Source organism: Oryx dammah, unplaced genomic scaffold (genome assembly GCF_014754425.2).
Source record: "Oryx dammah isolate SB20612 unplaced genomic scaffold, SCBI_Odam_1.1 HiC_scaffold_13, whole genome shotgun sequence".
NCBI classification, from domain to species: Eukaryota; Metazoa; Chordata; class Mammalia; order Artiodactyla; family Bovidae; genus Oryx; species Oryx dammah.
The window spans coordinates 19,339,684-19,407,495 of record NW_024070197.1 but is presented as its reverse complement, the minus strand read 5'-3'; the positions used below and the strand labels follow the sequence as shown (position 1 = coordinate 19,407,495).

At 51.7% G+C, this 67,812-nt stretch overlaps 5 protein-coding genes across 20 annotated transcripts; 4 read left to right on the top strand and 1 right to left on the bottom strand.

The window, feature by feature from the left end:
• The first annotated feature begins 8,079 nt into the window (after positions 1-8,079).
• Positions 8,080-14,572, top strand: FXYD3 (FXYD domain containing ion transport regulator 3). The gene is made up of 8 exons (XM_040253109.1): positions 8,080-8,185; positions 11,440-11,502; positions 12,955-12,987; positions 13,094-13,117; positions 13,688-13,762; positions 13,849-13,885; positions 14,189-14,226; positions 14,364-14,572. Exons 2-8 carry the CDS (start codon positions 11,463-11,465, stop codon positions 14,381-14,383), a joined length of 267 nt encoding a protein of 88 aa, XP_040109043.1. The 5' UTR covers positions 8,080-8,185; positions 11,440-11,462; the 3' UTR covers positions 14,384-14,572.
• A 1,263-nt stretch (positions 14,573-15,835) lies between these two features.
• On the bottom strand, positions 15,836-26,426 carry LGI4 (leucine rich repeat LGI family member 4). Of its 5 annotated transcripts, XM_040252969.1 has the most exons (10): positions 26,126-26,426; positions 24,032-24,091; positions 23,552-23,744; positions 23,227-23,298; positions 21,796-21,867; positions 21,619-21,690; positions 21,225-21,394; positions 18,999-19,163; positions 18,410-18,915; positions 15,836-16,771 (listed from the first exon to the last, which is right to left on the bottom strand). In XM_040252969.1, coding segments are annotated over exons 1-10 (1,626 nt in total). In that variant the 5' UTR covers positions 26,127-26,426; the 3' UTR covers positions 15,836-16,456. The 5 variants fall into 5 exon arrangements, 3 of the variants coding, with proteins under 3 accessions (XP_040108903.1, XP_040108904.1, XP_040108905.1); XR_005723265.1 differs by lacking the exon at positions 21,225-21,394 and having other exon boundaries at positions 18,410-18,787; positions 23,552-23,694; positions 24,032-24,095; XR_005723264.1 differs by lacking the exon at positions 21,225-21,394 and having other exon boundaries at positions 23,552-23,623; positions 24,032-24,095.
• A 490-nt stretch (positions 26,427-26,916) lies between these two features.
• Positions 26,917-32,808, top strand: FXYD1 (FXYD domain containing ion transport regulator 1). 8 transcript variants are annotated; one of them, XM_040253074.1, is made up of 7 exons: positions 26,917-27,101; positions 29,706-29,770; positions 30,230-30,262; positions 30,834-30,908; positions 31,330-31,366; positions 32,279-32,328; positions 32,509-32,808. In XM_040253074.1, exons 2-7 carry the CDS (start codon positions 29,710-29,712, stop codon positions 32,529-32,531), a joined length of 279 nt encoding a protein of 92 aa, XP_040109008.1. In that variant the 5' UTR covers positions 26,917-27,101; positions 29,706-29,709; the 3' UTR covers positions 32,532-32,808. The 8 variants fall into 8 exon arrangements, with proteins under 8 accessions (XP_040109008.1, XP_040109005.1, XP_040109002.1 ...); XM_040253071.1 differs by lacking the exon at positions 26,917-27,101 and adding an exon at positions 28,161-29,406; XM_040253069.1 differs by lacking the exon at positions 26,917-27,101 and adding an exon at positions 28,401-28,620.
• A 121-nt stretch (positions 32,809-32,929) lies between these two features.
• On the top strand, positions 32,930-42,371 carry FXYD7 (FXYD domain containing ion transport regulator 7). The gene is made up of 6 exons (XM_040253112.1): positions 32,930-33,130; positions 37,921-37,950; positions 39,936-40,010; positions 40,152-40,194; positions 40,362-40,402; positions 41,975-42,371. Exons 1-6 carry the CDS (start codon positions 33,106-33,108, stop codon positions 41,995-41,997), a joined length of 237 nt encoding a protein of 78 aa, XP_040109046.1. The 5' UTR covers positions 32,930-33,105; the 3' UTR covers positions 41,998-42,371.
• Positions 42,372-42,814: 443 nt separating this feature from the next.
• On the top strand, positions 42,815-54,266 carry FXYD5 (FXYD domain containing ion transport regulator 5). Of its 5 annotated transcripts, none has more exons than XM_040253082.1 (9): positions 42,845-42,981; positions 43,458-43,577; positions 43,667-43,727; positions 45,584-45,658; positions 46,267-46,365; positions 49,517-49,630; positions 50,728-50,757; positions 50,838-50,912; positions 53,964-54,266. In XM_040253082.1, the coding sequence occupies exons 3-9, from the start codon at positions 43,667-43,669 to the stop codon at positions 54,011-54,013; spliced, it is 504 nt and encodes a 167-aa protein (XP_040109016.1). In that variant the 5' UTR covers positions 42,845-42,981; positions 43,458-43,577; the 3' UTR covers positions 54,014-54,266. The 5 variants fall into 5 exon arrangements, with proteins under 5 accessions (XP_040109015.1, XP_040109013.1, XP_040109016.1 ...); XM_040253078.1 differs by having other exon boundaries at positions 45,584-45,676; XM_040253081.1 differs by lacking the exon at positions 43,458-43,577 and having other exon boundaries at positions 42,815-42,922; positions 45,584-45,676.
• The last annotated feature ends 13,546 nt before the right edge of the window (positions 54,267-67,812 follow it).

The following is a 67,812-nucleotide window of genomic DNA, read 5'->3' as shown; positions in this document are numbered from 1 at the left end:
GCCAAAACAACAAGAACAAAAGAAAAGGGGGGGAATATCAGCCTCAATTAATCTTCAGGACTTTCCTGGTGGTCCAGTGGTTAAGGATTCACCTTGCAATGCAGGGGACATGGGTTCAATCCCTGGTTGGGGAACTAAGATCCCACAAGCCTCGGGGCAAACCCATGCCGGGTAACTACTAAACCCGCAACTACAGAGTTCTTATGCCACAGTGAAGTTCTGCTTGCTGCAATTAAGACCCCATACAGCCAAACAGATAAATAAATAAAGTATCAAGCTTAAAAAAAGTAGTTTTCATTCATTCACTCAGCACATATTTATTGAGCACCTATTATGTACCAGACTTTGTGTTCAGTGCTGGGGGCTTGAAGGGAATGGAACAGCCTAAGAAGGTCCCTTCTTCCCAGAGCTAACATTACAGAAGTGGGAGGGAGAGTAAATATAACCAATAAGTGTGTAATTATTCAGTATGGCAGGAGGTGATATATGCTAGGGCTACAGTAAAAAATAAAAAAAGAGAATAGGGTGGGGTGCAGTGGTTTCCAGATGGAAAAAGTAAGTGGTTTTAAATCAAGTAGCCACGGAAAACTTCATGAAGATGGTGACATTTGAGCAAAGTTCTGAAGGAAGGAGGTGAGGGGAGAGACCCATGTGACATCCGTGAGAAGAATGAGTTTGGTAGTGAGAACGGCAAGTGCAAAGGTCCTGGGGCTGGAAAGGCACCTAGTGGGTTGCAGGAGCAGTAGAGCTATTAGCAGGAGTTAGACTGAAACTGCCCATCCTGGCCGGGCACCGCATTAACTACTCAGCGTGAGTTATTTTAAAACAGGAGGTCCTGGTAAGGAACTCAGAACTAATGAGCCACGACCAACTGGAAGAGTTTAGGAAAGGTCAAAAGAAGACCCCCATGTGTCCTTCCACCTCCCAGAATCCTTCTCGTTGGCACCCATCTTGGCTGAGCAACGTGTGCACCACCAGGAAGAACCCTGAGTCGGAACGATTGGCCAGAGACAACCGGGAAACTCATCCCATCACCGTAAAACCTGAGACTGCGAGTCAGGTGGCAGAGCAGTTCTCCTGGGTTCCCTTACCCTCCTGTTCTCCCCGCCGGGCGTCCCTTCCCAATAAAGCCTCTTGCTTTATGAGCACGTGTGTCTCCTCAGACAATTCATTTCCAAGCATTAGACAGAAGTCCACTCTCAGGCCCTGGAAGCAGGCCCACTTCCTGCAACAGGGTAGCCGATGGGACTGGAGCTGAGGAGTGAGTGAGTGAGTAAGGGGTTGAGGGGGAGGAGAGGTGATGGGGGGCCAGGTAGGGGAGTGGCTTATAAGTTGTGGGTCCTGGTGAGGATCTGGATTTTGCCTGGAGAGAGATGCAGCCAGAGGAGGGCTCTGAGCCAAGGGGGCCCTGATCTGACTCAGGGGTTCACAGGTGCCCTTCTCTGAGTGTGGGGAGTTAGGGATTGGGAGGGAGCTGTAGGGGTTGGGAGGGAGCAGGTAGGCCAGGGAGGAGGCTGTGTGATGGTCCAGGAGGGGGAGGATAGGGGGGGGGCCGGGGGGGGGGCGGGGGGGGGAGTGGGGTTTGGTTCTGGCAATATTCTCTGGTGTCTAATTCCCTCTTCTAACCTGCTGTCTGTTCTTGGGACCCTCAAAGTTATGTGGGGCCTGTGGCACTTTTGTCACCATTCCCCTGCCCCCCACACACAGGGTGTGGAGCCAACCTGCCTTGGAATCCCAACTTTGACCCTTAAATGACTCAGGAGGTGACTGAACTCCTCTGCACCAGTTTTCCCCACTGGTAGAGCAAGGCCTGCCCAGCAAGCGGTGAGTCCTGCAACCACACACGCTGCAGAGTTGTTAGTTGACAATAGAGAGGCGGTTAGCAATAGTAGGTGATGACTCAGGGATGTACAGGGGCGTGCCCTTGGCTCTCCGCACTGCCTTCTTGGATGCCAAGGTGCAGGGGAAGGGGGATGGGAAGGCTGAGATGTCAGGGCCCCTGGTTGCCAGCAGGCTGCCTGGTCAATGCCTCCCTAGGGCCGCGGGCACAGGCCAAGCTCTTAGAACTGCAGACTCATTTCCCTACATCTGCAGCCAAGCAGGAGCCTACAAGCCCTAGAATCTGCCTCAGAGCCTCAGGGGTCCCACCAGACTGGGCTGGGCAGCCACGGCAGGGTGAGGCACCCACAGCTAGGGAGAGGCAGAGCAGGGTACCCACGAGTCAGGGAACTGATCTGAAAGAAGGAAAAGGAAGCTATTGGGGGAGGGCAAAAAATGAACACAGGCTTTTATCTAAAAGGGGAAAAATGTGTGTGTGTGTATATATAATATATATATATAATGTATGTATTTTTATTATATATATATAAATGGACTTCCCTGGTGGCTCAGTGATAAAGAACCCACCTACGAATGCAGGAGAAGCAATCCCTGGGTTGGGAAGATCCCCTGGAGAAGGAAATGGCAACCCAATTCAGCATTCTTGCCTGGGAAATCCCATGGACAGAGGAGCCTGGCAGGCTACAGTCCATGGGGTCGCAAAAGAGTAGGACACAACTTAGCAACCAAACAAAAAATGAACAAATATACATAAATACATGATATCCAAAGTTCAATTAAATTGTTTGACGCTTAGGTTACCCAATTCTGAATTTATTTTTTCCTCCATTCTTTTGCTGTTGTTTTTGACCTTGTGTTTTATTATTTTGTGTAAATGTTTATTTTAAAAAAGTTTTTCTGCTGATTTCCCCCAACTTTTCTTTTGAATTATTTTTAACTGCAGAAAAGTTACATAAACCAGTACAATGAACCCAAAACCCTTCAGAGAGATTCACTAATTCTTAGTAGTTTGCCTCATTTCCTTTAGCTCTCCCTGTCTCTGCCTATGTTTATGAGTTCTTTCTGAGTTCTTGCGTCTCAGAAGTCCTCTCTGGCCCCTTCCATGTGCAGGCATTTCACAAGGCTCGGTTTCTTCTGCTATTAGTTGCCTGTCAAAGGCTTTTCAGGAGGAAGTCACAAGATAAGCCCAGGCTTTTTGCTCATCATGCCTTTTCCCCTGACAGCAGGCAAACAGCCCTGAGGATCTTGCCTGCGTGACCGCTCCCATTACATTCCCCAGGGATCCACCACCTGGATGTGTGTGTCCAGGGTCAGTGCTACAATAGTGGTCATGTAGGCAGAGGGTGGGTCTCAGATGGAAGGTGATAGGAGCAGGCCCGGGGCTGGAGCAACTGTGGATCATCCACTGCCTCTCTTCCTCCCATGGAACCTCCTAACAGGGGAAGATGGGCCAGGGTCACCCCGAGAAGACAGACCTGTCCCTCCAACAACTAGTGCCAAGGAGGGATGTGGTTCAGTTAAGCCAGATCTTCCACGAGTAGCCTAACACGTAGCTTTACGTTGAAATATCCTGTTTAAATGTTGGCAGCTATAAATAGTTGCAATACTTTTGGAACTAAAGCAAATAGTTGGGTTGGCCCAGGGGCCACCAAATTGAGATCCTCGTTTCAGGGACTGAAACCGGCTGGGAGGAGGCTGTGGGGTGCCCCCCTTGAACACCTAGTCCCCTCTCACACAATAACTCCTACTCACACTCAGGACCTCTAGCCATTGGCCCACGCCCTCACCCCCAGAGATGAGGAAACTGATCCAGGCCCGTCAGCAAATGTGGTCCGTCTGCTCACCTGCTGCTCTGCCCTCACCACCCCCGCCTCACTCCAGAAAGACCTCTGTAATGGTGAGGGGAGTCATAAGAGTTCCTTTCTCTTATTATTTAAGAAATACTTCATAAGCACCACTATATGCTCTATGTATAATTCAGATGAAAATTTGGGGGAAGGAGCTAATGTGTCAGCAGGGGAGGCAGATAATCAAAAAAGCAAAGAGAAGTTTCCTAGAATATGCTTTGAAGATAGATAAGTCAAGAGGGAATAGAAGGACTTCCCTGGTGGCACAGGGGATAAGAGTCTGCTTGCCAGTGCAGGGGACATGGGTTTGATCCCTGGTCCGAGGAAGATTCCACATGCCATGCAGCAACTAAGCCTGTGAGTCCCAACTACTGAGCCTGTGCTCTAGAGCCCGTGAGCTGAACTACTGAAGCCCAAGGGCCTGGAGATTGTGCTCCACAACTAAAGAAGCCACTACAAAGAAAAGCTCACACACCACAGTGAAGAGTGGTCCTCGTTTGCCACAACTACAGAAAGCCGGCCCAAAGCAATGAAGACCCAACATGGCCAAAAATAAATAAATGAATAAATGAATAAAGAAGGGAATAGAAAGGGCAAAGGTGGGGACTTTTCTGGTGGTCCAGTGGTTGGAACTTCATCTTCCAATGCAGGAGGTTCAAGTTCAATCCCTAGTCAGGAAGCTAAGATCCCACATTCCTGGAGGCCAAAAAACTGAAAACATAAAACAGAAGCAATATTGTAGCAAATTCAACAAACACTTGAAAAACAGTCCACATTAAGAAAAAAAAAAATCTTAAAGAAAGGTGGCGAGAGGGTCAGGGAAGTCCACGTCTTCAGCCAGGATTTGAAGAAGGTATCAGAATGAGCTCTTACCTAGTGACAGGCAGGAAAAGAATCCCAGGCAGAGAGAGCAGTTGTTGCAAAGGCCCTGAGGCAGAAACATGCTTGGGGAGGGAGACGGGGTGGCAGGTGGTGGTCCCTGACCCCTCCTCAGCTTGCCTAGTCCCTAAGATGGGGACTCACTCTAGTGACCATAGGGCCGGATCCAACCTTGGACACATTCTACTTACTCCACAAAGTGTTAGGGAAATTAAAAGTCAGTTACCAACATTTAAAAATCAAGAGGTTTCATCCTAAAAATCAGTGTTTCCGGCTTCTTTTGGTGTGAGATGACAACCGAGAAACTCAGAGTGGAGCTCTCTCTCTCTCTCACACACACACACACACACAAGAGCACAAACCTCCGAGTAACAATATGTGTGTGTGTGCGCTCAGTTGCTCAGTCATATCTGACTCTTTGTGACCCCATGGACTGTAGCCCGCCAGGGTCCTCTGTCCATGGGGATTCTCCAGGCAAGAATACTGGAGTGGGTTGCCATGCTCTTCTCCAGGAGATCTTCCCAACCCAGGGATCGAATCCATCTCTCTTATGTCTCCTGCATCTCAGGAAGATTCTTTACCACTGAGCCACCAGGAAGCCCATGAGTCACCCTGTCTGGTACCCCACGTGACTCCTGGAGGCCAGGCAGACAGCAACATGCCCACAGCCACACCCCCAAAGTGGCAGGACAGGACGTGACAGTTGCCAGTTTTCTCCCACAGGTGCTGATTCTCATGTCACAGGGAGCAGCTCCACAAAGCCCCAGGAGGTGACATTCATCTGTCCGTGGGTATCTCTGATCCCAGCCTTCCCCCATGACTGCGCGGTGAAAAAGTCCGCCTGCCAATGCAGTAGACTCAGGCTCGATCCCTGAGTTGGGAAGATCCGCTGGAGAAGGGAATGGCAACCCACTCAAGTATTCTTGTCTGGGAAATCCCATAGACAGGGAAGCCTGCTGGGCTACAGCCCATACTGCAAAGAGTATACACACACACATAAACGTATTTGTATATAATCATACATGCATAATGCATACACATATATACATAAGCAGACACACTTTTAATATGACTGAAGCCAAATCAACTTGGAAGACTCATCCCCCCAAAATTCAAACCCCAAAGGATGCAAGCGCTTACATGCACTCCACTCCCTGCAGACTTTCCCCAGATTCTCAGTGTTCACATTTGTTCCAACCACACAGGGGTCTCAAGCCCTGCCTCTCCCGGCCCTAAGCCCCAGGCCCAGCCCAACACCCACTTGGATGGGGCACATTCTAGTCCAGCCTGCTTTGGGTGTAGCCTTATAAACATCTGTCTATTCAAATGCAAGATCACGTGATTAAAGCTTCAGGGAACAAAGCTGGCAGAAGACTCTAACTAGTGGTCTCCTCAGGCTGCAACCAGCCCTTAGACATGTTTTGTCTAACCTGCATATTTTTTTTAATGGGAGCTAACTTTTAATATAGAGAGTGCTGCATAAAGAACCAGGTTGCTGACATCTTTTGAAAGCATAGAAGCAATTGGCTAGAATTGTATACAGGTTATCCTGAAATTCTTTTAACTTTTTTCTTCAAAGTAGTACATTTGCAGGATATACAATTCAGAAGGTACAAGAGGGTGTATGAGGATAAGTGAGTCTCCCTTCCCAGGCATCCCCCAGCTTCTGGGTCCTCCTTTTTAGAAGCAACCATGGGTGCCAATCTCCAAAGATACTTCATTCATTCATAAGTACATGGATATACATTCTTTCTCCCCCTTACAAACGGTAGCATACTTCTCAACACCTTGCTGTTTTTCCCCCATAACAAGATGTCTAGGAGATACTTCAGTTCTGTTCGCCAAGTTGCCATCGTGACTTGTAGTCTCACACTTGTCTTGCTTTACTTGTTCATGATTCTTGTCTGGCCCTTTTGGCAACTGAGCATGCAGACTCTGGCACAGGTGAAGGATGGCGTATCCCTGCACCGGTCCCCACTCAAGTTTGGATGCATGCAGTTCCCTGACTTCCCGGCAGAGGGAGACACCACTTCATCCCCAAGACCACCAAAGGGGTCTTAAAAAGGACACGGCTATCCTGAAATGTCTGGGAAAGAGATGCTGTCTGCCCAGACGCAAAGACCCCCTTAGCTGGGCTGGGATCCTCCCCAAATAAGGCCTCCCCTTCTCTGTTTCTAACTCCCTCTGAACCTCCCGCTTTGACTGAGCCACATCCTGACTGAGCCCCACTCTTTGTTGAGACTGGCCTCTCCTTGATGGGAACTGGGGGGAGACCCTGTCCTAGTCTAGGGCCTGGGACTGAGAATTTGCCCGAGGGGCCCACATAAAGAACGTGTGTATCTGGGCGGGTATTCCTTGCCCCACCCTCGTCCTTCCCTGCTGAGAAGTGGGTGTGGGGGGGTCCTTTCTCCCTGCCCCCAGCAGACAGCTCCAGCAGAGCCTTGACCTCGAAACCTCCTGTCCCTGTCCTGCCCTCCAACACTCGCCATGGCACCCTTTCTCTGGCCCGGCTCCGATGGTCTTCTTCCCACCCCCGCAGTGGTGTTGGGGGTCGCCTGGAGTCCAGCTGGTGGCCAGTGCAGAGCCACCCCTTTCCTGGCCCTGCCCCTCCCCGTGACCCCAATCCTCCGCCAGCCACTCAAAGGCGCCTTGTTCTCCATCCAGCCCCCAGACAAAAGTCCCTCTGTCTAAAAAGGAGGAATTGGGGGGAGGGGGCACCCCAACGGGAACCAAGTGGGGGCCTGCACAGACCCCAGCCGGAAGGAATGCCATGAGGAGGGCGGGGGGAGGGGGAAGGGAGGCCAGCACAGTGCAATTGTCTTATCCAGGGTAACAGGCAGCCCCCACCCCAATGCCCACTGCAGAGACATGTGGCTCCCAGCACCCCAGGGAAGAGCCCCGGCTGGGAAGGTCTGCCTTGAGCTGGGAACCTAGTGTCCAGCTCCCTAGGCCGTAATGGGCAGGATAGGGGAGAGGTCATGGTCTAAGGCCCAACAACCCCCACCCCACCCACACCCTTACCCCTTGGGCATCCCCACTCCACCTCATGACCTTGGGCCTATTGGCCCATTTTGCTGACCCTCCAGCTGTGTCAACAGCAACAAGTAGCCCGGAGGAAGACTTTAGATTTCCCACGATGGCCACCAATCCCTCCTCCAAGGACAACACCTAGTCTAAGTAAGAAAGATTACATTATTACAACCAAAGCATGGCCTTCTCCATCACCCCGCAGGCAGCAGCTCTGCTATTAAAGACTGGAATTTCTCCCCCTTCCCTGTCCTTTTCTGAGGGGCAAGAGATTGGAGAGCGCACCCGCCCTGCATGTGAGGAGCCAAGTTCCAGCCCTCATCCTGTTCTCCTGCCCTGCCTAAGGTTGCTATGATCTTGGAGACCCCAGCGGAGCTCCCTGCCACTGGAAGGGGGTGGGGGGGCGTGAGTGGGAACTGTCTCTTTAAGAGCAGGCATGAGGTGAGAGAACCCCTGAGCTTTAGGGAGTCAGACTAGTTCTCTACCTGCCCAGGTTTGCTTAGGGCGTGGTGGCTGTGGATAAAGGCAGGACTCAGGCTAAGTGGCCCACTCTCCCGGAACCCGATCCTCCTCACAGCCTGGGAAGCACGCAGGTGAGGGGCTGGGGCCCTCTCCCTCCAACTCCTTCTTGGCTCTGCCCCTCTCTCTACTACTTTCTGTTAAAGACGCCTAGGACCTTCCCATATCAAGGTCCTTCTCTGGGGGAGCAGATTAGAGAATGCCTTCCCTCCCCATCAGTCTCTGTACAAGGGGCTGAGTGAGCCAGCTGGGGTGAAGGTAAGGCCCACAGATGGAACAGGGTGTCCGGAAGACTGGTCAGTCTGGGTAGATTGGGGTGTCTGCATAGACCCCAGACTGGAATGGGGATCAGAGGAGATGGGTGGATGATGATGGACTCAAGGTATCCTCATGTTGGGAATATGCGGGTCCTGAAGACCTCTAGGGAAGGGGGCTGGAGGCTTCCTGGGGAAGCTCTAAAACAGGCGGGTGGGGAGAAGATTTCGGGGACACAAGGGAGTCATTTTGCTCATGCCTGAAGGGCCTGGCCACCATCATGGAGAAACAGAGGGACAGACAGTAGGGGGTGGATGGCGGAAATGGTCCTCCCACCACCACTGGGATCTCTGGGGTTGGGAGAGAGCAGAGAGGGGTGGGTTCAGCCTCCACTGCAGGCTGCCTTCCTCTCCAAGTCTTCATCCTGACCGCAGTCAGTTCTGGAGCAGCCGGAGAGACCTCTTTCCACAGCAGCCTGAACAGGGCAAGGGAGGGCACATGTCCAGACGCCAGCTCCCAGCGGCCAGCAGTGTGGGACAGTCAGGTGGCAATGTGCAGGGGCTAGGGTGTGGCTGAGACCACCCATCAGTGCCCCCTTTGCTGGGCATGCTGGGAGATCCCTGGAGATGGGGCCTATGGAGCCCCCCACCAGCCAGGGGGGTTTGGAGGCTCCCATGGAAAGAAGCTTAAGCCCTGAGACTCTGAGTCCTGCAAGACAGTATAGAGCATTAAATTCAATTCACAGGGGTTCTAGGGTTGTGACAGCAACGTGGGCTAATCATAGTGCCAATTTCATCAAGCTGCGAAGATTATATGCATGAATAAGTGCAAAGAGCTGAAAAGTGTGCCCGGCATGGGGTAAACACTCAATCAGACCAGCTCTTATCACCAGCATTAGTGTTACCATGGGGGGACAAAGCTTAGTGTGTTCACTTTAGACAAGTGTCCTTCCACAGACCTGAGCTGGGGCCCCGTAAGCTGTCCTGCCCACACATCCACTCCATCTCTGCCCCTGCCACCTATTTGGGGTGGTCCTAATTGGAAAAGGCAATGGCACCCCACTCCAGTACTCTTGCCTGGAAAATCCCATGGACGGAGGGGCCTGGTAGGCTTCGGTCCATGGGGTCGCTAAGAGTGGGACACAACTGAGTGACTTCACTTTCACTTTTCACTTTCATGCATTGGAGAAGGAAATGACAACCCACTCCAGTGTTCTTGCCTGGAGAATCCCAGGGGTGGGGGAGCCTGGTAGGCTGCCGTCTATGGGGTCGCACAGAGTCGGACACGACTGAAGTGACTTAGCAGCAGCAAACCCCTTAATAATGTTTCCCAAAGCAACAGGCCCTTTCCTTGCAAGAAATGGATTTTCAGACTGACATTGTGAGTCTGGTATACAGGATGAACGAGAAAGCTAAGAGGGCTTCCCAGGTGGCTCAGTGGTAAAGAACCCATCTGCTAATGCAGGACACACGGATTCAATCCTTGGGCAGGGGAGATCCCCTGGAGAAGGAAATGGCAGCTCTCTCCAGTGTTCTTGCCTGGGAAATCCCATGGACAGAGGAGCCTGGTGGGCTACGGTCATGGGGTTGCTGAGTTGGAGACGACTGAGCGACTGAGCACAGACACAAGGGCACTAAGAAGGCTCCCAGGATCTGGGGTGGGCACAGAGAGATAAAGGCATCTGTGGAACATTCTGGAAACAGAAAAAGAAACTCAGGGTAGGGGTTCTATGGAGGCTAGAGGAAGTAGTGTGTGGAGGGAGGGGGGGCGCAGGCTTCCCAGGTGGCTTATCGGTAAAGAATTTGCCTGCCAAGCAAGAGATACAGTTTCAATTCCTGGGTTGTCAAGATAACCTGGAGAAGGAAATGGCAACTCACTCCAGTATTCTTGCCTGGAAAATTCCATGGACTTAGGAGCCTGGCGAGCTACAGTCCATGGAGTGGCAGAGAGTCGGACACGACTCAGCGCGCAGAGAAACAGGGCGCTGTCTCCAGGTGTGCACAGGAGCAGAGCAGGGGATGCAATGGGCTTCCTGCCAGGCTCAGGGGAGGTGGGGGGGTATGCTTTGCCATCTGTGAAATGGGGTCTCCAGTATTCTTGGGAGGTTCCATGAGTGAAAACCCAACAAGGTCATTTGGCGGAGCCCAGCAGTGGGTGGATCTAAGTGTTAGCTCTTGCTATCAAGATTGGGACAAGCTATGCTGTGCTATGGCAGTGGGGTGGGGGGGGGGGACAGGGGGAAGCGCGGGGGACTGAACGTGACGAGGAAGGGGACGGTGGAGTGTTCTTCGTGCTGGGCAGACCTACCTGGGGAAAGAGGAAGTGTTTGCTGCCGCAGGAGCTTGGTGGGAGCAGAGGCAGGGACAGGGGTTGGCGCTGGGACTAGGGTAGAGACAGGACCCAGGGACGAGGGTGGGATGGGCGGGGGTGCTGGCAGTGTGGGACAGAAGATAAGGCTGGGGCTGCAGCCAGGCGATTCTTTTCCAGGCCTGCGCCCCACCCCTCCCTGAGTTCTCTCCACCCCACATCCTGCCCTGAGCAGCCCAGGCCCCAGCCCAGGCTCCAGCCCTGGCCCGGCAAAGTCTGGGCAGGGCGGACAGGCCCCAAACTGTCTATGGGAGACACCCCCGGGGACCAGGCCTTCTGCCACCTGGCTCCCAACACTCCATTCCCCACAACACCCTGAGGCCCTGAGAGAGTCAGCCAGGTCTGGTTTAAATCCCGCCTTCTGGCAAGGTGACCTCGAGCACCCGCTTTCACCTCTGGAGCCTCAGTGTCCCCATCTGGAAGATGGGGATAACAGTGGCAGCAACCTTCCTCATTTGGTTTCCAGGGTGATTCGCTTAAAGCCTGAAGTCCACATCCAGTGAGTTATTATTGCTCCTCCCTCTTCCGGTCTGAGTTCTCACCCAGCCCCCACTGCACTTTCCCCCTTATCTCTCAGCCCAGTGAGTTTCAAGGCCAGGCTTTCTGCCCTGGGGTGAGCTGTGTACCCTGGGTGGGGAGCAGAGTAGCAGGAGGTTGGGAACCAGAGGCCTCCGGGGTCCCTGCTGAAGCTGGTCGCTCACCCCAGACCCCACCAGGCCAGCGATCGACATGCAAGAGGTGGCCCTGAGGCTGCTCGTCCTCCTGGCAGGTGAGTGTCCATTCCTGGACTGCCTCTCCCTGCATCCCCTCGGCTGGGTGGTGATCACGTGTGCATGTTACTCTCATGCTTTCTGCCTCCCCCGTGGGGTGGGGAGCTTCAGGACAGTATCTCCTAGAGGGTAGGGAGCGTCACACTGGTGATTTCAAGGGACACGTAAAGGAGGACCTCTTACAGCCAAGGCTCACACAGCTCATCATCGTCTTGATGTTTCTTTGATGACATCTTGGAGAAGGCTCGGCCCTGGGCTACCGTATCTTTAACACTATGACACACTTTATTACGAGTGGGAAGAGCTTCGTGGTTATGTGGCAATTACCAAAAACCCCCTGGGCCTCGGTTTCCCCATCTGGACAATAGCAGCACCTACTCAGAGAGTCACTATGAGGATTAAACGAGTTACAGTTTGCAGCAACCCACTCCAGTATTCTTGCCTGGAGAATCCCAGGGACCGTCTATGGGGTCGCACAGAATCAGACACGACTGAAGTGACTTAGCAGCAAGGGTAGTGCCTGGGACAGAATAAGCACCATGTGTCTATGCTTTAAATATAATTTTTAAAACATGAATATCCCTTTAACAAAGGGTGAATAGAGCTTAGTCCCAAAGCTAAACAGCCGACTGCTTCTAGCCAGAATTCAGTCCTAGTCCTTTGCTTTCATTGTCTTTGTTTTTATCCCTTACATCAAGCAAGACTGGTATTCCATTCAGGATATAAATGTAAAGTTCTTTTTTAAATAAAGTGTATTCATTTTATTAAGTTTAAGGTGTACGGAGTTTATTAAGCTCCAATACTCTCGGCCACCTGATGCAAAGGAAAGTCCTGAGGCTGGGAAAGATTGAGGGCAACAGGAGAAGGGGGCAACAGAGGATGAGATGTTGGGATGGCATCACTGACTCAATGGACATGAGTTTGAGCAAATTCAGGGAGATTCTGAAGGACAGGGAAGCCTGGCGTGCTGCAGTCCATGGGGTCGCAGAATCAGACATGAGGTAGCAACTGAACAACAAATTAAGTTCATAATTAGTAAGTCACTTTCAGGGAAGTGGGGGTTGGGATGTGGATGTGGCAGACCCAGGAGACGATGGCTGAGAACACCGGGAGTGGAAGCCATCTGTCATCCCCACGAGACTCTCGCTCGTTTCTACAGGGGGTGTGGGTTAGTCAGGTGTCTGCAACATCAGGCCAAAGGCTGACTAGGTGATCAAAAGCCACCCAAATGGAAACCTACTTCAGGTGTGGGGCTGAGTCGGGGAAACCCTCACTTTCAAGGTGGAATGTGCAGAGATAACTAGTTTGGGGTTGAACCCCTGTGCCCTCAAGAGGGGGGGGAACTGTCCATCAGGGGACCCTTTGCTGAGGCCAAGGGTTCCATGGCCTTGCTCCCAGCTTTGCCGAGGCCAGCACCTCCATCTCTCTCCTTCCCTGCTTCTCCCCACCAGGCCTGCCTGCCTTGGACGCCAACGACCCAGAAGGTGAGCCAGACTGACTCCTCCACCTGTCCACCTCCAAAGTCTCCCTGACGAGCCCTGCATCCCAGCTCTCGTCCTGGATTCACGTTCTTTATTTTTTTCCTTGCAGATAAAAACAGTCCTTTCTACTATGGTGAGAGCCTCTGCCCCTCCCTTTGCATCCCCCACCCACCCCTCGTACCTATTTTGTGCCAAGGGTCCCACACAGGTTGGGTGAGGGTCTGATGGGGGTGACCTCGGGGGTGAGACTAATGGTATACTGTTCAATGCCCCAGTTGAACAGTAAAAACGATGGAGTAAGGGAATAAGATGTGCCGGTCTGGTCCTTGGGACTCCCCGCATTTTCTTCCACATAGCCCCACGCTCCCTCCCTCTGCTCTTCATGTCTCTATTCAAATGTGCCCTTTCGGAGGAGTCTTCCCTGGCCACTCTCCCTCAAACAGCTCTCCTCTGACTTTCTGTCTCTTGGACCTGCTTATTTGTCTTCAGACCCCTTCCTTCTCTCTACCTAATACCACATTAAATCTCTGTTGCTTGCTCTGTGCAAACTGGAAAATTAGCACAGAGGGATGGGGGGAGCCGTCTGTTCTCTCCACTGCTATAACCCACATCAGAGGTGCCCAAGGGACATTGTCAAGTAGCTGGGGGCTCGGCTGGGGAGGGCATGGGCTGGCACCAAAGGCCCCCTCTGGGTTTCTCCTAGACTGGTACGGCCTCCGGGTCGGCGGGCTCATCTTCGCAGGGATTCTGTGTGCCATGGGCATCATTGTCCTCATGAGTGAGTGCAGGGGCTGGCGGGGTGGTGGGCAGGGCAGGGCAGGGCTGGGGGTGTCCTCCCCTGACATCCTCCTCTCCCCCTAACAGGTGGGAAATGCAAATGCAAGTTCCGACAGAAGCCCAGGTAAGATGGGTTCCCAGCAGTGTGCCTGCCTCATGCTGGAGATGCCTTTCCAGGGTAAAGAGCTAAATCTCACAGGAAAAAGCCAGGCCTCCGGGCCCTGCCCTGGAAAGTTCCTGCTCCTAAGATTTTCCAGGCTCATTCTTCAGAGGGCCTCAAATCCTGAAATGCTTTTGGTCCCCGGGATGGTATAACCCTGTGAAAAAATAGCTAGGGAGCTATGTCAGGGCAAGCTGAGAGTCCTCTAGCCGTGAAGGAAAGGAGAAACAGGAGGGATCAGAGATCTCACCACTTTTCTTTCCCTAGCCACCGTTCAGGAGATGCCCCACCTCTCATCACTCCAGGTAAGACAGGGACAGAGTAGGGCTGAGAGGGACACAGTGGGGTAGGGAGGAGATGCGGTGTGTGTGTGTGTGTGTGGAGGAACCCTGGGGAGAAATAACTTGATCCAGTCTCACAAGCTGACTCTCACCTCTTCCAGGCTCCGCCCAAAACTGTTGAGAATGGATCAGCAGAAAGAGCTCCAAGGACCACTCTTTCCCCAAGTCCTGGCTCTGCAAGGGAGCTTGAACTCCCAGATGGAATTCTCCACTCCCTCCTCAGACCGCCTGGCCAGGGCTGCATCTCACCTCTCCCTGGAGGGGTCTCTGTTCAATTTTTACTCTAAAATGATTTTTGTCTCATACCCAAGCAGCCTTGAGACTCCCTATATTTGCATTGGGGTTTGTGGCGGGAAGGGCAGCAGAAGGTTGATATGCATGGGGGCTGGCACGGAAGCTGGCAGCTGAATCTCTTCACTGGGATGAGACCACAGGCCTGCGTCCGCATGACCTGGGGCCCGACCTCTGCATCTGTGGCCATGGGAACCACACGTGCAATTTAAAATGCTCTACTTGGGGGATGTTTTTGAGATTGAAAGGGAGCTCCAGCCAGATGAAATATTGGGCCCTCAAGTGGACGCTGGGACCATCCCAGGAAAGCTAGGATGTGGAATGATCCTAGTACCCAGGAGTACCCAGATAGCTTGATTATAATAGTGAGGCCCTATGACCCTCCTAGAGAAGGAAATGGCAACCCACTCCAGTATTCTTGCCTAGAAAATCCCATGGACAGAGGAGCCTGGTGGGCTGCTGTCCATAGGGTTACGCAGAGTGGGACACGACTGAAGCAACTTAGCCTGCATGCATGCATGGCTCTCCCATTCACCTCAGATCCCATTTCATTATAAAAGATGCTTCCTAATGATGCTGAAGCTGACGCTCAGTACTTTGGCCACCTCATGCGAAGAGTTGACTCATTGGAAAAAACTCTGATGCTGGGAGGGATTGGGGGCAGGAGGAGAAGGGGACGACCAAAGATGAGATGGCTGGATGACATCACGGACTCAATGGACGTGAGTCTGAGTGAACTCTGGGAGATGGTGATGGACAGGGAGGCCTGGCGTGCTGCGATTCATGGGGTCGCAGAGTTGGACACGACTGAGCGACTGAACTGAACTGAACACCCAAATGTTCCTATGAGACCTTTAAATTACTCCCCACAATATCCCTAATAATATATAATGGCCACATGGTCTGAGAACCTCTAACCAGGCTTGAACTCCTTTACACAGCCTCCAATACCCAGTAAGACTTTCAAAAGTCCCCAAGAGCCACAAAAATGCCTAAAACCCTTCAAAACACCTCCAAATATCTCCTGGAATACACAGACCAACAATAAGCCCATGACCTAACCCCCTAACAATGCCTTTATATCCCCTGCACACCCCCACAAGGCCCCCCATATGAGCCCATACTCCTTAGAGACCTCGTGAAAGCTCACCAAGGGCAGCCAGAATGCACCCTGGGACACCTCCCCTATCCTTAATACAGCTTCTGGGACACTACTCCTCCTTTCCTACCCCAACCCCATGCCACAGGAGACACCTTCTCCCAATAACCCCACAACAACAGGTGGGGCGGGTGCACAGCGCGTTTATTGAGCCCATGCACTTTCCGTCCGCAATCGTGTCACCGACCCGGGAAAGGCACCCCTGGCTCCCGGCTAAAACTCGCTCTTTCCCACCTATCCCTCGCGCACGCGCAAGAGGAACAACACGCTGGGCTTCCGCCTCGGCAGTAGGCGTGCGCACAAGCAGTAGAGGAAGTTAGCAGGCCCGACAGGGAAAACTGCCCAGCGATTGATGACGTCACGAAGGCGGGCACTAAAAGCGATTGGCAGTACTTTTACAGAGAACAGAAGGGGTGGGAGTGGGTTGAGGGAGACTTCTCCAGACTTCGTGGAGCTCTTCACATTACCCTCCCACCATGATTTGTCTACCGGCTCCATGCAGTGGTCCCCCAGCCTGAGCCCCCAAGTCATCTTTGATGAGTATCATCTGGTGTCATCTCCCGGCCAAGATGTTGCTTAAGACTGAAAGGGCAGCTCTTGCCTTGAACTTGGCTTGTGGTCAGCATCTCACAGGACCAGCTGTCACTTCTGAATAAGGCCAGGAGGCCAGTAAAGGGGACATCTTGAGGCCCAGGAATCCCCATGCCAGCCCCCTGCCGGCCATGTCCGGCGTCCCTTCCAGACTCAGGCACTGAGGTCTAACTCATGATGCTGGTAGATCTGTGTGGGGCCCTTGAAGCAAGCAGCGAAGAGGAAGCGTCTGCCGGCCATGGTGATGTGAGCAAAGGCCCGAGGGGCCACTATGGCTGGGGGCCCCAGCTCCTGCAGTGGTTCCAGGAGCCCCTTGTCAGGCTCAAGGTGGAAAACCTGGCTGAAGGCGAAGTCACTGCCCAGAATGGCCAGCTGGTCCTTGGCAATGAGCAGTGGCTGGAAGACGTGGGCCCCTCGAGAGGGAAGTTTCTGCAGCAGGCGAAACATGGAGCCATCCCAGCGCATGACCTGTGGGAGGGGGGCCGCTCATTAGGGCTGGGGTCCCCAGGGCCAGGCCTGCTGGTCAGTGGTCCCCTAGGCACCAGAGGACTTGAAATAGCTCAGGAACAGAGGCTTGTAGGTCCACAAACTCCCACAGCTTTCTCATCTTCCTAAATGTCACCAACCAGCTGCTCAGCCCACAGACTTGGAGTCACTCTGGACCCTCCCCTCTTCTTCAGCCCCACATAGAATCAGTCAGCCCTGGAGTCAGCTAGTTTCACCTATGATGGTATGCACTTCTCCCATCTCCTCTGGCTACACTCTGGCCCAACCACAGTCACCTGCCTCCTGGACCATCACATAACCTCCTCCCTGGTCTTTTTGGTCTCCTTGCTCTTGTCCCTGTGCCTACAGTCTGCTCCCCACGCAGACACCCTGTGAACCCCTGAGTCATATCAGTGCCTCTCAGGCTCAAAGCCCTGCCCATGGCTATATCTCGCTCCAGAGAGTGTTGGAGGGAGTGGGCCATCAGCCCTGGGGGTTCAGGGTGTGGTGGCTGTGGTTAAATGTAAGTATTGGGGACTTCCCTGGTGGCAGAGTGGATAAGAATCCACCTGCCAAGGCAAGGGACATGGGTTCGACCCCAGGTCCGGGAAGATTCCACACACTGTGGAGAAATTAAGCCTGCAAGCCACAACTACTGAGCCCACAGCCACAAATATTAAGCGTTATGTGTGCCCCACTACTGAAGCCCACGTGCCTAGAGCCTGTGCTCTGCAACAAGAGGAGCCACTGCAATAAGAAGCCTGTACACTGCAACGAAGGCTAGCCCCTCTTCGCCACAACTAGAGAAAGCCTGAGCAAAAACCAACGAAGACCCAGAGCAGCCATAAATAAAAACTTTTTAAAAATTGTAGGTACTGGAGTGTGTCAGTTTGGGAGTAGAATCAGAATCTTGGGGCCGGTGTCAGTGTTGGGAAATGGAGAGTGGTTTAGGGTCAAAGGTCCATCTAGTCAAAGCTATGGTTTTTCCAGTAGTCATGTATGGATGTGAGAGTTGGACCATAAAGAAGGCTGAGCACCAAATAATTGATGCTTTCAAACTGTGGCACTGGAGAAGACTCTTTAGAGTCCCTTGCACAGCAAGGAGATCAAACCAGTCAATCCTAAAGCAAATCAACCCTAAATAGTCATTGGAAGGACTGATGCTGAAGCTCCAAAACTCTGGCCACTTGATTCGAAGAGCTGACTCATTGGAAAAGACCCTGATGCTCGGAAAGATTGAGGGCAAGAGGAGAAGGGGACGACAGAAGATGAAGTGGTGGGATGGCATCACCAAATTAATGGACTTGAGTCTGAGCGAACTCCAGGATATAGTGAAGGACAGGGAAGCCTGGCGTGCTGCAGGCCATGAGGTCACAGAGTCGGATACAACTGAATAACCAAACAACAGTCTTGAGGGGTCACAGTCTTGGAGTTTGCGTTGAGATAGGGTCAGAGCTCAAAGATCAGCATATTAGGAAGGTCAGCTGTCAGGCAGGTCAGCCTTCAGAGGCCAGCGGGTGAGGTTGGGTCAGTGCTTAAGAGGCCAGCCTGGAGTGGGAGTGAGCTGCTGCCAGTCAGGTGGGGCCTGTGCCCACCCCGCAGGATTGTGCCCAGCCTCACCATTGAGTCCCCGATGTAGCGTGTCAGGCACAGGAACACGTCCCCGCCGGCCTGGAAGTGGCGCGTGGCATAGACGTCCTCAGCCTCGGGGATGTCCGTCCGCCTCTCGAAGCGGCCCCCGAACCAGTGGAAGAGCACGGGCCGCTGTGAGGCGGAGGCCAGCAGCAGATGGGGCCGGCCATCCAGTTCGAGGGCCTCGACGTCCGTGTCCCGGTGCCAGGCATGCAGGCTCTGGCGCGGGTAGAAGCCGGGCCCGTCCCGGCACAGCAGTGTTGTGCTGCCCGCCTTGGAGGCGTCGGCCACCACGAAGCAGGGCTGCCCATCCAGCCACAGAAGCTCAGCGTCATTGGGCCGCAGCAGCCGCCGTGGGGCCAGGACCTGCAGTGGAGCTAGGCGCAGGTCGGGGCTGGGTCGGGCCCACAGCTGCGAGCCTCCCCACAGGCGGGCGGCCAGCACGAAGAGGCGGGGGCCCAGCACCAGCGGCTTGCAGGACACCACCGAGGGCGCTGTGGGGAGCAGGGGAGCAGGGGGCCCTGTTAGACCAGCTGGGCAGGCTATCTGGCAGGTGGGAGGATGGGAGGGGGCTTACCAGACAGCTCTTCCTCCTGACGGAAGCGCTGCAGGCTGTAGTCCCAGGCCAGGATCAGGCAGCGGCCGGCAAAGGGCTGTGCCAGGATAATGTAGGGCTCCTCCTGGTAGGAGAAAGCCTCTACGCCCAGCGCTGACTCTCCCACTGTCTGGAACCAGGACAGCTCTGGAGGTAGGGGGAGGGGAGAGAGTCAGACAGGCCAGGGGGACCCCCAAGGGTCCTCATCACCTAGCCTCAGCTTGCACATCTTTGCAGTGAGGACCGCCACGGTGCTGACCTCGTGGGGATACACAGTGGAATCTTTTTATCTCCCTGGACGTATTAACTCACAACCACACGGTGATACTCTATTTTCTAAGCTGCATGGCATCATCAAATAATTAGAAACAGCACTTTTATCATTCATTTAACTCCACAAGATCCCTGTGGGGTATATTCTGTTATATCCACTTTGCAGAGGAGGAAACTGAGGCACAAGGAGCCAACTGTCCAGCCAAACCCATCCTTCCTGTTTTCCATCACACAGGGTTGCATCTGGCCACAAAGCCGCCCAGTCAGAGGCCATGAGCCCAGCACTGCCCCCACGCCACCTCCTGACATGTGGCCATGAGCCAGAGGAGAGTGATGGTTCTAGTGCTCGCCTTGCTTCTAGGAGGACGGCTTGTCCTGGACTAGGTCCCTTTCCCCTCCTCCTGTGAACTGGCAGGTGGATGGAGTCACAACTTGGTTTCAACCATGGAAAGCAGGATAACACCGAGGGGCTGCCCCACTGGCCTGAACTCCTCTCACCTCAGACCCTTCTGTTTTCTTTGTGTCATGGTATTTAGACCCTCTCTGTTACAGCAACTTAGCATTGATGGTAACAATGCACCCAGATTGTCCAGTGTGTTGGCGGTGGACTCCAGGTGACAATACTTCATTCTACATGCCAGGACCTACTTCTAGGGGCCCGGGTTGAATCAACGAACCATACAGCTAAGGATGCCCATCCAAAGGGGATTTTTTAAAAAATGGCCATCAAATCATGTCACTCTGTGTTCAAAACTGTCCCTCTGTGGCTTCCCACAGTCCTCTGGATAAAGTCCACCTTCTTCTCTGTGTCTTTCGAAGTTCTGCAGAGTGAGGCCCTTGCAGGTGAAACACTTCATCTGTGTCCTTCCCTTCCTCACTCCTCCAGGCCAGACCTTCCTCCTTCCATCCTCAGTCAGGACAAGCTTTGTGCTGCCTTGGGGTGTCACTGCACATGCTGACCTCGTCCTCTGTCCTCCACTTCATTACAGCCACAGCTGGCGCTACCTCTTTGGAGAAGCCTTCTCCGATGCCCCAGGAAAGGTAGGACCACCCCCTAAACTCCCTCATCATCCTCTGTGTTTATCACAACGGGTACCATGCATTTACTGTGCAATGTTTATTTAATGTCTGACTCCCCACCTCCAGGACTGTGACCCCGTGAGGCAAAGGCCCCGGGTTATCTTGGTCACCACAGTGTGCCCATTGCCTCTTACAGAGCTGGTCACCAAGTGGACCTCAGTAGCTGTTTGTTGAATAACTGAACCAAGAGTGACTAAGTTAAATTTCCTTGTTCTATGAATTCTGAAGACCAAAAACTTGTCTTACATTTTGAGGGTGATGATGTTAGTAATGATCTTCAGGTCTGGACTCAAAGTTTCACTCCTTCCAGACCCTCCAGCTATGCCTGGCTGCCACTCTGACTCAGGGCTCCCACATGTCCATGGGTTCTCTCCCCCAGTCCTGGCCCTGACCCTTCTGTGCTACTCCCATCTCAGCCCTGGTCATTCTAGGCCAGCCCTCTCTGCTTGCCTCTGGCTGTGGGCTCTGTGAGGACAGACCCAGGGCTGGCTTCATCACTCCTGTGCTCTCTGCTTTGCCCAGTACCCATAAAGGTACCAGAATATATTTGCGGAAAAGCAAAGTGATTGGAGGAAATATTTTTTACATGGTCAGTTTCATGTTAATAACAACAACAGTGAGAATGAACATTTATGAGGGCCTCCCCTCCCAGGCGTCCTGCCAAGTACATCACTGAACTCTCTTGCAGGAGTCCTGTGTCACGATGTATTACCCCTATTCACAGGTAAGAAAACTGAGGCTCTGGGAGATGCTTGCTCAGCAGACTCTCCGCCAGGAACTGGCAGGGCAGGGAGGTGAGCCCCTCAGCCCTGGCCACCCCTGCTGTCCCTCCCAGCCCGCTGGGAAAGCCCCCACCTATGGCTCTGCACTTGAACGTCTTGGGGTCCACGTGGCGGAGCTGCATGTGGGCCAGGGCGGCGGGGCGGGCGCAGGCCCCGGTCCCCACGCTGGCGTTCACGGTGGGGATCCACTGCAGCAGCCAGAGCACGCGGCAGTCGCACTGGAACGGGTTCCCGCGGAGGTCCCTGGGGCAAGAGGCCGGGGAGGGGCTGCGACCCGGCTTCCAACCCGCCGGGGGCCACACTCCCCACCCCTTCCCAGGCTAGGGCCCCACCGTGGTGTGGAAACTATGTACAAACCATCGCAGTCATACTCTCTTGTCCCAACCAGAAGTGGGCACAGACGCTCCCCTTCCCCCACCCACATGTCCCCCAATGCCCCCAACCCTCCCCGTCCCCTTGGGCCTCACACATGAGTCAGTGTCTCCAGGCCCCGGAACAGGAACCTGGGGAGGGTCTCGAGATGGTTATTGGCCAGGCTCCTGGTGGAGGGAGAGAAGGAGAAGCCATCAGCAGCTCCTAGGATGATGCCAGGGTAATGGGTGTGGGTGCCTCCCAGGGTGGGCTGGGGCAGTGGAAGCACGCACAGATGTGTGAGTGAGCGAAGTCCTCTGAGGGCATTCTTAGAGATGGATCCAATCTCATTGTCCTCAATAAAGCTGTGGAGGGAAGATGGGGTCAGGGGGAGGTCCCCCGGTTCCCTGCTGTAGCCCCACAGTGGTTGGGGAACTCACCCCATGGTAACCACAGGCCACGGCAACATGTGGAATTCTCTCCCAACACCTTGCATAAACCCAGGGAAACACCTCCCAGGAGCCTCTCTCTTCACCAAGGTCCCAGCCTGCAATCCCAAGAGCCAAGAACCTGACCCTATGGTCCTTGCCAGCTTCACCAGGAACCATCACCACCACAGCCACCATGACCAACACCAGTACTAACACCAACATGACCACTCATACCTGCACCATCATCCGTTATGTCCAATGCCTCTACCACCATCATCTACCACCCCAGTACCAAAAACTGCCAGCATCACCAACCACACACCATGCCACCACCATCAACAACACCAACATCGCCCGCTATTCCCATCATCAGTACCAACATCAATAGCATAATCATCCAGCCTCACAGCAGCAACACTGATAAGCATCACCAAGAACACGTCCTTCATAATCAGCACCAAAACCACGGCCACCATCATCACCCACACTGCCACCGTTATCACGAGCACCAGCATTGCCAGTCCCAACATCATTACCCTCAACGCTCACAGCATCACCTGCCATCAGCACCACTACTGCCACAATTTCTGCACGTACACCTACCTTTACCATCACCACCAAACCCAATACCAACAACACTGCATTACACCAACATCCTACCCCAAACCACTGCCACCACCAACACCAATATCGTAATCACCAATGTCCACAACACTGATAATTATTACAAACACCGACCGTTCAGACTTCATCATCAGTGCCCACTGATGGTCCAAGAGCACCATCACCCTTGGGTCCACCATTTTTATCAAAATCATCCCCACTCCGTCATCCGCAATAATGCCACTGCCTCCCTGTGAGCACCATACCCATTATCATCTCCGCCAACACTACTGCTGGTGCTGTCATGCCGTCAACACCACCACCGCCATCAGTACCACCATCACCAACTAACTCATAGAGTCGCTGCCTCTTAATTGGGAACATTTCCTTATCTCTGGCCTCTTTGTACCCTCCCTGGTCTCCTGAAAGTCAGGTAGGACCAGAAACAATCATGGGTTACCCAGGACTTCGTGCATCTTGAAACAGAGAGGGCCGTGGGGGCAGGCTGAGATTACACAGCTGAGCAGGAGCCCCAACTCCACTCAAGAGGCCGGCCGTCTTGCCCCTCCAGACACTTCCTCCCCAGGGCAACAAGCTCCTCCCTTCCCCCTGAGTCTAGGAGCCGTGGAGGGGCGCCTCCTTCCTCTCCCAGGCCCCCATTCCTGCCCCCCTTCTCCTGGCCTCACTCACAGGTACTGCAGGTGGGATAGGCCTGCAAACGCATCATCCTCAATCACGGAGAAGGAATTGGATGTGAAGAGGCTGGCAAGGAGGTAAGAGAGAAATTTTTCCAGAGTCACTGCGCCCCACCTGACATGTTAACCTTGGCTCCCCCCAACCCCAGCCCACGTGGGCATGGTCACACACAGGCATGCAGTGTGAGGATGTAGATCACACAGATACTTTCACAGACATGCACAAACACGTAAGTGTGCACACTCGCCCAGCCCCCCACGTGCATGTGCATGGACAGCCCCTCCCTCGGGTGGCCTTCACTCAGCCGGACCCCACTCACAGCAGGTGCAGTGACGGCACCCTCAGGAAACTGCCGGCCTTCAGCTGGGTGATTCGGGTCCTAACGAATGAGCTGGGGACGTGCGCAATGGTGGGTGAGGAGAAAACCGCTCCAGTGCGCCACTCCCATCCCAGAGCCGGCTCCTGTCCGAGGGGGGCAGGAGGGAACCTGATCCTGGGTGTGTGTATTTCCCCTGCATTCCAGGGGAGACGGGCAATTGCCCTCCTCGCTTGGCAAGGATCCTGGCAGCACTCTGCACACCCCGTGGTCCTCCCTTCCCCCAGCTCCCCCCCCCCCAAGATGCCCCTGCCCTCTGGAATCCCCATCCCCACCCCTGCTCCCTTTCAGATCCCAGTAGCCCTCTCCCAGGACTCCCAACATCCTTTGCTGCCCCCTCCCAAGATCCTGATGGGCCCTCCAGCCCCCAGGATCCCAGGACTCCCATCCCCAGCCTCAGGCCCCCAGAGGGCTGACACTCACAGCGACAGCAGGGTCGGGGAGAGGATCTCGGGCAGGTCCACGGAGCCCTCACACAGAGCACTGTCTTTGGAGCAGGAGCAACTCAGAGGACACTTTCCCTTTGGGGGTCTCCAGGCCTCCCCCGCCCCCAGCCCAGCCAGCAGCAGCAGCAGCAGAACTCCCGCCCCTCCCATGCCCCCCGACCCCCGCCGAGGCCGCAGCTTCTCTCTGCCCTCCCAGCTCGGCCCAGGTCTTGGCCACTACATCTCCCATGCCAGGCGACCCTCCATGCCGCCAGCTGGCACGCCCTGCCCCGGCTTCTCTCTCCTCTCAGTCTCTCTTCAGCCTGTCTTTCTTCCTCTATGTCTTCGGTGTCTAAATTTCTGCTTGTGTCTTTTTCCCTGTTTTTGTGTCTCTCTCCTTTTCTGTATTTCTGCCTCTGTTAGTCTGTTTCCCACCCTCTATCTCTGTCTCTCTATCTGAGTTGTCTTTCTCTTTCTCTTGTTCTCTGTCTCTGTCTGTCTGTTGGCCTCTCCTTCTGTGTGTGTGTGTGTCTGTCTGGTGTCTTTATTTCTGTCCCTCTGCCCCCCCACCCCCCCAACCCTCCCAGCTCCCTGGAAGTTTCTTCCCCTCCTCCCACGTCCCTTCTCCCCAGAGGTTTGGGAAAGGGACTCTCTGGGCACCGGGCGCTCAAGGCAAAGCAGGGAAAGGAGGCGGGGGTCAGAGGCCATAGGAAGAGCAGCCCTTGGGGAAGGGGCCAGAGGGCCCCATGGGAGGGGAGGGGCCACTGGGGGCTGAGCTGCCCTGGCTCCTCCCAGCCAGCCCCCTCCCCAGACACCCCACTCCACTCCACTCACGGAGGGTGAGAAGGATGTCACCAGGGTGGGGACCGGATGGCTCTGTCGGCAGGAGGGGGAGTGGAAGGAGAGACCACTAGGGGCTGGAGCCGTCCAGGCCACTCCCATCCAGCCCCCTCCCCTGGCTCCAGGAGGGTGTGGTGGGCACTGGCCCCGAGGCGTCAAGGGACCAGCTCAGGTCCAGCTGCTCCCTCTGGTGGCAATGCTCAGCAGGACAGCCACCCTGCTCCAAACCCACAACCTCTCTTGCCCCTCCTGAAGTTAACCCCTTGAGTGCCCACCACCCACTAGGGGTAGGGAGTCAAACTGAGGAAAAAAAGGATGAGAATGCCACCCCTTTCTTTCATATTGACTCTGTACCACGCCCTGTGCTCCCAGTTCATCTGTTAGCTCATGCTGCCTCACTACAACCCTCTGAGGCTGGGACGACCATACGGCTATTTTACAGAAGGAAATACTGAGGAAAGGGGTCCAGTCATTTGCAATCTAGGTTATCTAACTGGGGCAAAGCCAGGGAGCAAGCCCAGGCAGCTGGCTCCATGGCTTCTGTTCCTTTGAAGGTCAGAACCTATGGATATTGGCTGTTTTCATTTTGGACCAAGCTTTTTAGCAGTCTGGATAGATTCTATCCATTAAATAACAAAAGGAAATAAATGACCCTTGTTACTCAACAATCAATGTGAAATAGCAGTAATAATGCTCATTGAGAGCTTGCTGTGCATCAGTCTTGACACGAATTTACTCGGCTCTCCACCCACCCACCCCCCTCCCCCCCCGGCCAACAGCCCATGAGGTGGGTAGTATTACTAACTCCCACTTTACAGATGGGAAAACTAAGGCATGAGGAGAACACAGCCTCTGTTGGCACTGCTGCACACACCCAGAACCCTTGGAGGACAAGGGGCTTAGCAGCATCTGCTCTGGTGGGGCCACTCAGATCTGGGTCCCTAATCCTTAGTTTGCCCATCTGTCAAATGGGGCAATTGTGGCACCCACTTCTCAGATGTGTAGAGAATTCAGGGAGAGGATAGAGAGGGTTTAGAGCAAAGTGGGTACCCAACAGGTTGGGGTGAATTTTGGACCAAGTGCTTATCCAGCACCCAAGGAGCTCTGTGATTTGAGCAAGGCTTCAAATCTCTGGTACTTCAGATGCAAAACAAGGATGAGAAACTTCTTTACAGGGTCTATGAAAAGCTAAATAAAGAACTTAGGGCCAGGGACACAGAGTAAAGACAGACAGGCTTAAATCCATACTCACTGAGTTCTCAGCGCAGCTGGGTTCTTACTCCTGTTTACGATAAGAAGAATCACAAGGATGATGATGGTGAGAGCTTTTTTTTTTTTTTTCTTTTTTGGATCACTTACTGTGTGCCAGACTTAACTGTGTTCTAAATGTTTTCCATGGGTCATTTCAGATAATCATCCGGACCTCCCTCAGAGTCAAATACACTTTTTATTTTCATTTTACAGAAGAAGAAACTGAGCCACAGAGAAGTTAAGTCATTGGTACATCGCCAGCTAGAAGGTGGCAGGGCCTGTCCTCTTTGGAGCAGCGGGTTCTGAAGGGGAGGAAAACGGGCGCACTGGCTAAAGCTGGCCAGGTGTCCCCTCCCTCCTGTCCCCCTGACTCCTTACCACCCCTCCTCAAGGCTACGCACACATTAGGTTATCATTAACCGGGACTGCTGGTGACCCTGGGGTACAGGGCCATTGAGGGCAGAGGCTCAGACAGATGGGGATGAGGGAGCTTTTTGAAGCTGCCAGGGTCCTGTGAGGCCACGTGCACATGTGTGCATGTATGCATGTGTGTATTTGTGTGTGTGTGAGGGTCACTTGTGCCTGAGTGTGAGTACATCTACCTGCTACTTATCTGTGTCCTGCAGAGCGAGGTACCTGAGCCCAGGTCTCTTTCAGGCAGGGGCAATTTCTACCCTTAACCACCAGAGGGACCTTAGGAGAAGGATCTCCACTTTGCTAACCCTTGGTTTGCAGATCTCTAAAATGGGGTTAATAATAAGACAAGGTTGGGTTCAAAGACCTCTGAGTCCAGCCCAGAGTGATACGTGTGGCCTTAGTGACATCTCCTTTTTTGTAGGATGGGAAACCGAGGCACGGAGTAGTCTCTTGGGCTGCTCGAGCTCTCTCACTCCACAGGGAATGGCAGAGTCTAGAGCTGATCCCCGATTTCTTGGTCACCAGAGCCTGTGAGCCCAGCCCACCCATGAGGATGCCAGGTACGCTGTCCTCCACGGGGGCCTGGGGGGCCACAGGATCTCAGGGACAGGGTGCTTTGGGGCTAAACAGATCAACACAGGTTTGGTGGTGTCTCCGAGTGTGTGAACACAGTGTGTCAGCCTGTACATGTGTCACTGTGTGGCCAGCGGTGTGCCTGTTTGCCCATGTGTGAGGATGTGAACACAAGAATCTGTGTGTGTGTGTGTGTCTGTTTTTATGGTTATGAAACCACAGCGTGGCTGCTTGTATGGCTGTGTCCTTGACAGTGTTTCTGCTTCTCTGTGAACCCACATAAATATGTGTGTGTGTGTGTGTGTGTGTGTGTGTACAAATGGATGCAGTTTGTGTGCCTTCACATGCCTGAGATTGTGTAGGAGTGCTGACCTTAAGCCCAGTGACCTTAAGCCCAGGCTGGGCCCAGTTCCTAGGAAGCAGCGCAGAAAATCATTGGCACCCACCCTCTCACCCTAGCTCAGAAGCTGTAACATGGCTTTGAATGTATTCAAATGTAGTGTGTGCGCATTGGTGTATTTCTGTACAGACAGTGTGTTATCTTTGTGACCATTTGTAAGTGTGCTTAAAGCTGTGTGGCCAGCTGGGTCTTTGATTGTGTCTCCATATGGGCACCACCTTGGTGAATATGTATGTGTTGTGTGTGTATACAGATGTGTCTGTCCTGATATTTTGTGACTGGTGTAAGAAGTGCTGGTGTGTGTGTGTGTCTTTGGGCTTCTCCCTGGGTGTGTAATTCTGAGTTTGTATTTATGTACATGCATGTATTTGTCTTGTTTTGTGCCTGTTTATCTGGGTCTTTGGGTTTCTCTCTGTGTGTGTGTGTACCCGTGCGAGACCTCATAGTCAGCAGCAGACAACTTACTCACACTCTGAAATGCCCCCCAGACAGCCCTGTGGTGCTGATGAGGGCCCTGGAGGGCACCGGGGTCAAGGGTCAGTGGACTCCTAAGATCTTAGGCCATGTGACCTTAAGCCCAGGCTGGGCCCAGGTCCTAGGGAGCAGCACAGAAAATCATTGACACCCACCCTCTCACCCTAGCTCAGAAGCTCTCTGAGCAGTTTGTGAGGCTGGTGTGTGTGTGTGTGTGTGTGTGTGCCTGCCTGTAATCCAACCTGCCTGCCAGCACCTCCTCTCCCCAGCTTTCCCCATCGCTGACTGCCTACTGTTCCTCCTTCCGAGCTGAGAGAGTTAACCTAGCGGGCCAGGGCGGTCTGGGCTGGGGGCCGCCCCCTGGCCCCCCTCCAGCCCGGCTCCAGTTACAGCCTCGGGTTGGGGAGGGTAGGGGTGGGGTGGGGCTGGGAGGGGAGACCGCTGAGGGCAGCGCGGCCAGCTCTGGGCCGGGGGTCCAAAGTGCTCGGCCCCGGGGCACAGCCGGACGTTTGGGGGCCTTCTTTCGGCAGGGGACAGTCTGACTGGGGTGAGCGTCCCCCGCCCCTCCCCTCCAGGGCCTCAACCCTGGCCTGGCTGGGCCGCCTATTTTGGGAGCAGGAGCCGCTTCCCAGGCAAGCCAGACCCAAGAGGAAGGGAGTGTGGTTGGGACGTTGGGGTTCCCTCAGGGGTGGAAGTGTGGGTGCAGCTCTGCCCTGCCCCTGCTGTGGCGCGTGCACACTGGCTGGGTGTGGGTTTCGCACACTCGTGTGTAGGTTGGTTGCCTCACTGATTGAGGGCACCGGAGGCCCAGATGGGGACTAATACGTGTGCCTGTGTCTCCACCCCATGCCTTGCTCCAACCAGAAATTTGGGGAGTGGGCGTCGTCCCCATTGCAGCCCCACTGTGCGTCTGTATGCATTGCGCATGCGTGCATCGTCCCCACCCCTGGCATCTGTCTTCTATCTCAGTCCCACCGCCGGAGCCTCATGTCACTCGCCTGGTGCTGTCCGCTGGTGAAAGATGTCACCCAGAGGCAGGCCAGGGGATGTTTCCCCTGTTCTCATTGCTTTCAGAAGAGGAGAAGGGGTGGCCTTTCCCACGGGGCAGCTGGTGGCAGTGTGGCAGCCCAGCCTCACCCGGGCAGGGTTGTGCATGACCCCCAAGTGGGGGGAGGAAGGCTGTTGCCATGGTGGCCTGTGCGAGGCAAATTCCTCCAGGGTGAAGTGGGAGATATTTATACCCAGGGTCAGGCAGAGAGCGGGCCAGCGGCCGAGGGCAGGAGAGCCGGGCTATTCCGGACACAGCGAGGCCGTGGTGTGTGGGCAGGTGGCCCTTGGGCGTTTCCTGGCTGTCTTGTCCCTGGCAGTGTCTGTCTTTCCACCTGGGTGGGGTGAGGCATCTGCTCTCCCCTGCCAGGGTAGGTGCTGGGAACCCGGGGCCTGCAGTGGGGGAGGCCCCTGCCTGTGGGAGATCCTTGTGGACTGTGTGGGCCTCACCCCTGTCCTTGCTGCTGGGTGACCCCCTTTGTGTGGGTTGTTTTGGTGACGCTGTGTCCTGGTGAAGCAGGGAGCGCCTCTGTTTCTCAGGGTGACCAAGCCAGATGATAGATGCTTTTGGAATTAAGTCCCTGGACTGTCTCTGACTTAACCGCTTGGGTTCAGGCCCCAGTGGTGGGAGAATGAGGGCACGCATTTCCTGACCTTTGGTATTTCCCAGGACAATGGCATCTCTCAGCCACATCTTGGTTCTTTGTGTGGGTCTCCTTGCCATGGTCAATGCAGGTGAGTCTGGGGGAGGCAGCCCACTACCACCTCAGCCACAGGGGTGGCAAGGGTAGGGGAAAATTCTGCAAGAGAACCAAGCTGGAGCCTCCAGTCTGAACTGAGTCTCAGTGGGGTCTCATATGGGGTCTAGTCACAGGCTGGTATCTGGCGGAGGGGAGAGGATGCCCCAGGTCGGGCAAAGGGGGAGGGTGGGATGGAGGCCAGCTTCCTGTGAACGATGGAATCATAGACAACCTGGAATGAGATGGAGAGCTGAGGCAGTCAGGTGCCTCCTGCCCCACTCCGGACAGTGCAGAGAGGCAGCCAAGACCCAGAGAGGGTGGGCAGCCTACTCAGAGTCCAACAGTCCCCAGACTCCTGTCCCGAGAATGTGAAACTCCCACAGGGTCTCATGATGCTGCTCTCTGTCCAGGGTCCCAGGAAGCATCCAACCCTGATTTCTTCTTCTCTTTCCAGAAGCACCACAGGAACACGACCCATTCACCTACGGTGAGGGAGGGGCATCTTTCTCTGGGTGCTAGGCTTGGTTAGCCTGCCCTCTTCTCATTCCTCCCCTCTCCCTACCTCTCTCTGTTTCTGTCTCCATCATTCTCTAGACTCTCGGTGTTTATATCTTTGTCATTCTCATTCTTTCTCTCTTGATTTGGCTCTCTGACTCTTTCTGTCTCCATCTCCCTTTGTCTCTGTCTCTCTGTGGGTCTCTCTCTCTCTGTGGTCCCTCTCTGTCTCTCTGATTCTTTCTCCTTTTACCTCTTAGTATCCCACGGCCCATCCTCTGTTGCCACCTGCCTTTCTCCTCTCCCTGCCCCCCTTTCCCTCTCCATCATCCTTCTTTACTCGATTGCTTCCTCCCTCCTCCTTGCCCTGTCCACCTCCTCCCTTTTCTCCCTGATCCCCCTTCTCCCACATCGCTCCCTGCTCCTCTCACTGATGTCCTTTCCTCTTCCCCATCCTCCCGCTGTGCCCCTTCCTCCCCATTCTGCCCCTTTCCTATCCTTCCTCTTCCCCTCCCTGCATTCACCCTCCTCCCTGCATTCACCCGCCTCCCTGCTGCCCACAGACTACCAATCCCTGCGGATCGGAGGCCTTATAATCGCCGGGATTCTCTTCATCCTGGGCATACTCATCGTCTTGAGTGAGTCCCCCTACCCTGCCTTCAGTCGCTTCCGGTGTCTGCCCCAGCCCTGCCCGACCTCCCGCTCCGCCTTCAACCCCGCCCCATCTGTGCCCTTGGCCCCGCCTTTGTTTCTGTCCACCCCCACTTTCCGCCCTCGGCCTCGCACCTGTTCTTCCCCTGCCCTCAGCCACGTCCCAGTTTCTGCCCTTCCCCCATTCCCGCCTCCGGCCCCGCCCCGTCCTTATCCTGCCTGCCCTCGGGCCCGCCCCGCCTCTATCCCCGCCCCGGCCCCGCCCCCACTTCTATCCCCGCCCTCGGCCCCGCCCCTGCCCCTGCCCCACCCTTATCCTCAGCCACTCCAGCCCGGGCAAGCGAGATCTGTGGCTCGCTGTGCGCTGTGCGGCTTAGAGCGCACTCCTCTCCACGCCCCCACCCACAGGCAGAAGATGCCGGTGCAAATTCAACCAGCAGCAGAGGTAAGAAGCCTCTCTGGACCCTCATCTTCTCTCGCTCTAAAGGAGCGTTGGGGGTGAGGCCAGAAGTCCACTTGATCCACAGACCCGTCGGCAAATATGTATTAAACACCTACTACGTGCCCAGCCCCAAGCCAGGCCTTGGCACCAAGCCACGAGTTAACTGCCCTCTCTGTATGTCTGAGCTTCCAGCCAAGTGGGGGCGGTAGCCATGGGTTCCAACAGACCCACAAATATAAAACCACAAAGCGTGATAAGTGCTGTGAAAGAGTCGGGGTGAAATGAGATCACCTCACTTGGCGGCCCAGTTTAGCTCAGAGTCCTGTTCCTAGCTCTTTGATTTATCGTTAAATAAAATTTTAAAGCCCAAGCAACATATGAATATCTTCTTCCTATTAAGATACTTGTAGATGTTATTATAAATAAAGGTAGTATTTTATTGTGTCCCTCGTGCAAGATGCTATTTCATTATGTGTTATTTACCTCTCACACCATCTCTATAAAGTAGGTGCTGTTATTAACCTCATTTTACAGATGAGGAAACCGAGACATGCGAAGGTGTTCACATGCCCCAGCTCATTCAACTGGAAGATGAGGGCTCTGGGTTTCTAACCTAGGCTGTCTCCAGGCAATCTGCCCTCAAGTCGCTATGACTATATACCTCCTCTTCCAAATTCTAGTTCCTTCCTCAGCACTCTGGGAGGTACTCGCTGTTATCGGCTTGGAGCGCCTCCTGCCAAACACTTAAACTGCTCCTGGGTTGCACTGGATTTTCTGGCGGCTCCAACCTGCTCCTTGCCCATCTGTGGGTCTCGGTGGATTAGTCCGTGAAATGGGGCCGGCACTGGGGTCTTCCGAGTGTAGCTGTCTCTCTCCTTTTCCACCCCCCAATTCCTGATACATCTCCTTTCCCAGGACTGGGGAACCTGATGAAGAGGAGGGAACTTTCCGCAGTTCAATCCGCCGTGAGTCTGGGGAGACTTCGGGTGTTTGGGAATGCGAGTTGATTCCAAGAAGCCCTTGGCGGACCCTCCCTGGGCGCGGGGGGTCGGGGGGAGGGGCTTGATCTGCCCTGCCGTGTCCCGACCTTTCAGAGGAGCTGGGGTGCCCCTCTTGACTTCCGGATTCTCTGTCTTCCCCCTCAGGTCTGTCCACCCGCCGGCGGTAGAGACACCTGGCGCGATGGACCCCAGCCAGGTCCCGCAGCTCTAACTAGGCTGGGGAAGGGAGGAGAGAGGAGGAGGAGGGGGCAAAGGGCTGGGGTAGCGGGCCTGGAGGGCTCTCCTGCCCCTCACCCTTTTCACCCCCACAGGATTCCCCTGGCACTTGATGCTTCCCACCCACCTTCTGCACGCCCACCACCACCTGGACTGCCCTCATCCCTAGCCCTGCCCCCACAGACTCTGCCGCTCAGATTTCCAATAAAACGTGCTTTTCTCTCTTGACAGCGCTGTGCGAATCTGTCAGTCCCTTCGCGGTGGAAAGCCTGGGTGCCCCCTTGGCCCCGGCAGAGGGCGCCCCCACCCTTGGGGAAGGGGCGGGGACGTCGGCAGTGGGCGGGGGCGGGGGTGGGGGTGGCCGGGACGGGGGCGGGCTCTCCGGGCCCCCATTGGCTACGGCCCCCCGAACACCAGGGCTCCCCCCGCCATCTACCCCTGACAACAGTCGGTCCGGCTTCCAGCTGCTGCAGCCAGCGCTCCTTCACCGCCTCTACATCCAGCCGCCCCTTGCTCCGGCCCGGCATGGCGACCCAGGTCCCCACAAAGGGTGAGCGTCGCCTGGGGAGAGGGCGCAGCGGGGCTCCGGGATCTTAGAGCTTGACAGAGGATCTGGGGGAGAGCCCAGTACTGAAAGGGGAGGGGAATGGGGAAGGGGCTGTCCCCTCCTCACATGGGCGGAGGCCCCTGCATTGCACCCCTCGGTACTCCATTGGGCACCCTCTTCCGGTGGTCTCGGTTCCTGTGCGGGACCATTGGTTGGAGAGCGGCAGTCCCGGGAGGAAGGATGCTCGGACCGGTAGCTATAGCAACCGTGCAGCTGGTCCAGCGCAGCGGTAGTAGTGGACTCGGAGAAATGGGCTTCGAGGGTGGGAGCCGCTGGGTTTGCAGCCACAGAGGTTCTCCCAGATTTCATGGTCCCTGCGGAACGTAAGGGGACGGGGTCCATTTCCCTCTTTTCTATCCGCCGCCCCCACCCCCACCGCTTCTCTCTCTAGTGCTGGCACCTGTGGTGGGTGTTTCCTGAAATCTCTGACAGGCAGGTTCAGAGGGAAGCGAGGAGAAAGAGGGAAAGACAGGAGCTGTAGGAAGTGAGAGATGGAGAGAGCAAGAGAGAGGGAGGCAGTAAGGAATATAGAAAGAGACTGACTGAGACAGCCTGAAAGAGATAGGGACCGAGAGACAGAGGGAGGCGTAAAGACACAGAGGGGGAGAGAGAGAGAAGGACCGACAGCGTGAGATGGAAATGGGAAAGAGGAGGGGTGGCACAGGGTGGGGCCTGCACCACTGCAGTGAGCCCCCATGGGCGGGGATGGGTAGCAGGACCCTCCTTCCCAGCCCTCATTCAAGGGTGTTGTCCAAAAGGTGCATTTGGATGTGCACACAGATGCCTTCCCACCTCCCTCCAGCCACACAGAGATGGACATTTCACACCATTAGCCCGATTAGGCACCCCTGAAATACTCGCTCCCCACAACATTCCCCCTTTCTTGAGCTTACTTGTGCGGAGGAACAAGGGGGAAGAATGCTTTCATGATGGGGGAGAGGTGGGCAGGGTGGGGGTTTCCAGCCCCGAGAGCAGGGTCAGGCAAGAGGCCATCATTGCTGAGGAGCCTCTGGCACTGAAGGGAACCCCAGTTCCACTCTGATCTCTCCTTCCCTGCCCCCTTTCCCGGTAGGCAGGGGCTGCTGCACTGAACCATATCTGCAGAATTTGAAGCAGGGCGGGGGGGGGGGGCGGGGGGGGGGGTGGCTGCAGAGGCTGGAAGCCACCCTAGGGAGAGGGGGCAGGGTTGAGCCAGCAGCCCTGGCGGGAGCCCAGCACTTCTTTTCGCAGAGATGGTGGTTAGCAGGATCGATGGCAGCAGACGGGCAGAAGTGGGAGGAAGATGCCCTGCCTCCCATCCCCCACACACACCCTTTCCCCAGTCACAGCAGGAGAAGGGACCGCAGGTCTTGGGAAACCCGGGGGCAGGAAACGCATGTTGCCTGTCATAAACCGCTTAATGAAATTAATTAACAGATCGTTAGGGAGGGGAACGGCTCCCTTGCACCCCTAGCCTCCACACCCACCTTGTCAGAGAGCAGGAGGGTGTGTTGGGGACAAACAGAAAGGAGATGGAAAGGCACAACTGGGCCTGGGTCCCTATCCTTAAGAAGGACCCTCAGCTTGGCCACAAGCCAGTTGTTCAGGGGCAACAATAGGAAGTACAAAGGGAGCAGAGGGAATCAGGGCCCCAGAGTTAGAAACCCAGCCCTCAAGTCCCACACAGGACCCCATCCAGCCTGGGGTACCCGGATCCAGTACCTCTCCTCACCTCTCAAGATGCTCCAGTTGCCATAGTAACCACCTCCTTCCTGATTCTCCCTGGCAACTGGCCAGGAGTGGTGCACATTCCTTCTCCTACCTCCTGGCTCCACCCTTAGCTCAGCCTGCCTTGAGGACCCAGATTGCTGGGACAGCAGGAACTAGAGAGGAACTTCTGCATGCAGCAAGGAGCACCCGGGGAGGGTGGAACCAGAGAGGAACCAGGGAGGATTCTGGGGCAGACGCTCACCTTCTGGGGCAGGGCTTCTCAGATGGTTTGGGGAGGCAGGATGTGTGGAAACAGGGGAAAAAAGCAGGATAATTCAACTGTTCTATCTCTGATGCTGCCTAGCAGGGGTTCATTCATTCATTCATTCATTCTAGAAAAGTTTTTTGAACAACTTTATAAATGCCAGGTTAACAGCAGAGATGAGTCAAATAAATTTGCTCTGTATCTGGTAGGGGAGCTAGGACAGAGCAGAGATGATTCTAAAATAATATTTTCCCATCTTGATGCTTATGAGTACCACCTTCATGATTTTTGCCCTGTCCAAATGTTCCCCACACTGATATTTAACATTTTTTCCTTCAAAGGATTAACTTTTAAAAAACTTTGTTAGCTTTATTTTATATCACCTCCACAAATGGAAAATCAGGATTTTTTTTTTTTGGTCTTACACCGAAAGCAAGTATTAAAATGATATTAAACAACCAATTTCACTTTTCTGGGCCTCAGTGTTCCTCTTTAATGGAAAGAGAATGAAGATAGTGCCTATATCAGAGAACAGCTGTGAAGATTAAATGTGGTAATATCTGTAAAGTGCTCAGAAGAGGGCCTGGCATGGAATCAATGCTATCAAATGCTGCTTAGATAAATAAATAAAGGAGAAAATCAAATAATGTCATAACAGTCTACTTAGATATTATTACCAGCGGAAGACCCTGAGCCCAAGGCCTGTTTTCTCTTGAGAGATTAGCAAGGGTTGGAAGGTGTAGAGATATATCAGCTCCTTTTTAAGAATGTCTCTTTGAAGACTGGACAGGGAACTGAAGAAGGTGAACTTACAGTGAATCGGTGCTATTCAGGGTCTTGCATCAGTTTAAGCTACAGTATGCAGTACCAATGGCACCCCACTCCAGTACTCTTGCCTGGAAAATCCCATGGACGGAGGAGCCTGGTAGGCTGCAGTCCATGGGGTCGCCAAGAGTTGGACATGACTGAGTGACTTTCCTTTCATTTTTCACTTTCATGCACTGGAGAAGGAAATGGCATCCCACTCCAGTGTTCTTGCCTGGAGAATCCCAGGGACAGGGGAGCCCGGTAGGCTGCCGTCTCTGGGGTCACATAGAGTCGGACACGAGTGAAGCAACTTAGCAGTAGCAGCATGCAATACCAAGGGCTTCCTTGCTGGTTCAGCAGTAAAGAATCTGCCTGCAGATGCAGGAGACACAGGTTTGATCCCTGGGTCGGGAAGATACCCTGGAGAAGGAAATGGCAACCCACTACAGTATTCTTGCCTGAAGAAATCCCATGGACAGAGGAGCCTGGTGGGCATGGAGTCACAAAAGTGTCAGACCCGACTGAGCTACTAAACAACAACAAATGAAGTACCAAAAATCTCAGTGATTTCTGACAACCAAAGTAGATCTCTCTCTTAGATTATGTGTCCACCACGGGTTGACTAGGGTCTCTACTTCCCAAAAAAACTGGAGCAGCCATAATCTTGAACATTCATGTCACCAAGCCAAAGGCAAAAGAGAGCTCTTGCATGGGCAGTTAATGCTGCAGACCAGACTCACGGTTCATTGGCCAGAATTAGTCACATGTTCTCCTTCCAACCTCAAGATAGCCATCCTTGCTGAGCCTGGATGGGGGAAGGACACTAATGACAACATCTGGCATCACCCTGGCACCCCCAGTACACCCCCCTCCCCTAGTGGGGCATGTTTTGCAGAATTCCATTCTAAACAAGGCAGGGTGTACTAAAAGCTGTCAGTGTATTAAGGAAGCAGCAGGATGGGTTTCGTGAGTGGGAAGGATGTTCTGAGTTCTCCTGGAGGAGGCTACCATTTGAGACAGGTAAGTAGGAGATAGGGAAAAGTAAATACACACACACACACACACACACATTAGTGAAAGTGAAAGTGTGAGTTGCTCAGTCTTGTCCAACTCTTTGCGACCCCATGGACTGCAGCTTGCCAGGCTCTTCTGTCCATGGAATTCTCCAGACAAGAATACTGGAGTGGGTTGCCATTCCCTTCTCCAGGGGATCTTCCTGACCCAGGGATCGAACCCAGGTCTCCTGCATTGAAGGTGGACTTCTTACCATCTGAGCCACCAAGGAAGCCGCCATACACATTATCCACATGTTAACATTTAGAAATCAGGGTGAGTCTTCTAGTGGATGAGTATGTTTTTATGTGGTACAGTTACATACATATACATGCATACATGCACACACTGGGAAAGTTACTACAAACTCAATTTTGAATCTTTAATTTGATGGTGTCTGAGAAATAAATAAATAGGAATAATATGAATTTTTGGACAGTTCCTCTATGCTGGATTTGGTGGCAGGAACAAGTGGATGAGAGCTCTCGGAAGACTGAGAAGTTGTAGGGTGTGTTCAGGGGAAGCTGATACACTGAGCAGTTAGTTCTCCAGTGGGATTCATACTCCCAGCATCATATGCAAAAGAGAGTGTATACGTGTTTCTCAAGAAATGAGTCCATGCTTGCATTAGATTTCCATAGGGGTCTAGGATCAGGACTGCCATGTGTGGTTAGGTAAGTTGGGCATTATATAAGGGAAGGTATCGAGCAATGGAGTGAGTTGGGGCTGGAATCCAGCCTATGCTCCAGTCTTTAAGTTTTGTGTCCTGCCATGAGGCTACATTGTCCAGAGCAAGGAGTCTCAATGATCTGATTTCTACACAGAAACCACTAGGCCAGTGGCCCCATTAGGATCCTCAAATAATTAAGGAGCCCAGTGTTGAAATGTTTTTCCCTCTCTCTCTGCCTTCTTCCCACAGTTCCTCAGGATCCTGACCCATTTTACTATGGTGAGTGGCAGATTCTGCGATGAGGGTACCCAGGGGCTGGGTGGAGGGGTGGCTGTAGATCTCCACAGGTCACTGCTGAAGTGGCTTCAGCTATGGCTTACATGTCATGTGCTGGGTCACTGGCCACATGACCCTGTGGATATAATTGACATCAGCTTGGCCTATGGAGGGTTGAATCAGACTTGGGGAGGGGGTATCCTCTAAGGACCCTCCTCTGGCTTCACCAGCACTCTGGGCTAGTTTGCTGGGGTCATCGGAGAAGCCAACCACTCTGACACCAGGCTGGCTGGATTTGAATCCTGGCTGATCCACTCACTAGCTGTGTGGCCTTGAGCAAGCAACTCTGTCTCTCTGGGCCCTTCTGTAAATAAAAAACACTAAGTTTTCACCCATAAGGACTGTGGGAAAGATTTACTCAGATATCATTGAATCTTTCCATAGCACTGAAGTCAGAAAGTGACTCCAGGTCTAGTAGACCTGACCCCAGATCCCTCTCTATATACCCTCCTGTTCTCTCCCTTTGTTCACTCATACTCTTCTCCATGTTCTAAGTTGTTTCCTGCCTCAGGACCTTTGCACTTACTGTTCCCTCTGCTGGAATACACTTCCTCTAGCTCTCCACACAGCTAGCTAAGGCTCCCTTTTCTTCTTCAGGCCTCAGGTCAAATAATGACTGTCAGGAGCCATATGTCAGGAGAGGCCTTCTTGAGTCCGCAACAAGAGAAGCCACACAGAGATCTAGGCATGGTCCCATGACTGAGTTTTGTGGGTTTGTGTGTGTGTGTGTGTGTGTGGTTTTATTTTGTTTATCACAAATGAGAGACAACTCCCTGAGGGCAGAGGCCTGGACCACTGCTGGTCCAGAGTAAATATTTCTATAGATATGTACTGTGGCATACTAGATAAGAATAATTCTTATGAAGGAAAATAAAAGAAAGACTGAGGTTAAGAAATGTTGAGGTGAGGATGGGAAATTCTAAATAGGACAGCCAGAGAAGGGGTCACTAACATTTGAATAAAGTCCAGGAGTTGGTAAGGGAGGGACATTTGAGAGAGGAGCTTTCAGGAAGAGGGCCCAGCAAGTGCAAAGGGCCTGAGGTAGGACCATGCCTGATAGGCTCCAGGAACTGCAGGGAGAGCCGTGTGCTTGGACAAGAGAATTGAGGAGGAGAGCGAAGTGGAATGAGGTCTGAGAAGGAATCAGGACAAGATGGTACAAGGCCTCATGGGCTGTGGGGAGGACTCTGGCTTTTCTTTGCTATGAGGTGGAGGTTAGAGGGAGTGGAGTGGTGTGCTCTGAGCTCAGGAGGACCCTGATTGGACTCAAGTGTTAACAGGATCCCTGTGGCTGAGGCGCTGAGTGGGGGGATGGATGACGGAGAGACCACAGAGAAGGCTGTTTGCTGAAAAAAGTAAATATGTGCAGTAGAACAAGGGTCCCCAGTGCTAGGGCCAAGGACTGGTAGCCGTCAGGAACCTGTTAGGAACCGGGTCGCCCAGTAGGAGGTGAGTGGCCAGTGAGCAAGCGAGTGAAGCTTCACCTCTGTTTGCAGCTGCTCCCCATCACTGGCATTGCTGCCTGAGCTCTGCCTCCTTGGATTCTGATAGATTCAGGAACGCTATTGTGAACTGTGCAGGCGGGGGATCTAAGTTGCCCTCCCCTTATAAGAATGATCCCCAAACCATCCCTTAACCCCTGTCCGCGGAGAAATAGTCTTCCACAAAATCAATCCCTGGTGCCCAAAATGCTGGGGACCATTGCAGTGGAAGAAGGTCCTATCTATCTCTATGGCTGAAGAATCCAGAGAAGGGGAGTTGGGAGGGGTCTAAGGGGAGCACTTGCTGGCCAAGGGCCTTGTCCTTGACCCTCATATGACCCCATGGGAGAAGCCTGCAGCCTTGAACTGGGGCCAAGGCTCCAGGGTGGGGCAGGGGTTGCTGAGGAACCGCCCCTACGTTGATGACCTCTCATTTTTCTTCCCCAGACTATGACACTGTGCAGACGGTAGGCATGACTCTGGCTACCATATTGTTCCTGCTGGGCATCCTCATTATCCTCAGTAAGTATGACCCTTTCCTGAGCTCCATAGCCCCTCCAAGAGGGCCCCTCGGGGTCCCCAGGCACCGACAATCCCCCTACTGGCTTTTGTCCAGACCCTTATGTTCTGTCCCCTTGTTCTGTTCTCTGTCTCTCCTAACAGGCAAGAAGGTGAAGTGCAGAAAGGCGGACTCCAGGTCTGAGAGGTCTGGCAGCAGAGGGAAGAGAAAGGGAGGGGTGGGAACAGCCTGGGATCCCCAGCACCAGGGGTGCTGCCATAACCAAAGGGATCCCAGAGCCAGCCAGGTGTCTCCCAGAAAGCCTGCTCAGTTGAGTCTCTTGATGCCTTTCTCTCTCATCTTTGCTTCCACAGCCCAACATGCAAATCCTGTAAGTCGGAGCTTCCCTCCTCAGGTGAGGGTGTGAGAGAGTGTGGTTCTGCGAGGGTGAGTCGGAGTGGGGAGGGGAGTCCAAGGGGACGTTGTGCTGGATCTCCCTAAGAATGGGGCCACCAACAATGCGGCCAAGATTCCACACATCAAACCTGTTAAAGCACAAAGTTAGTGGGATGTGACATGGACTCCTAAAGAGTCCTAGAAGATGCCCAGAAACAAGTACCTAATCTTATAAAAGCAAGGATGAACTCATTCTCCAGAGGAGAGAGCCACAGCCTATGAAGAGAGGGGTCCCACGTGGGAAAAGAACGTTGGCAATCAGAATGAAGGCAGAGTTGAGCACTAGAGAAGGTAGGAAGATAGAATGATTTCTTGACTTTCCTGTTCAGTTAGGACAATCAACGATGAAATGACTGAGAAAAAGGAAGGGAGAAGGAAGGAAGCAAGGGGGGAAAGGGATAGAGGGAGGGAAGAAGGCAGGCAGGCAGAAAGGCAGGAAGGGCTTAAGAATAATTGTATCAAAAAACAAAAGGAGAGACATATAGAATGCAGATTTTAAACATTGATATTGGAGAAGAAAAGAGAGAATATAGGAGGGAGTGGGGTGGAGGGTGGTGGAGGATGGGGTGGGGGTGGGGGGTGGAAGGTGGAAGAGGGGTGGGGGATGGGGAGGTGGAGAGTGGAGGGGGTGATGGGTGGAGGAGGGGGAAAGTCAGGGCAGGTGCACAGAGGCTATAAAGGAAGGTGGAGAGAGATGTAGGATGTAGGAGCAGGGATAAGCATGTAGGTGAAAGATTGTGACTCCTTGGGGGTGTTCATTTTAATTATGTAAAAATATCTCGACCTGTTTTTGATGGAACTGTGTCCTTTCCAGGGACTTTTAAAAAACCAGAGATGGGAATCTCTTTGGCTCTTTTGTTTTTAGAACTGAAAAAAAAAAATGGGCCTTGGGGTAATCAACATTTGGAAGATTTGATGTTGAATTTCATGTGTTTCGTTTCATGTTTATTTCGTGAGATTTAAGAACATTAAGGGGTCACTTTGTGAATGATGAAGGGGTTGGCCCAAACACCTGACCACAGTCTAAGAGTATATATGAGATTTTGATTTTTTTTTTTTTTTAAAGCTAACAGACCCTTTAATGCATGTCCAGGTTTAAAAATAAAGAAATGCCTGCAGTGGCCAGTAGCCAGACAGTTGAATGATGGTCCCAAGTGGGTGGGAGACAGGAGAATTCCTGTTGTATACCAAGTTCCAGAGATGGGGTGTTAGGGTGTAGGAAGAGGTTGGGGGCTTGGCAGAGGGATGGAGACTCTTCTTCTGGAAGGGGGACACCCCAGAAGAGCCCAGGGTGGGCCAGGGGTCCCCAGCTTCATCACAGGTGCCCTGTGGGATAAGATAAAAGCCACCAAGGTGTCTCTATATGGACCAGACATTGGGGTGCAGGGAGGCAAGACAACATCCGAGGGCTAGCTCAGGGGTGACAATCTGCAGGCTTGACCTCAATGCTGGGGATGAAGGGCCCACTGCCACCCCTGTCTCCTACTGAAGCTCCCCGGCTCTGTCTCTCTCTCTCTGTGTCTCTCCCCAGCCCCCGGAGGTGGCGGCGTGTAGAACCAGTCGTGGTCACCTCCACTGCAGTCCTTGCCTGAAAGCGGAAGCCTGAGGATCGGGTGGAGGCGGTGGGGACCCCAGCCTGGCCCCGCCCCCGGCAGCGCTCCCCTGAATGAGCCGCCCCACCCACTCCAAGGCTGGAGCCGCTGCACCTCCCTAGGCCTTGGCAATGACGATCCCCCAAAGAGCCCGTCTGCATCCCAGATCCGGAGACTCAGGCCTCCATCTCCTGGGGTCCTGAGTCCACGCTCAGCCCCCCGCCGTCCCAGGGTGCTGCTCCCAGGGACTACCCTGTCTCCTCTTAGGAGACCCGGCACCCGGCACCCTCGGTGTCTCTGTCTTGAGCTTAATAAATCTGCGTTTGGTTTTTCCCCTCTTCTGTGTGTGTGTTCTAGTCTGTGGGGAGGAAACGGGGGAGGGGGCAAAATCGAACCTGGGGAGCTATCTCTCCATCCCCAGACTTACCCCCTTCCTCTCCTTCCCCTCCGCCAGCTCCCTAGTGGCCTCCTCCTCTCTCGGAACCCCTCAAACTTCCGCTCCCTTCCCTCCATGCCATCCCCGCCCCAAGCCAGCTGCCCATCCCCGAGACCCCAGAGTAGACCCCTCCCCCTGCTCCCCTTGCCTCCCCAGACCCCACCCCGCCTAGACCTGCCCGCCCCGCGGTTCCCGCCCCCAGCCTCTCCTAGGCGGGGTGGGTGGAGGCCTCCGCCCTGCCTCTCACCCCAGGCCCCCGCATCGCCCTCAACGTCTCCCCCTCCTGCTCCCACCCCGGGCTCCGAAGCCAGGAAACCCGAGAGGAAATGACTGAGCCCGTCTCGGTCCCCGCCCGCCAGCGCGCTCCCCTGGCCACACCCTCCGCCTGGACGCAGCCGCCGCCGCTGCCCTCTCAGTACGAGGCTGCCGGCTTGGGACCCCCGGCGCTGACGTGAGTGTCTCCTCCGACTGTCCTCCATCCGCTCCCCTCTGCCCAAGCGCCGGGCTCAGGTGGGTAGAGACCATCCTCTCGGCGCCTCTCCGCCCCCCATTCATGCTCACTCTCCGTCCCGCTGTCTTCGGCACCGCCATCTGGGCACCACTCCGCGCCTCCTGCCTCAGTCTCCCCAGTTCGCCTACCTCCCTCTCACCCGCCCAGATCTGCCCAGCATCCCGCGCTATTGTCCCTGCTGGGAGGCCCTCACACCAACTCACTTTTTCCTCTGAGATCAGAAGCACATTACTCACTCTTCCTCTTTCCCCCTCCTTGCTGGCTCCTCGATCTGAAGACAGCCCCAGAGGGAGGGCCGAGGCCCTCCTATCGCCTCTTCTGTGCCCCAGCGCCTTCCCCTTGCCGGGCAGGGTCAGTCCCAGCCGGCCCCTGAGTGCTTCTCCACTTCATGGGGCAGGGGGGCTGTCCTGGGCAGTGGCTGCCTCTTGGAGCCTGGTGTAGACTGATGCTTTTTGTTATCTTTGGGGACCTGCAGAGGGAATGAGGGATTGACCCCTGGGAACCTCCACTTCTGAGACCTTCCCCTTGGCCCTCTTCCCCACAGCCAACCATCAGCCCTAGCAGGGGTCTCTGAAGCCAGAGGGGCCTGCTCAGGGTAAGGAAAGGAGCTGCAGGGTCCCGGGGGTTGCCCTGTCCCTGCCTCATTGACATCTTGGCTGACCCCAGCTCTGCCTTGCTCTATAGATGTCGCCTTCTGGTTGCCTGTGTCTCTTCATCACCGTTGGCCTGATTCTCCCCACCAGAGGTAAGGCCCAGCCCTTTCTTTCCACCCTGCGGCAGAGCCCCCAGCCCCACTTCGAGTGCCTGTGTTGCTGGGTGGCTGCCTGGTAAATCTGGGTTCTCTCTCCTGTGTCCTCAGTCTTCTACTGAGCTGGCACCAGGAAGTAGGGGCCCCGGTAAGGGGGCCAAGGTTACACCCTGTTTAGATACCTCAGACCTGGGTGGCTGCTTCCAGTGAGTCTGGCCAGGGCCTGTCCTGCTGAGCATCCTCCATTTGACTTCCAAGAAGAACTCAGAGAGTTTGATTTGGCGGGGAGATGGGTGTAGGTTTTCTACTTGGCAGCCAGGAACCCTCAACTCACAGCACAGGAGCTCCCTGGATCCTCGGGTGATATGTGATTAGGGAAAGGGGGTGAGCTGAGGCCAGTCCAGGAGTTGAAGACGTCTCACCCTTGCCTGTGAAGTGTTTTCTGAAAACAGTATCTATGGGGGATCCTTGCAGGTGCTTTCTACATGGCAGCTGCTTGTTTCAGCTTCTGCTCTAATCTATGATGCTATTACGGCCATTTTACAGATGAGGAAACTGAGGCTCAGTGAAGGAAAGTGCCCTGTGCCAGAGGCTAGTGTGTGGAGGGGCTGGGCTCTAACCCCGGAACCCAGAGCAAACTCTGCACTGAAGTGGCCCCATTTCTCTGGGATAAAATGGCTTTCGTGTGTTCATTCAGTCGTTCAACAAGCATTCACTGAGCAGATCTTATTCTAGGCACTGGGGAAACAGCAAGGCATAAAACAGGAGCTCACATTCTAATTGGAAAGACAGACACCAAATGCATTCAGTAACTTATATTGGGTTGGCCCATAACATCTTATGGAAAAAACCAAACGAACTTTTGGCCCAACCCAATATTATATGCTAGAAGGTGGAAAATGCTATGGAAAGAAAATAGAAGAGAGAAATGAGGCTTGCTTAAATAGAGTGATCAGGGAAGACCTCACCAGAAAGTGACATTCACCAGAAAGTGACATTTGGGCAGATACAAGGAGAGGAGGGGATGAGCAAAGCAGGTATGTGAGGAATATGAGTTCTGTCTGGAGAGCGTGAGTGACAGCAGGCCGGCTGGACCTGGGTTGGGATGAACAAGGGGTGGGGTGGAAAGAGGAGAGGTCAGAGAGGTGACAGGAGATCTGGTTGTTGAGGGGGACACTTATGGGCCACATGAGGGCTTTGGCTCTTACTCAGAGCAAGGTGTAGCCAGAGGAGGCACTCAGCCAGCAGCCTGATCTGAATCAGGATCACAGGCTCCCTCTGGCTATATGTGGGGAGCAGGGAGACCAGGGAGGAGGCTGTGCGATGGTCCCAGAGGGAGAGGATGGAGGCGGGGCCAGGCTGGGGGCAGTGGCAATTGATAGATATGATATCCGATATCTAGCACTGACTGCATATTAAGCAGTAGGCGAGACTCTTCCCACCTCCATCTCATTTCACCCTCTCTACAGTCTTGAGAAATAGATTCAAGAATTATCTCCACTTTGCCGAGGGGGCAACCAGGGCTCAGAGGGAGGGGTTTCACTTGCTCCAGGTCACACAGCAAGGAAATTATTGGGAACAGAATTTGAAATCAGGCCCCTGGCTGACTCTAGCACCTGGGCATACTTGCCTTAACTGCCTCTCTCCTCCCACAAGGATGGATAGGGAGAGGCGGCTGGAGGTAGGGTGCTGCGGTGTTAGCATTTCTTAAAACACTTCCACCAAAGCTGATCAATCAACTGCTGCTCCACCAACAGACCACCAAGGTTTCAGAAGGGAGGTGAGGGTAGGAGTGTTGGTGAGAGAAGGGGGACCAAAGGCTCCCCACCGACTTCTCATCCTTGATTTTCCAGGACACATATCAGAGGAGGTCGTAACTCCAACAGATCCAGTGACTGAAATCACTCATGTCCCTACTCCAGCCCCAGATGAGGAACAAGGAATGGGTCTGTCAACATCCTGTCACAGCAACAAAAATCTCAAGCTTGAACCAAATGGGAGTTTTGGGGTTTGTGTAACTGAAAAGTCCAGGGATGCGCCTTCAGGCATGGCTCCATCTAGGCTCAGTTCATCCTGCTGCTCACAGCGCCACAATGAGAAACCTTGTCCCTTCCTCCTTGAGCACGTACAGCACAAATGAAGGGACAGTCATGGTTCTAAATACTTACCCTGCATTCACTCACCCAATCCTCACACAAGCCCTCTGAGAAAGAAATGAGCACTATCCTCATTGTACAGGAGGCTCAGAGTCACTCGCCCAAGGAGTCACCAAAAGTCAGTGACATGCCTGGGATGAGGGTCCAGGAACCTGGCTCTGAAATTTACTCATGACCCCGTGGGGCACAGGACCACCGACTTGCCCTGCTACCAGCGGCACGTGAGAGGGTCCCCCTTTCTCACCCAACAGCGACATTTATCCTTGGACATCTTTGATTTTAGCCAGCCTGGTTCAGGGAGAAGGACCCTTGCTGTTTTCTGCAGGTCCATGATTCACTCCTTTCTCACCCTCCCGGCCTTTCTCTTCTGCCCTGAGTAGAAGCAACACCGAACCAGATGGAGACCCAGACCCAGCAAACGACGGAAACGGAGGTGCTTCTAACAACAGGTCAGGGGACGGACAAGAGCACAATGCAAGGTAGACCTGGGACTGAAACAGCAACGTACTTGAGTTGTGTTTAATTCTCCATCTAGGGCAGCATTTCCCTGAGTACGTTTCTCAGAGCATCCGTCTGGGGAATTAATACATTTTTCCAATTTTTTTTTTTCTTTTGGTTTGCGGTTAAAGATGTTTGGGAAACTCTTGAGTTAAACACGTTTCTATCTGCTGGAACTTCTCGGAGTCGTAATAAAGCTTATTTGCAGCAGACATCCCAAGAGGGACCATCTGGTTTGCAGCATTTTCAAATTTGATAGACTCAGAGCCCCTCTTTTTTTTTTTTTTTTAATGTAACTTGATTTAATTAATTTTGTTTTGGTTGCACTGGGTCTTGGTTGCACAGGATCTTTGATGCAGTACTCAGGCTTCTCTTTTTGTTATGGAACATGGGCTCTAGAGTGCTTGGGCCCCATAGTTGTGGCCCTCGGGCTTAGTTGCTCTGAGGCACGTGGGATCTTCCTGGACCAGGGATCAAACCTGTGTCCCTTACATTGGAAGGCGGATTCTTAACCACTGAACAACCAGGGAAGTCCCTCCAAGACCCTGAATAAAGATTCAGGTCCCTTCATAGGGCTGATGCAGGAAATGTGCGTGTGGGTTTATCCCTGGTGTAGATCTTCTTAATGTTAGAGCAGGAGCTTTTCAGTTACAAAATTCAGAAAACCCAACTGAAAAAAAAATTATTAGCAATATATGCTTTGTTAAGTACAGAGGCACTAATGTCAGGCACAGCTAGGTCAAAGAGCTCAAGCACTGTCATCACGACTTTCTTCCTCTCTCAGCTCTGCTCTCTTCATTCTGAAGAGGTCTTTCCCATCTTAGTGGCAAAAGTGGTCCACTAGTCCTAAGTTGCAATTACAAACTCAGCAACTAGAGTGCCTCTCTAGCTAGAAGGCCTAGAGCTGACTCTCATTGGCCCAGGTGGGGTCACGTGCCCATGACTGACCAATGGGAGCCTGGGAAATGAACAGCTCCGATTGGTCAGGGCTGAGTCTTGTGCCCCATCCTGGGGCTGGAAAACCCCTTCAGCTCTGTCTGAACCACTTAGATCAAGAATAAGGGAAGAGGTGACTCACCACAGGACAAGTGAGTCAATGTTACTAGAGGTAACATTTGGGAAAGGGAGATGAGCGGAAATAAAGGTAATAGGTAGTTTCTAATGCCTGTGTGGTGGCCCATATTTGAGAAGCAGCCCCCACTGGAAAGTCCTATAGATTAGGCCACTCACAAGCTGGAATGCATGCATGGTTGCTCAGGTTGGGCACTGCACAAGGGCACTACGTGGAAAGTCCTCCCCCTGTAGATTTTTTTTGTTGTTATCATTGTTACAACTTCCCAGTGATGACAGTAAAGCATCTCTTGCTGACAGTCTGTCTATTAAAACAATTTTACAACAGATGGAAATACAGTGTCTTGGGGGAAGGGAGTTTTTTTTTTTTAATTTTGTACAACCATGGGGGTCAGGGTATAGCAGCTGTTTCTACATTTTCCAGTTGAGAAAACCTCTTCATATTTCTGGATTCTCTTACTCTGAGTCCTTGCTGACCTGGGTTACTCTATGTGTTCTTCTATATCCCTGGTTATACGTGATGAAAATTTAGCTGGGTTGAGGGGGTCAAGGAGCCAAGAGGTAAAAGGCACTGCTGAATCGCAAGCTTGCCCAGCCCCCACGTAGCTTCTCTCCCTCCTGCGTATTTGTTCTTTCGTGCTGGAGCTTGTCTTTCGCCTGGCAAGGAAGTAGCTCCATCACCTGCAGGCTCAGAACTTCTGAGTTTCACCCAGCATCTGCTGAAAATTTTAACTTGGAATTTGAAAGGTCCCAGCGAAGGATGGGGCTTCCCAGGTGACTCAGTGGTAAAGAACCCGCCTGCCAATGCAGGAGACATAAGAGATGCGAGTTTGATCCCTGGGTCGGAAGAACCCCTGGAGAAGGGCACGCAACCCACTCCAGTATTCTTGCCTGGAGAATCCCAGGGACAGGAGAGCCTGGCAGGTTACAGTCCATAGCGTAGCACAGAGTTGGGCGCGACTGAAGCCACTGAGCGCTACAGGAAAGGATGAGACTGGGTCACATGCTCCCCCTTGTGGCTGGGTTACCGTAGGAGACCGAGAAGGTCTGGGGAAGCAGCAACATTTCCCCTGAGAGAAAGGTGGACTGTTCGCAGAAGAAGGGGAGAGTCGGAGCCAAGTAGACAATACAGCAATGTGCTGAGGGTTGCTCCACGCACTGTGCTAAACCCTTACATGATCAGTCACTTAGTGCTGATCACTACCCTACATGGTAGGAGCTGTTGGTACCCCATTTTACAGGGAAGAAAACTGAAGCCCAGAGAGGTTACTCGGCAGGCCTTAGGCCACAGGGTGCAAAATGGCAGAACCAAAACTGGAGCCCAGGCTTCCTCACACTGGGGGAGGGGTGATAAGCCCGACGTACCGCTGAGGCTGTCCTCTTACATTTCCTGTGATCCTTCCATCTTTGCCCATGACTTTTCTGCTCCCTTTTCTTGGAAAAAGCTTTCCTGAACGTCTTATAACCTTTGGCTGTTGGTTCATGTTTAGGAAGTGAGGCACTGAGGCTGGCTTGGGGAGCCAGTCACGAGGCAGTTTCTCTGCTTGCTGACTTCACATCTGGGCATCCGTCAGGGGTGACCACCTTACTGGGGATGCTTCTCAGTGCCAGAGGGGCAGGACTTTCCTTGGGGATATTCATGTTTTTACCAAGAGGAGCCCTCTGATGTTCTTGGTCTGGGAGCAGAGGTGATATTTAACATGTTTTCTAACCAGTATCTCCAAGTTCTATGACTGGGTCAAGATCCTGGAGGCCCTTGTCTGGATCTGACAGACGTTACCCTTTATTCCTGATCATGGGGCCATCCAGAAGGTCCTCAGAGAGGGGCAGGGGCTCCTCCGGGGTTAGCAAGCTAGCCTGGGCTGTTGGTCTTAATTAGGGTGAGCACCTGCCACTCCTGGCTACCTCCGTGGGTTGGGGGAGGACCTGTGCCAGCTCACTGAAGGTAGGCGTGGGAGAGGGGCTACTCCCAAAGATCATTAATGATGTCTCTTGTTCCTCTCCCTGGTTCACTCCTGCCCTCCACCATCCTCTGGCTGCTCTCTACCGATCCCACTCAAGGCTCTACACCCTCCAAGACGAAACCCCCTGCCAATCCCACTCAAGGCTCCACACCCTCCAAGACACGATCCCCAAGCAGGCACGAGAGGAGGGACTCCATCCTCAGACAACCTGGTCAGTAACTCCCTTCTCAGACTGGACACAGGCTATTTCTTATTCACCGCATGTTCTTAGCACCTCAATACTGCGCAGCACAGAAGAATGCTCAGTAACCAGGTGTAGGGTGAATACCTGACTTCAGGGCTGGTATTGTGAGTGAGTAAAGGGTGGGCACACAGTAAATGTCTGTTTAGATGAATGAATGTGTGAGTGTTGCATAGAGATAGCTCCAAAACCCAGTGGCTTAAAATGACAATCATTTATTTAGTGCTCAGGTCTGCAATTTGGAAGTCTAGTCTGGGCTTGGCTGGGTGCTTCTCTGGTCTCAGCTGGATTTACCTGTGCATTGGAGATCAGTTTGGGGTCAGCAAAGAGCTCTGTGTATAGGGGCACCTTGATTCTTCCCCTCCTGGCCTAATCTTCCACTTCCTGTGCAGCCAGCCTCAGTGAACAGATGGAAATGATACAGCCATGGATCACATAGAGAGTTCATTCACTCATTCATTCAAACAATATTCACTGGGCACTTATTGTGGGCCAGGCCCTCCTCTAGGTGCCAGGAGTACAGAAGTGAGTGAGACAGATGAGAATCTCTTCCTTCATGGAGCAGATGTTCTCATGGGAGAGAGATAATAAATAAGGATCAAAATAACTATATATAATAAGTTAATAATAGCCATACATTAAGTTGCTGTCAGGAAAAATGAAGAGGGGAAAAAAAAGAAAGACGCAACAGAGTTAGGGTGAGAGAGTGGTCAGAGAGTATTTTCTATAAAAGGCCAGGGAGACCTCACTGAGAAGAAGCTAAGGGGAATCATGTGGATGCCGGAGGAAGGGAACTTCTGGCAGCAGAAGCAGCCAGTGCAAAGTCCCTGGGGTGAGCAGGGCTTCGCACAGTTCACCCGTGGGGAATAGGGGTGGGAGTAAAGTGCAGTGAGTAAGGGAATAAGCGAGGAGAAGAGTTTAGAGGTGATGGGAACCCAATTGTGTTGCTTGTGAGGACTTCAGGTTTTGCCCTAAGTGCACCAACGCTGAGATCCAGGTGTCTCCTCTCTGACTCTCTCAATCACCAATTCGCTGCATAAACCTTTGCTCCCTTCTGTCCCCTCCAGGTTCAAAGGAGGATGACCCCTTCTTCTACGGTAAGTTACTCTTGGGAGGCTGTGGGGGAAAGGAGGCTGAAGGCCCCTCTCATCACGCTCCTCCATTTCTCTCTCTGCAGACGAGGACACTCTCAGGAAACGGGGGCTGATGGTGGCAGCAGTGCTGTTCATCACAGGCATCGTCATCCTCACCAGTGAGAATGGGGGCTGGGTGGGAGAGGCATCAGGACTGGGAGGGAGGAGACCTTGGCTTACACTCTGACCGGACGGGACTTGAAGGCCCCTAACAAGGTCATTTTAAAGGAAACATATCCGTGTAAACCGGGCTTCACAGGTGGTTCAGTGGTAAAGAATCTACCTACCAACGCAGGAGCCGCAGCTTCAATCCCTGGATCGGAAAGAGCCCCTGGAGAAGGAAATGGCAACCCACTCCAGTATTCTGGCCTGGGAAATCCAATGGACAGAAAAGCCTGGCAGACTACAGTCTGTGGGGTTGCAAAGAGTCAGACATGACTGAGTGACTGAGAATGCACGTCCATGTAAACCACCCCGGAATTCAGTGGTTTAAGATGATAACCATTTACTGAGCTCTCATTTCTGCACTTTGGAAACATAGTCTGGGCTCAGCTGGGTGGTTCTTCTGGTTGTCGCCGGATTTATTTGTGCCTCTGAGGGCATTTGCGGGTCAGCAGGGATCTGTTTGAACGGGAACCTCAGGTTTTCGCCTGGTGGTCTTCTCTAGCAGACTAGCCTGGGCTTGTTCACATGGCAGGGGAACGCAATGGTGCAACTCCCCAGGAGTAGCAACACCTGGGAGCTGTGATGCCGCAGCCTGAGGCAGTGAGGGGAAGGAGCAGCTGCACCAGGGCCTGGTGAGAGATGGAGCTAAAGGAGAGGGCCCCAAACAGGAGCTGTGACTCAAGAGAGAGGTTTCCAGCCACTGCTTCCTGGGAAGCTCCCCAGGAAGGAGCAGGGCAGGGGTCAAGAGGATCAGACACCTCAGCCTCTTTCTCCTTTGTGCCCTCGTCTCTCCCACCAGGCTGTGCTCAGCCTCCCGGGGCCCAGTGTCAGGCAGGAAAGGGGGACAAAGGGAGGATTTCAAGCAGAGAAACTAATTTTTTAATAATGCTACAGATTAAATAAAATACAAGGGCCACCAGTTTGCAAGCTCTCAGTTAAACTGTATAACCCATGCCAAGTTTTATGATCTCTCTTGTCCAGCTTCCTCATCAGGAAAAGGGGCACAGCCATATCTTTTTGCCTTAGGGTGGGAGGCAGAACATGGATAGAATTAAAAAGAGATTACTGACACATGTGTGATCGGTGTGACTAAGGGAGTGAAGCACTGTTGCCTCAGTTTTTCAACTCGTGTTTATAGATCCTGACTTTGTGCCAGGCACTGTGCTCTCCCCTGTGGGAAAAGTGAGGCTCAGAGAGTTGCAAAGTTTGCCTAAGGTCACAAGGCACATAAAAATCAGGGAAGGGCTGGACCTATGTCTGTGTGAGGGCAGAGCCTGAATGTTACCTCTAGGGCTATAAACTGTTCCAGTGACATTTGTGAGCACCTACTCTGTGCCCAGGCTTCCCAGGTGGCACTAGTTGTAAAGAATTCACCTGCCAATGCAGGAGACACAAGAGACGCAGGTTCAATCCCTGGGTCGGGAAGATCCCCCCGAGTAGGAAATGGCAACTCACTCCAGTATTTTTGCCTGGAAAAATCCCATGGACAGAGGAGCTTGGCGGGTTACAGTTCATGGGGTGGCAAAGAGTCGGACATGACTGAGCACACACACATACTCCCTGTGCTCTCCTGTGCTGTGATGCTGGGGACCCTGGTCCCCACCATTAGGGAACTCACAGCTGGTGGGAGATTACAATAAATAGGTCAATGGTTTCGTGAGCAGAGTGAATACAGAAAAAGAGACTTGCCAAGAGGAAAATAAAGATGAGATTGAGAAGGATGAGAAGAGGCACTTCCTCTTAAGAGGTCAAAGCAGAATGGATTCTGATGATGACAAAGACGATTTTAAAAACCAGGCAGAGGGAGCAGCAAGTGGAAAGCCCTGGAGGCAGGAATGAGCTGAGCTTGTTAAAATAACCAAGGGAAGAGGCGGAGTGGCTGGGAAGGTGTGAGAGGAGTAGGAGATGAGTCCCGAGGGAGGAGGGGTAGGTAAGAGTGGCAGCTGGGAGGGGGCTGTTTTCTGAAGTTCCCTTTGTTTTCTTTCTTTAAAAAAAAATTATTTAGTCGGCTGCTTTGGAGGCTCAGATGGTAAAGAATCTGTCTGCAATGCAGATCCCTGGGTCGGGAAGATCCCCTGGAGAAGGGAATGGCAACCCACTCCAGTATTCTTGCCTGGAGAATCCCATGGACAGAGGAGCTTGGTGGGCTACATGTCCATGGGGTCATAGAGTCGGACATGACTGAGTGACTAACACACACTTTCACACACTTTGGGGTCTTAGTTGGCTGCAGCATGCAGGTACTTAGTTGAGGCACGTAGGATCTAGTTCCCTGACCGGGGATTGAACCTGGGCCCCCTGCACTGGGAACAGAGTCTTAACCACTGCACCTCCAGGGAAGTCCCCCTCCTTTGTTTTCTAAGATCCCCCTCATTTGCTTTGGCCCGACCCCCTGGCCTTCCGGCTCTCCTTTAATCCCTCCTGTCTACTCCCTCACTCAGGGCCTTAGAACCGACTGTTCCCTATGCCTGGAACACCCTTCCTCCACATGTCCACATGGCTTCTCTCTCATCCCCTTCAGGTCTTTGCTCAAATATCACCTTCCCATTAAGGCATGTCTAGTCATCGCCATGAGGATGCCCCCAACTCCTGGGCCTCCCTGCCTCCTTCCTTGTTTTATTTTTCCTCATAGCACTCATCACTGATTCATCACCATCCGTACTTGACTTAGGTCTTTTCTCATTGCCCATCACCCCCACTGGCAAGTCAGTGCTCCCAGAGCAGGGATTTCCTCCATTCGTGCTCCTGGCCCTGTTCCCGTGTCCCCAGTGCCTAGGTCACTGCCTGGCCCAGAGTAGGTGCACAGTAAATATTTGCTAAACACGTGAATGACCCCTGGGGACCCTTGAGCCAGCTCTTCCCCATCAGCTTCTTGTCACTTGCTCAGAGTTGCCTTGGAGCCTTCTGAGGGACAGGGCAGATGGGCCTCATCCTCCAGCATCCAGATCACACGTAATAATCAGTATTGTTCTGACTCACGACTGAACTGTTTCTTTCACCCACAGGTGGCAAGTGCAGACAGTTGCCCCGATTGTGCTGGAATCGTGACAGATGAGTCCTGAGGAAGCAGGGGCTGAAGATCTAATGGGCACCCTGAGACTGAGCCCTCACTGGCTTGCTGTGAACTTGCTGGACCTACAACAAAGTCCAGCCTGAGAGAGAAGAGGTGGATGGAGCCAGAGCCAGGACTGATGGCCTGAGCCCCCTGCTCTCCCAGCCCTGCCTGCCTGAGGACTGCTTGCCCGCCCCGCCCCCACCCCGTTTATCCATTGTGTTCAGACAGGAAGTAAAGCCCTGTATTCTCTGTCCCTTGGTCTCTGATCATTCTTGACCGGGGAGTGGAACAAAGTGGCGGGGCTGGGGCAGGGCCCCCAGGAGTAAGATGGGAGGGTCACAGACTCGAGAACCTAGGTAGGGGATTGGGTGAACCAAGCCAGCAGGGGCGAGGTGGGAGGAATGAGGGGTGGGCCTCAGGAAGATTTGACCAATGAGAGAGTCAGTGCTGGATTCTGCCCACAGCAGATGGAGACCCTCAGCCGGTATGTGTGCAGAGCCAAAGCCAGCTTGGCCCCTGATGTTGGGAAGTGGTTCTGGTAACTGGGCAATTACAAATGGAGGCCCCACGCCCAAGGCAACTGGCTTTTTCCCCACTCTGGGTACCTCCAGCACGTGAGTGTGGACACCCCACCCTGCACATCCAAGCTCCAGCCATACTCCTGGTTCCCTCTTGGTTTAGGGTGTGTCCACAAGAAGGCCACTAGAGTGGGCTCAGAGTAGTTTGGGTGGGGAACTCCAGGGTCCTGGGGTCCCATAGCATGGTCGAGAAGGGGTATAGGCCCCAGTGGGCACTTCCTGAAGACCCTTGGGTTCTGTCGCCTGTGGGGAGGGACTCAACCAGGTTAGTCAAAAGTAGACCCTTGGAATCACAGGGCTGGAGGTGGAGACCTCTGCCCAGGGTCAAGGGTCATTGTGCCAAAGCAAAGAGACAGGGTCCGGTTCAAAGTGGTTGCATAACAATGTTTCACAAACTTCTAGTCACAGCCTGTTCATGGGTTACAAAATCAGTTTAGTGGGCTGTGAGTAGCATTTGAAAAAAAAAGGAAGGAAAATGAGTAATAAAATAGAAACGAAAGTATCAGAAAAGAAAATAATATGATTTGGAGCTTCCCTGGTGGTTCAGTGATAAAGAATCTGCCTACAATGTAGGAGACAAGAGTTCAATCCCTGATCCAGGAAGATCCCACATGCTGCGGAGCGACTAAGCGCCACAACTATTGAGCCCGTGCTCTAGAGCCCGGGAGCCACAACTTCTGAGCGCCACTGGGCAGCTACTGAAGCCTGTGCACCCTAGAGCCTGTGCTTTGCAACAAGAGAAGCCAGCAATGAGGAGCCTTTGTACTGCAACAAATAGTAGCCCTCGCTCGCCACTAGAGAAAACCCCCCGCACAGCAACAAAGACCCAGCACAGCCAAAAATAATTAAATTAGAAAAAAAAGAAAACAATATGACTATGTATATATATTCTCTTCTCAATTTTTGCCACATTTTCATCACACCTTTATTATTATTCATTTATTTAATAGAGGAACTCTCATTTTAACTTAAAAAATATTTTAAAAGCACACTAATATATGGAAAATCTGTATTGTTTCATATAAATAACAGGTAGCCCTAAAGACACATTCAATTAAAATGCATACATTGCATATGTTATATTTTGTATAATATCTATATGTGACATGTGTATACATATGTATAACATATACATATTATATGTGTGATATGTACATTATATGTACATGAAAAGGCAATGCCAAAGAATGCTCAAACTACAGCACAATTGCACTCATCTCACATGCTAGTAAAGTAATGCTCAAAATTCTCCAAGCCAGGCTTCAGCAATACGTGAACCGCGAACTTCCTGATGTTCAAGCTGGTTTTAGAAAAGGCAGAGGAACCAGAGATCAAATTGCCAACATCTGCTGGATCATTGAAAAAGCAAGAAAGTTCCAGAAAAACATCTATCTCTGCTTTAATGACTATGCCAAAGCCTTTGACTGTGTGGATCACAATAAACTGTGGAAAATTCTGAGAGAGATGGGAATACCAGACCACCTAACCTGCCTCTTGAGAAATCTGTATGCAGGTCAGGAAGCAACAGTTAGAACTGGACATGGAACAACAGACTGGTTCCAAATAGGAAAAGGAGTACGTCAAGGCCGTATATTGTCGCCCTGCTTATTTAACTTCTATGCAGAGTACATCATGAGAAATGCTGGACTGGAAGAAACACAAGCTGGAATCAAGATTGCTGGGAGAAATATCAATAACTTCAGGTATACAGATGACACCACCCTTATGGCAGAAAGTGAAGAGGAGCTAAAAAGCCTCTTGATGAAAGTGAAAGAGGAGAGTGAAAAAGTTGGCTTAAAGCTCAAAATTCAGAAAACGAAGATCATGGCATCTGGTCCCATCAATTCATGGGAAATAGATGGGGAAACAGTAGAAACAGTGTCAGACTTTATCTTTTTGGACTCCAAAATCACTGCAGATGGTGATTGCAGCCGTGAAATTAAAAGACGTTTACTCCTTGGAAGAAAAGTTATGACCAACCTAGATAGTATATTCAAAAGCAGAGACATTACTTTGCGAACAAAGGTCCGTCTAGTCAAGGCTATGGTTTTTCCTGCAGTCACGTATGGATGTGAGAGTTGGACTGTGAAGAAGGCTGAGTGCCGAAGAACTGATGCTTTTGAACTGTGGTGTTGGAGAAGACTCTTGAGAGTCCCTTGGTCTGCAAGGAGATCCAACCAGTCCATTCTGAAGGAGATCAACCCTGGGATTTCCTTGGAAGGAATGATGCTAAAGCTGAAGCTCCAGTACTTTGGCCACCTCATGCGCAGAGTTGACTCATTGGAAAAGACTCTGATGTTGGGAGGGATTAGGGGCAGGAGGAGAAGGATGACAGAGGATGAGATGGCTGGATGGTGTCACGGACTCAATGGACGTGAGTCTGGGTGAACTCCGGGAGATGGTGATGGACAGGGAGGCCTGGCATGCTGCGGTTCATGGGGTCTCAAAGAGTCAGACACGACTGAGCGACTGAACTGAACTGAACTGATATATGGTAGTAGTACTGTTGGTCACTTAGTTGTGTCCGACTCTTTGCAACCTCAAGGACTGCAGCACGCCAGGCTTCCCTGTCCTTGACTATCTCCTAGAGTTTGCGTAAACTTATGTCCATTGAGTCAATGATGCCATCCGACCATCTCATCCTTCGTCACCCCCTTCTTTTCCTGCCCTTAATCTTTCCCAGCATCAGGATCTTTTCCAGTGAGTCGGTTCTTCCCATCAAGGGGCTAAAGTATTGGAGTGGAGACCTAGTACTGCTTTATATGAATAGAAAACAGCCATAAAGATAAATCCAATGAAGACAAACAAGAAAAAAGATATATTGTGTTTGAGCTGGATACTGAGTTGCTGACTGAGGGCTCTGAGTTGGAGGCCAGAGTCTGATCCATTGGAGGACATCATAAGGTGTGAGGGGTGTGATCGTTACCTTACTGCCCAAAGATACTGCAGAACTTGGGAGGCCCAAGACCATCCTCACTTTTGATGCCAACTACAAGGCTGGGTGTGCCCAAGACCACCTTCAGGTTCAATAATTCACTAGAAGGACTCACGGAACTCACTGAAAGCCATTATACTCACAGTTATGGTTTGTTGGGCTTCCCTGGTAGCGCAGGCAGTAAAGAATCTGCCTGCAGTAAAGGAGACCTGGTTTGGATCCCAGGGTTGGGAGGATCCCCTGGAGAAGGGAATGGCTACCCACTCCAGCAGTCTTGCCTGGAGAATTCCATAGACAGAGGAGCCTGGTGGGCTACAGTCTCTGCAGTCGCAGAGTTGGACACAACAAAGTGACTAACACACACACACACCACCCACACACCAGAAGAGTTCCAGCCGTGAAGCTCCCAGGTGTTCTCTCCCAGTGGAGCAGTGGACAGTGCTAAATTCTGGCAGCAGCGTGTGACCACACTGCCAGTCGGGGAAGCTCCCACAAGATTTGGTGTCAACGTTTTTATTGGAGCTCAGTCACAAAGATGTGACTGACCACTTGTGTGGTCACCTTCCTTTCCTGTCCCTCTGGCTGATACCTGTGACCCAAAGGTGCTGCCATCCATCCCATTGTTAGGAACTGTCTAAGCTGGCCCAAGGCCCCCAGGTAAAGAAAGACACTGCTTTCAGGCAGGACATTCCAGGGGTTTAGAGATTACCTTCCAGGAGCTGAGCACAAAAGCTAGCTGTCTCTACTAAACAGAGTCTTCTCTTATATCATTAAAAGATATTCAAGGGCTTCCCTGGTGGCTCAGTGGTTAAGAATCCACTTGCTAATGCAGGAGATGCGGGTTCGATCATTGATTTGGGAAAATCCCTGATCTGTGGGCCACAGCTCTTGAGCCTGTGCTCTAGAGTCCAGGAGCAGCAACTACTGAGCCCATGTGCTCTGAGGACCCTAGAGCCTGTGCTCTGAAACCAAGAGAAGCTGCTGCAATGAGAAGCCACTGCAGTGAGACGCCCACATGCCGCAGCTGGAGAGTAGCCCCTGCTTGCCACAGCTAGAGAAAAGCCTGTACAGCAACAAAGGCCCAGCACAGCCAAAAATAAATGATTTGTAAAAGACATTCACAAAGTAATTTATTCTTGTGATGCGATTCAATGTGAGTTAATATTGTTTGGGGCCTAAAACCACTTCCTGGGCCACCACTGGAGCATAGCCTGGACTCGAGGAATCACCGGCTCAGAGGCACACCTGACTGCCTCTCAGGAAGAAGTAGGCAGAGCTGACCTACTTCATTCATAACTAGGGGAATTATGTTAGGTGTTAGGTGTCCATTCCCTCCCCATGCCATCTGCCCATGGGTGGGGAAGAGATGAAAAAACTGATACTGTGTTTTGAAGATGCCCATGATATGGAGTTTTGGATGCAGATTCAGCTCTGCCAATTAGAGGCTCTTATATGAAATTTGGAGGTTTCCCAGGTGGCTCAGTGGTAAAGAATCAGCCTGCCAATGCAGGAGACACAGGTTCGATCCCTGGGTCAGGAAGATTCCCCTGGAGGAGGACATGGCAACCCACTCCAGTATTCTTGCCTGGAAAATCCAATGCACAGAATAGCCTTGTGGGCTCCATGGGGTCACCAAGAGTCAGACATGACAGAAGTGACTTAACACTCACGCGTGCATATGAAATTTGGAAGGCCAAAGAGATCATCTTTTTGCTCAATTGGCTATTTTCTGCTGGTCAGGAGCGTTGCCAAGGTGATGAGTTTGGGACCCCATCATTCCAGTATCTAGTCACTAGCTTTGTGGGCATTAAGAGGCAGTTATATGTGCGTGTGCATGCACACACACACAGAGAGAGGCGTTCTAAATGGCCAATAAACACATGAAAAGATGTTCAATATCACTAGTCATGAGCAAAAAAGTAAATGAAAATAAGAATGTGACAGCATCTCATGCAGAATGGCTAAAATTAGAAAGACTAACAATATCAAGTGCTGCAAAGATGTGGAGCAAGTAGAACTTTCATACATTGCTGTAAATTGGAGTGTAAATCAGTACAGTCACTTCAGAAAACTATCAGTTCTTTAATACTCATTTATTTGGCCGTGCCAGTTCTTAGTTGTCATGCATACCAGTAATTCTTTTCATTGCTGAATAGTGTTCCACCACTAAGTTTGCCACAGTTTGTATCCACTCACCTATGCTGATGGACATTTAGACCATTTCCAGTTCTTCGCTATTATAAATACTGCTGCTATAAACACTTGTGTAGTACAACACATTTCTAACCAGGGATGGAGCCTGGAGCCTCTGCTTTGTTAGTCTGGATCCCTGAACCACCAGGGAAGTCCCTATCAGTTCTTTAAAAAGGTGAATGTATGTTGAATGTATGGTCTAACAATTCAATTCTTAAATATCTGTCCAAGAGAAAGGAAACCAGGTGTCCAGAAATGTGTTGTACTACACAAGTGTTTATAGCAGCAGTATTTATAATAGGGAAGAACTGGAAATGGTCTAAATGTCCATCAGCATAGGTGAGTGGATACAAACTGTGGCAAACTTAGTGGTGGAACACTATTCAGCAATGAAAAGAATTACTGGTATGCATGACAACATGAATGAATCTCAAAAGCACTGTCATGAGTGAAAGGAGCCAGATAGAGAGGAACCCACACTGTATAATTCCATTTATGTGAAGCTCTAGAGTAAGCAAACTGAACTGATGGTAACAGAAGTCAGAATAATAGCGGCCTCCACTACTAAGCAGGAGGTTGAGGGAGAAGGGATATGGGGGGACTTTCTTGAAGGACTAAAGTGTTCTACACCCTGACAGCGATACAGATAAACTGAATGTACCTATTGATCAGAATTGGCTGAACAGTACACTTCAGATTAGTGTATGGTGGCTCAGACAAAAAGAATCTGCCTGCAGTACAGGAGATATGGTTTCAATCCCTGGCTTGAGAAGATCCCCTGAAGAAGAGAATGGTAACCCACTCTAGTATTCTTGCCTGGAGAATTCCATGAATGGAGGAGCCTGGTGGGCTACCATCCATAGAGTCTTGAAGAGTCGTACACAACTGAGTTACTATCACACTTTACTGAATACAAAACACAACAAAGTTGAAAACAAAAGGGCTATATCCTGGCCTGTGATGACTTCTGAGTCCTAGATCAGAGATCAGAGATGGAGCTGTAAGATTCTGAAGATGGCATGTACGATGGATCCTCTCTCCTGGGGTGGAGGGAGAAGCTCTCCAGGTGGATCAGTTCAAAGAATATATATATACACATTTGATTTTGCTCCCAGTTCCTGGCACAGCTCCTAAAAGCCTTCTAATTTCCTAAGTGATAGGAAATTACATTAAGAGTATCCTTTATTCTAATATTTGGTCTTTGATCTCAGTTCCTGACATGGAGCTCCTCAAGCCTTTGGAATTTCCTAAGCGATAGTAGTGTCTTTTGTTCTAATGAAGCTATGCCTGGTGGACTCTTGGGTGGGGGCTGGTCACCAGAAAGATCAAGCCATGGTTAGAAGCTTAGAACTTTCACTCCCACTCCCTATCTTGTGGGCAGGAGAGAGAGGCTTAGAGATTGAGTTAATGGTTGATTATGCCTACATGATGAAGAAACCTCTATAAATATCCCAAAAGTACAGGGTTCCAAGAACTTTCAACTCATTAAAACATAGCAGGAGGGTGATGCACCCAAATTCCAAGGGGACAGAGGCTTCTGTGTGCTCAGGACCCTTCCAGATCTTCCCTTATGAACTTCTTCATCTGTATCCTTTATCGCATCCTTTATTATGTAATACACCGATCAATGTAAATGTTTCCCGGAATTCCATAAACTGTTCTGGAAACAATTGAATCCAAGATTTGGGGGAGTCATGGGAACCTCCAGTGAGTAACCAAGCTGGACACACGTGGGTAACCTGGGGACCTGCTAGAGACTGGCATCTGAAGCCCTTAACCTGTGGTGTCAACATTAATTCTGGTTAATGTCAGAGTTGAATTGAATTGTAGGACATCTAGCTGGTGACACAGAATTGCTTGGTGAGGGGAAAAAAACCCCACTTTTGGTATCAGAAGTGTGGCAGTAGCGTGAGGATAAAGGAAAATGCAAGAAGGAGGAATGAGTTTCTCATTACAGTTATGTTCTGAGAATCATTTGCCAAGTCTTAGCCTAGAACCCACTCCACTAACCTTTTCTTTTCTTTTCCCACCACCCTTTTCAAAGAACTCGTCAGCTCCTAATCCCTTGTATCAAGTCAGCCCATTTTTCCCTTAAATTTGACAGTAATAAACAATCTCAAAATCTCAGTGACTTTCAACAATGAAGATTCTTTTTCTCACTTTTACATTGCATGTCCATCATGGGTCAGCCAATAGCTATAATGTGACCTAAACTGATGGAGAAGCTATTATAGAAATATTCCTACTTATCATTGACAGAAAGAAAAGAGGACAAGATGAAATACATACTGGCTCTTGTAGCTTCTGCCAGGAAGAGATACTCATCATTTTTGCTCAGATTTCTTGGCCAAAACAAATCATAAGACTATAGAGGCGGTTGAGAGAGCAGGAAACTACAACCTTTTTATAGGGAGGGAACTGGGTATTGTTGAACAGTAGTATAGCTTGCTGCACAGGAAGTTTATTATCTCACATAGCAAGAATTCTGAAAACAGAAAATGTTGCAAGAGACATAAGCCAGAAACATCAGTGATGTAAACAAGGTAATTTATTTCTGTCTCACATAACAGAACTCTGAAGCATGTAGTCCAAGGCTGGGGAAGGGGTTCCTTGATGTCTTGAGGAACTAGGCTCCTATTGACTTACTGCTCTGTCATCCTTAGAATGTGGCTTTAATCCTCAAGATCACAAAATGACTGCAGGAGCCTCGGCCATCACACCATATTCCAGGGAAAAAAAGCAAGAGGAAAATAAATAATTGGGGTTAACCACTTGGACAGGTTAACCCATATTTCCAGAATCCTCCCCTTCCCCGTGTGCTTCTGGTTAGGGTGGGCCATGAGAGATGTTCTAGTGGGAGAATTGCGGGGTGGAGATTAGAGCAACGGCTGTTTTGTGGCTCACACTGGTTGTCACTGATCTGCCCACTCACCACTAGATGAATCAGCTCCTTTAAAAGAGTATTTTCAGGATCCCCACCCAAAGACTTCTATTAATACTTACTTCCCATTGGCCACTTCTACCTGCAAAAAGAAACTGGGGAATGTGGTCTTTCAGCTGACTACAACACCCTGAATACCATCAAGGAAAATGATAGCCTGGAGGAATTTGTGGAGATGGTGAGAAGGAGGTTGAGCTTCTCATTCTTAACAAGTTGAGGGATGGGAGCTCAAGCAATTTTAATTCAAATACAAAAAGAGAGGGGGACTTTGCTGGCCATCCAGCGATTAAGACTTCACCTTCCAGTTTGGGAGGTTCAAGTTCGATCCATCCGTCAGGGAACTAGGATCCTGCATACCTCACAGCCCAACAAAACCAACCCACAAACAAAAACCAGAACATAAACAACAGAGAAACATTGTAACAAATTCAGTAAAGACTTTAAAAATGGTCCACCTCAAACAAAACAAAGCAAAAAGAGAGAGAGGGCAATTTTTAAGACTGGCATCTGCTGAAACCTCTGGGAGACAGCAGCACTGGGTCTCAGACTCGGAAAAGACACCCAGAAACCTCTCCACTAGTGCTCCAGGGCTCCCCCAAAGGCTGTTATCTGCTGCCTGCACCCCTTCTGGCCCGACACCTCTTTCTGCTGTGTAGTATCTGAGCTGAAACCTCACCCTCTACTCTGACATCAGGGGCGAGGTTTCTTGCCAAGAGCTAATGCAGTCGTTCTTGTCACACAGCCAGGCTCCTGAGTACAATACTGATGAGCTTCGGGTTCTGGGAGAAGTAAGGCCAAGTCACAGTAACTGGAAGAGATCTACTCTGCTCATGTGAGACTAGACTGTGCTTTTCTTGGGCACCAGGAGCGTCCTCCAAATGCTTGCTTCAGGCAGGGGTGCTGCCTCTGAAGAGGCTGGTGAGTGAGTGAACTCTGGCTCCTGCTGGTGGGAGACTAAGCAGGATTTCAAAAACTCTCTGAGTGGCTTTGTGACGTGTCCACTGGGCAAGGTTAACCTACATATTCCAGAGTCCTCCCCTTCCCTGTGTGCTTCTGGTGAGGGTGGGCCACGAGAGACATCCTGGGAGGGCTGCTGGGTGGAGATGAGGGCAACAGCTGTTTTGTAGCTCAAACTGGTTGTCACTGACCTGCCCATTCATCTCTTTGATGTCAGGCAGCAAAAGGGCCTGTGAGTGCTCCTGTTCCTCCCAGATCCAACTCCTGGGCCTTGGTGTCTGTCTAGCTCTGTGATCAGGGGCCCTGGCTCTGCCGCCCATGCGCACCACCCAGGTCAGAGGTGACAAGAATGATGCGGTTAACCTCCTACCCTATTGGTGGAAATGTAAATTGGTGCAACCCCTCTGGAGAACAGTATCGAGTTTCCTCAAAAAACTAAAAATAGAGCTGCCATATGATCTAGCAATCCCACTCCCGGGCGTATATCTCGATAAAACTGTTATTCAAAGAGATGCACGCACTCCTATGTTCATAGCAGCACTATTTCCCATAGCCAGGACATGGAAGCAACCTACATGCCCATCGGCAAAAGAATGGATAAAGAGGATATATGTGTGTGTGTGTATATATGTACGTGTATGTATGTATATATGTACGTGTATGTATGTATATATAAATGGAATGCTACTCAGCCATAAGCAAAGCATGAAATAGTGTCATTTGCAGCAATACAGATGGGCTAGAGATTATCACACTGACTGAAGTGAGTCAGAAAGACAAAGACACCATAAGATATCACTTCTGTGTGAAATCTGAAATAGGACACAAATGAATTCATCTACAAAACAGAAACAGACTCACAGATGTAGAGAAAAGACTCATGGTTGCCAAAGAGGAGGGAGGTGGGAAAAGGAAAGACCGAGAGTTTGGGATTAACAGGTGCAGGTGTTTAGACAGGATAAACAGGTGTTTAGACTGGATAAATAATAAAGTCCTACTGTGTAGCACAGGAAACTATATTCAATAACCCGTGATAAACTATAATGGAAAAGAATATGAAAAGAATATATATGTGTGTGTAAATATATATTTTTTTTTACTGAGCCACTTTGTTGTATAGCAGAAATTAACACAACTTTGTATATCAACTATACTTTGATAAATTTGAAACATAAAGAATGATGGGGTTCTGTCCACCCTTGTGGATTTCAGATTGTTCTTGCTCTCCCTGACTTTATATCTATCTGCCCGTCCTACACCAACAATTTCAAGTTCCAGCGCCAAACACAGCACCCTTGCAGAGACAGCTTGCTCAGTTCCCACAAGGGGGAAAGGGGAAATCCCTATAACAAATCGTGTGTGTGTGTGTGTGTGTGCGTGTGCATGCATGCGTGTGTGTGTATGTATCAGCGGTTTTGCTTTGCTGATATAGAACTGGATCTACAAGTGGTTCCAGACAACAGACCCTTAAGGATGAGTTTTGGGCTTTTCCGAAATTGGATCTCTGATCTAATCAGATTTGAAGTTGTTAATGACCCTGATTCCAGAGGAAAATGGGCCGCTGCAGTCCGTGGCATGAAGTGGCAGAGCAGTTACTCAGATCAATACTTGTAGTTTCCTGTATCAGTTTCTATAGGAAACAAGGTTCTGGGTGACTCCACATTTGCTTCCATAGAACATTTCAGTAAAATGAGGGAGCGTGCTGGATTGGTTGATTGCTTCTAACTGTGCTGGAAAACATGAGGGAAAAGAAATGATGAGCTCAAAAAAAAAAAAAAAAAAGAAAGACAGAAATGATGAGCTCAGAGCTTTAAATTCCTAGTCAAGACCTGTATAAGGGACTTGGAAGCTTCCACAATTTGCACCAAAAGAAACTTATTTCTCGTTGTCACAGGATCAAGAGTTCCGAAGACCAAGTTTAAAGTCTGATACTGTGGGTGACCGAATTATAACACAAATTGAACTTCCAACCTCATGGGGTCTTTTTTGCTAAAGTTAGGACATTGCTTGGGGAAGACTGAAAAGTGAAAGTGCTTGTCACTCAGTTGTGTCTGATTCTTCGCGACCCTTTGGACTGTAGCCTGCAGGCTCCTCTGTCCATGGAATTCTCCAGGCAAGAATACTGGAGTGCGTTGCCATTCCCTTCTCCAGGGGACCTTCCCGACCCAGGGATCAAACCCGGGTCTCTTGCACTGCAGGCAGATTCTTTACCACTGAGCCACCTGGGAAGCGCTAGGATCCTGAAAATTGGGATTAGGATGTATGGGAAGATTCTAATAAGGCTGGGTACCTCCAACCCCTTAATGCTGCCATCTTCTTTGCCCAAAGCTGCAGCTTACACCCTACTGTGCTGGTATCCCCAAGGCAATTTCACGGTAAGACCCTGATAATCCTACTCAGAACCTACTCCCTTTTCTTGCTCCCAACACCTATAACTAGACTCGAGTCTCAACAGAACCCAAAGGATGAGATCAAAATATGACCCATGAGGAGGTGTGATAAAATACCAAAACAATCTCCAATTTCTGTTTGCCAATCTGTATCAAGAGAAAACTGGAACATACTTATGGAAATGGGTCTTAAGAGAGGTGCGTCAAGGTGGAAGGATTACAAAGTGGCTCAGGCCAAATGTATTGACATTGGTCCACTAAGCAGAGACTCTGCATTCAGAGGTTGAGGTTGAGGGGCTGGGAATTGCTCTGACAGTTGGCTTAGTTGTTTGACTGGTGTATGTTCCCAAAGATGGCCTATCCTGGGTGGAAATGTCAGAAGTTCCTTGGTACCCCGCAGAGCATGAGTTGGCAAACTTCTTCTGTCAAAGGCCAGATAGTACATTTTTTAGGTTTCACAGGCCAGTGTCAGTTATGACTATTCAAATTCTCCTGTCATAGCCGGAAAGCAGCCAAAGATGACCTGTAAATGGATAAGCATGGCTGTGTTCCAATATGATTTATGAACACTGCAACTTGCAGTTGGTATCATTTTTTGAAATGGCACAAAATATTATTTGTTTGATTTTAATTTCAATTAAAAATGTAATAACCCCTTTTAGCTGCAGGCCATACAAAGACTGTGGGCTAGAGTTGGCCCCTGGACGGCAGTTTGCTGACCCCTGCTGACCCCTGATGTGGGGGATGTTATCCCAAGGCTTAGGACCTGGAGGATACTACGCTAATAAAAGAAGCCAGACACAAAGAGACAAATACTGCATGATATGACTTCTAAGTGGAATCTAAAAAAGTCAAGCAGAGAGTGGGGTGGTGGTTGCCAGGAATTGAAGAGTGAGAGAAACGGGGAGGTGTTGGTCAAAGGGCATAAAATTTTAGTTATAAAAGAGGGATAAATTCTGGAAATCTAGTATACAGTGTGGTGATTAGAGTTAATGATATTGTGTTTATTAGAGTAATACTGAAATTTGCTAACAGAATATATCTTTAGTGTTTTCATTCACAGAAGAAAAAAAAGGGTGACTATATGAGGTGATGCTGGGCAAGATTAAAGGCAGGAGGAGAAGGAGATAACAGAGGATGAGATGGTTGGATGGCATCACCGACTCGAAGGACATGAATCTGAGCAAGCTCCGGGAGTTGGTGATAGACAGGGAAGACTGGCATGCTGCAGTCCATAGGATCGCAAAGAGTCAGACAGGACTGAGTGACTGAACTGAAGTGACTGATGTAAGATGATGGAAATGCTAATTAGCTTGATTTTGTTAATTATTTCACATTTTGTATACGTATCTATCAAAACACCATATTGTACACTTTAATCGTAGACTCTTTTTGTTACTTATACCTCAATAAGGGCTTCCCTGGTGGCTCAGACGGTAAAGCATTTGCCTGCAACTCGGGAGACTTGGATTTGATCCCTGGGTCGGGAAGATCCCTGGACAAGGAAAGGGCAACCCACTCCGGTACTCTTGCCTGGAAAATCCCATGGACAGAGGAGCCTGGTAGGCTACAGTCCCTGGAGTCACAAAGAGTCGGACACAACTGAGCGGCTTCACTTTCACTTTCATACCTCAATAAAAGGGCTTCCCAGGTGGTGGTAGTGGTAAAGAATCTGCCTGCCAAAGCCAGAGATGCAAGAGACATAAGGTGAGTGTGATCCCGGGATCACAAATATCCTTTGAAGTAGGAAGTGGCAACCACTCCAGTATTCTTACCTGGAAAATTCCATGGACAGAGGAGCCTAG

Coding starts and splice junctions, on each gene's coding strand:
- FXYD7 (XM_040253112.1), top strand. CDS start 33,106: ATGGCGACCCAGGTCCCCACAAAGG. Junction 37,951..39,935: donor TCCTGACCCATTTTACTATG/GTGAGTGGCAGA, acceptor TTTCTTCCCCAG/ACTATGACACTGTGCAGACG. Junction 40,195..40,361: donor GCGGACTCCAGGTCTGAGAG/GTCTGGCAGCAG, acceptor TTGCTTCCACAG/CCCAACATGCAAATCCTGTA.
- FXYD5 (XM_040253081.1), top strand. CDS start 43,667: ATGTCGCCTTCTGGTTGCCTGTGTCTCTTCATCACCGTTGGCCTGATT. Junction 46,366..49,516: donor GGACAAGAGCACAATGCAAG/GTAGACCTGGGA, acceptor ATCCCACTCAAG/GCTCTACACCCTCCAAGACG. Junction 50,758..50,837: donor GGATGACCCCTTCTTCTACG/GTAAGTTACTCT, acceptor CTCTCTCTGCAG/ACGAGGACACTCTCAGGAAA.
- FXYD1 (XM_040253068.1), top strand. CDS start 29,710: ATGGCATCTCTCAGCCACATCTTGGTTCTTTGTGTGGGTCTCCTTGCC. Junction 29,771..30,229: donor CCTTGCCATGGTCAATGCAG/GTGAGTCTGGGG, acceptor TTCTCTTTCCAG/AAGCACCACAGGAACACGAC. Junction 30,263..30,833: donor ACACGACCCATTCACCTACG/GTGAGGGAGGGG, acceptor TGCTGCCCACAG/ACTACCAATCCCTGCGGATC.
- FXYD3 (XM_040253109.1), top strand. CDS start 11,463: ATGCAAGAGGTGGCCCTGAGGCTGCTCGTCCTCCTGGCAG. Junction 11,503..12,954: donor GCTGCTCGTCCTCCTGGCAG/GTGAGTGTCCAT, acceptor TCTCCCCACCAG/GCCTGCCTGCCTTGGACGCC. Junction 13,118..13,687: donor AAACAGTCCTTTCTACTATG/GTGAGAGCCTCT, acceptor GGTTTCTCCTAG/ACTGGTACGGCCTCCGGGTC.
- LGI4 (XM_040252969.1), bottom strand. Junction 21,868..23,226: donor CTATCCCACCTGCAGTACCT/GTGAGTGAGGCC, acceptor TTCCCTCCACAG/CTTTATTGAGGACAATGAGA. Junction 21,691..21,795: donor CTTCGCTCACTCACACATCT/GTGCGTGCTTCC, acceptor TCCCTCCACCAG/GAGCCTGGCCAATAACCATC.